Source organism: Rhinichthys klamathensis, unplaced genomic scaffold, assembly GCF_029890125.1.
Source record: "Rhinichthys klamathensis goyatoka isolate OS25496 unplaced genomic scaffold, OSU_Roscu_1.1 h1tg000406l_1, whole genome shotgun sequence".
Lineage (NCBI taxonomy): Eukaryota > Metazoa > Chordata > Actinopteri > Cypriniformes > Leuciscidae > Rhinichthys > Rhinichthys klamathensis.
In genome coordinates this window covers 773415-845503 of record NW_026606907.1, presented here as the reverse complement: position 1 = coordinate 845503, position 72089 = coordinate 773415, and the positions used below count along the sequence as shown (strand labels likewise).

The following is a 72089-nucleotide window of genomic DNA, read 5'->3' as shown; positions in this document are numbered from 1 at the left end:
CCCCATCCCCTTTCCTCTCTCTCTTACTCGCTCACGCGTGTAAGTTATCCATTGTCCAAACTTTACGCATTTCTCGTTCATTGATGTCTTATTGTATTGTTCATTGATGTCTATGTGTTTGTAAATACATATATCCCGTGTAACCGTAGTAAATACATAAGTATTTACAATTTCAAGTCCCTTAAGTGCCAAAGACCTAACTTATGCTACAAGCTTTACGAATTAAAGATACTTTAAAGAGTATGTGTTGATAGGGCGGGAAACCCAATTCTTCTGGCCAGAGAATTGTGTTTCCTGAAATCCTATAAAGTAAGATGATATTGTGGATCCCACAAATATTATCCTGACAATTGAGCTAATTCATTTTACCTGTTTGTGAAACATGGTCCGTGTAATTAACTGCAATCAACTTGTGGTTAATTTCAGGGATTCACATGCACGCATGCAGGTAGAATGACAGATCCTCCCTTATCGGGAGATTTATTAACATGTAAGACTGATCTAATCCAAACATGTATGAATAATTATTAATTACCAATTATTAATTATGATATGCAAATTCCCCACGGATTAGATCCGCCCTGAATCCTTACATTAATTGGTGGAGAAAATGCTAAGCACACTTTAAACTTGTTTCTGAGCAAAAAAATCAGTGTTCAATCTATGTCTATATTGTGATTTAATATTGTACGCGCGCCTCGGGTGAGTGAACGCAATGCGAACTCACCGGCTGACTGAAGAGGCACAAAAGCCAGTCCATGTCAGTGGAGCACATTACAAACTGCTAAATTCGCCTAAACGTTTTAGTCGTTGTAATTGCTAAAATGAATTGCAGTTCGTAATACTGATATTCACGGTTAAAGTATTGAATGTAAACTGTAGTTCGAAAAAAAAAAGAGATATTACCTCTGTAAAGACGTTTACATGTTAATATATTTTCTTTTGATCAGCCTGTTTTCAAAACGAGAATCTTTTGAGCAGAGCGTGAGAGGACCTGAATACAGCGATGTTCCTGTATTCAACCTAAAAGGCCTGATATTATAATCGTTAGATTAACGATAAACTCCTGGTTAAACATTGACGTAGCTACTCAATTGTAAAAACCTAAAGCATATTTAATCATAGGTGCTATTTGATATATGTTATGGGAGTCGAAAAACAGATGAATAATTCCTGTTTTCTCTCGCACAACGCAGCGACGAATCCTGCTAGATGTGCTTGTAAAACATAGCACCGAAAAAAAAAAATCTAACACTGAAAACATTTTTCATCATAAATGCTATTTGATAAATGTTATTTGGATCCGAAAAACAGATGCCTAATTCCTGTTGTCCACAATTTACGTGTAGTGCAGCGAAGAAATCCTGCCACACACTTTTGTGAAACATAGCACCGAAAAAAAAAATCCAACACTGAAAACATTTTTCATCATAAATGCTATTTGATAAATGTTATTTGGATCCGAAAAACAGACGTGTAATTCCTGTTGTTCCTATGCGTGTGTGTAGAGAAAAAAAATCCTGCCACGCCGTTGTGTGAAATATAGCATCGAAAAATCCAAAACCTAAAACATTGTAATCATAAAATGCTATTTGATAAATGTATTTGGATCCGAACGACAGACGTGTAATTCTTGTTGTCCCTATGCGTGTGTGTAGAGAAAAAAATCCTGCCACGCCGTTGTGTGAAATATAGCATCGAAAAATCCAAAACCTAAAAACATTTTAAATCATAAAATGCTATTTGATAAATGTATTTGGATCCGAACGACAGACGTGTAATTCCTGTTGTCCCTATGTGTGTGTGTAGGAAAAATCCTGCCACGCCGTTTTGTGAAATATAGAACCGGAAAGAAATCCGTCGAGATTTAAATTCCGCACTATTTCTGATTTATGCAACAATTGAGGCGTGTAATTCTTTGCACGTCCTCTGAGACAGTCACATTTGAAAGCAGGCGGGTTGCAATGCTACTGCAAAACGCTAGGGCGCGCCCTTGAGTTTTCCAGTATCAGACTGCCTCCACGTCCTGACTTTACCCTCCATGAGCGAGATGTCGCCATCGTGTGGACAATGATAACAAGGTCACCCTTTCCTAAATAATTTTCTCTCAGCACCATTTCAGATTGTTCCAGTGAATTCCTGAAATTGTGTTTCTAACTTTCAATGCATGTGCAAGTTCCAGGGTCACTAACATGATTCCACTACTGACTGTGTACATTTATTTTGAATTTAGTTCAAACCACGTTTGAATTTAAAATTCAAAAGTAGGTATTAGTAGTTTCTGATGACTACTTAGGAGGAGGGCGCCCCCCCCCACCCCCATCATAGTCGTGATCATCATCAAATATAATGCCAACCTTCAATTTCCTACACTTATTCAAATTTGGTTTGAAACAAACAAATTTCAAGATTAATTTGAATTAAGTCTCCGTTCCTATCGGGAATGGTTTTATGGCTTTATTTCTATATTTCCTTTTTCAAATTATTTTTAGTAATTTTGATTCTATGCGTTATGACAACTGTATCCTTACTTTCTAGAAGTTACTTAACATCTATGCATATGCTTGATTTGAATTGTAGTTAAACCAGTTTGAATGCAATTTAGATCAAGGTCTCTGTCAGCCAGATTGACCACTAGGAGGAAGCGGCCCAAACCCTTAGTGGCCCAAACGCGCCACTGCAGCTTGCTTCCTCCTGTGCTCTTCCTGCTGCACTTAATCTCTTCTCTGAATGGAGGCTAGGTTGTTCTGATAATTAACATCGTCATAATTTCCTTTTAGTTTGTACCATAATTTTAGTAAAGCCGTTGCCTTCCAATTTTTTTTTTTTCTACAAAGATAGACACTCAATTTGATTTAGATAGAGAGAGCTTTAATTCACGTTGAGGTTCACTTGTCCTTCATCCTGTTTTGTGTTTGCAGGTAGAAATTTCTCTCGTGCTGTGGTGATTTGACAGTCATCTCTGCTTGGAGTCCAGCATGCTGGTTCACCTGACCTGCGTCACCAGCGCTGACTGAGCACGGGTCTCGGACTCTCCCGTGTCTCTCCGTTGGTGCGGCCCGCAACCCAACACCACCAATTTGGCACTGCCGGTTGCGTGAGAGGGCGCACATCGGTACGGATACACGGAAGGGCCCGGGACACTGCTGTCAAGTGTTTGGGGGCGACAGAAAGACCAACCACGATGCTGACTCCAACCCGAATGACCTCATTTCACCCCAGGCAAACTAGAAAAAGGTATCGAACCCATCCACTTAGTATCGGCCACAGAATCTATGAATTCCCCCGGTCATTGAAGCGTTCGGCTCCCTTCTCCTCTCCGAGCCACAAACCGCAGGCTTAGGCCTCCTCTTCCCTTGTAACACTTCCTGTGTACTATTGACGCTATTTCATTACAGACCTTTCCATCTTTGATGGTTGCATGTTACTTCAAACTTTGCTATCTTGCCACTGCTCTTTTCTGTTGTGCTCTGTTCCTTTCAGTTCACCTAGAAGACAGAACCTATCTGAGACAACAAGGAACGCTGAATAATAGTTTGACAAACCAAGCCGTTAGCATCAACAGGTGACCCCTAAGCTACCGCCATGTTAAATTTTATTCAGGCCCATACTGACCTACCTAAATTGTCCCACCGAATGATTTAACTGTCTGCATCAGTTAACCAAAATTTTCATACACGGCATAGCCCGTATTATAGCTCGTTAAACGTAGAACGAAATTGCATTGGTCTCTCTGTGTGTTGTGTTCCTCTCGCCCACAGTGAAGCCAGTATGTTCCGGTCCTACAGTCCCACAACCCGCTGGGACAACCTCGACACATGGCCGACGGCCATGACGGCTAACTTCCTGCCCGAGGACGCTAGTGACTCAGAGCCTCGAGCCAAGAGCATTGCAGACGTGGACAAGCTGACGGCGCACAAACCGAGCCAAAGCTCCCACGACAAAGACCGGTCAGACACGTCAACCTCACTTGCCAGCTCATCACACAAGAACGTCTCCACGAAAGGAGCCGCATCGCCCTGGAGCACAAAGTTGCAACGCTAAGGATGCAAGCCGAGGATGACAACGACCCCTAGCTACAAGAAGGAAGTGGAAAGACTTCAAACTGCCCTGTCTGATCTTCATCTGCACAATAGACCGAAGAGAGCAGTCAGAGAAAAGAACCAGAGAGGAACTCGACGAGAAACTCCGACAAAAGTGAAGCCCCTTGCAAAGAGCAGAGACTGAACTTAAAGAGACTCAAAAGCCTTTCCAGGAGAGGCCTGCCACTAACCACGGCATGGCTCCCAAAAGACTTAAGAAGCTAAAAGAAGCTTACACCAAGCAAAAGACTATGTCCTAAAAGACTTTGAATAACCCCACAATCTACTCTGTCTCTGAACAATACTCAGAGCTGCCTCTAGAGGGCACCCCACAACACCATAGCCCTGTGTACAGAGAGTCAAGACCGTTCCAGGCCAACAGAAGGCAGCACTACCGCGATGGTGCTCATCCAAGACACCAGAGCGAGCGTTTTGACAGATTCCGGGACCTGCAACAACCACCTGACCAGCCAAAAGGTGGAGCCACAGGGGAAACCGAACAATGGCCCAGAAAGAGCCGAGCCCCAGCGACCAGACCATCAAGCCCAGACAGCCCAGAGCGGAACCCCTCTCGACATGCCACTGATAAGCACAAGTCTGAGCACACACCAGATAAAAACAGTGCCGCCACGTCTGAGACAGCCGAGACCCTGAAGTCGCTGAAAAGCTTCTTCACAAAAGACTTTCCAAAAATTCAAGAGGTACGAGCCTTACATCCTATGGCTGAGCGTGATACCTACAGCAGCACACAGCCACCACAGCTGACAGCTGCACAGCCTGAGCGAGACAGCACAGTTTCCCACAGCTGGGTCCGAAACCCCAAAAGACCTGATCAAAAGGGGGGGTGGGCCCGGAAACTCTGCCTACCCATCACTCTAGACAATGAGGTGAGCCTTGAAACCCTGGTAGACACTGGCTCAAACCTCACTCTAATGTCAGCTCAACTCTTTGAAAAAACTCAGTGCTATAGCTAAGAGCGAAGATCGAACTCTTATACCCCAACTATGTGAGCTGAATGTGCAGTCGTACAGCCAGAATGACCTCCGGCTCGAACAGAGAGCTCCCACTTACCTGACAATTGGTCTGTTGAGGCCTACCCACCCGGTGCACATCTCACAAATGGACATGTACCCCTTTCCGATGGGCAAAGACCTGCTAGAATGCTCTGAGCTTTGATTAGACTTCAAACACCTGACCGTCTGGGCCCAAGTTCAAGAACCCCGCCCCTCCAGTCACACAGGTCACCAAAGCCAGACTCCAAGGTCACAGAGTTCCCAGGAACTCCAGCAGCCATCCAGGAATACACAGCCTCAGCACCAAGTCAAGGTTCAAGTTCGCGACCCTGCACCTTCCAGCTCGCCAAATACTACGCAATGCCCACTCAACGATGCGTGACCTAATGCAGAAGGCCTCCTTACAAAGAATTCCTAAAACCCCACTGACTTTGAACTGCACAAACACAGTGCAAGACTCTTCTAAAAGGGTCCCTGATCAGCATAAGGACATAGAACTTTTAAGAATAGACGAAAATGTGTGCTCAAAGAGACACAAGACTCTGCAATAGGAAAAATTAGAACTTTACTGATTTAAAGAAAATCTCGAATAGACGTGTACACCTCACCTGCCAAAGGACTATGCACGACTCTTTTAAAAACAAACATTTGCGACATGCTGGTTGAAATGACACTGCTAAACATTAGTTTCCATGACAATGAAGGGTTACGAGAAACACTAGCTCCAAATAGAATATACGTCCCCTTTAACGCCAGAGTGTAGGAAAACTACCCCCAGTTTTAAACTACTGTTAATCTACAGGCGTGCTTGTGTTCGTTGCGATCCAACCTGAACACAACGTGCAATACGCATTTTTGATCGCTGGCTTGTCTAAATGCAGATAAAGCGATAGCTGGAATTGACATCTCTACTTTAAGTAAAATAGCCTTAGATTTCCAACTAAACTTAGCATGTTCGGCAGTAAAGCGTAAGTCTGTTTGACGAAGAAACCCCATCTCAGCAGCTTGTAAACTGTACCAATATCTATTCTGCTTTACTTAAAAGAAATCCAAATTGTAATATGACTAAACCTGTGTCTAACAAAGAAAGCTCAGGGAAAAGTTATATCTAGGTAGACCTGGGTGATGCTCCCCTTTCTACAAATGTAAAGGCCTTAAAAAAATTATTGTTAGATTGATGTAATTCACCTAAATTTTAGCTGCATCTACAAACAGAGAGCTACCTAGCGATCAAAACAAGTCGCTCGCCGAGAAGTCAGCATTTATGCACGAGAGGGAAATAACTATATATGCTTAGACAAGCTTTGACTTCCAGCAAATCTATTTCCTTACTCTGTAAACAAATAGATTAAGTTGCGTAAAATAAAGAGAACAGTTCCACGAGTAGAATTAGCAAATGCCAAAACACATCTGCATTTTACTTAATGTAACACCAAGTTCTGGAAGGTCTTAAAATATAAGTGCCTCCTGTTAACCCGTTTAAACATGCATAATTCATGTAAAATGTACAGACATTTTCCAGGGACTGTTGAATTGTCTGACATGCTCTGGTTCCCATGACAACAACCTGTCACAGGAAGTGCTAACTTGTGATGTCACTTTGTAAACAAACCAGCCTAGGAAGCTAAACTAACCTAACCTGGCGTCCATCCAGCTTATGCTAAGCTAAATAATAACTTCTACAGTTAGCAGTTAGCATCATTTACTTGAACCCTTAATCACCGCTTGTGTTCACACAATGCAACGTTTTCTAAAATACTTTCCTTAACACCGGTTAGGGTTTCTAATTGTTAACTTTACGTGTTTGCAATTCCTCTTAGCTAAAGTTTACCTTCCCTAGTTCAGGCATAGTCCTTACTAACTGTCGGAGGATAACTTCGCAGATAACCTGTTAATTAAACTTAAGTTTAACTACATGTAAACTGTGTAGCTAGAGAAGAATTCATATAGCAATAGGGATTTTCATCGGCAGGTGACTAACCCTTCGATGGGGCACACACGGTGTGGTCTGGAACACGCAATCGCCGTAACCCACTATGAAGTGTTGACCCAGGTAAATCCAAAGTTTAGTCACTAAGGCCACTGATTATTCTCGCCTTAAGATCATTCCCGTAGTTTTGATCACTTTTATTTCTTTTCGCTTTTAATTTTAATTTTTTTTGCTCTTAGTTAATTCTTTAATTTCTTTGACTTTGATAATAATAGCACTCAGCTATTCCCTTGGCTATTCGATCATCTATATGATTTACTTTTATTTCCTCTCTTATTCAAATGTGGTTCCAGTCCCCATAGGGCCCAGAAAGGAAACAGAGACACCTTTACTTGTGATTGTGTTTATTTTCAACAAGCGCACTCATTTTTGTGACCCTGAAACACAAGTATTTCAGCACTTTACTAGGGCACAACTATAGTCCAGAGAATTGATAATAAGCATTATTCGAATAGGACAGCTGTCCTTTTTCCCCCATCATTCACTTCGTCAAGCCGTAGTGACCCACCAGTTAAGTCCAGAGAAATAATTTCGTCTTAAGACAATTATTTCATCTCGGCTATCCCCTTCACAGGACATACTCTCGGAACCACATAAAGTCTTGGCCTCCTAACATCCACAGCTAAGATAAGGATACAAGACACACTTCACTAGCTAGCCACACGTGAAACACCTAGCTTTATGCTACATACCTAGTGAACCCGTTAAACCGTGGTTCTGAACTTTTAGGGTCATGCATTAGTCTCTCCCTACAAGTGTGACAATAGTCACAGAGCCCCTGCTTCACCTGACCTTAACCTTTCAGCTTACCAAAGACTATGACAAAACAATGGACACTATGAGAAACCACCTCTCATTACCCCTCCAACCACCCACGGACGCCGTCTGCACAAACCGACAACCGGTGCTCCAGACAACCTGCGTCAACAAGCACATGCTGCGTGCACTAAACAACATTAAGCGTTCTGCACCTGATGCCATCAACGCGCCACAGCTTGTGATGCCACAGTGCAAAAGGGGGGTAATGCCAATGTATGCCGCTGCACGCCGCAGCACCAGAGACACTTGCAAGACACCGAAGCAAGTGGCATACCGGCGAAATTTTTCCTCCCTTTCTCTCTTTCTCTCTCCCTTTCACTTTTACCAGGATGCTGCTGTGCCTCCAGCCAACCAGAGGGCAACCGCACTCGGACATCTCACCATGTCTGGCACCAGGACTCCTTTTCTGCCGGACCCGCACTCAGAAAGTGAATGTGCCACCTGATCCTTACAACGCCTACAGAACACACTACCCCAGCGTAACAACACAATACAGCTGGGTAGGTGCCGATGGACAAAGGACTCCCGCACTCACGCTGAGACCGTGGTTGAACACATGCTCAAGCAACTTGAGAAAATGACTGTCACGCTAGCGGAGCCAGGTGGCCACAACCACCGCCGCACTGCCGTCAGAACTCTGTTTAACACTTGTATGTCCAGCATGAATGCAGCAAACCTCGCCAACGTGGGACGGCATGTAGCCGAAATTCAGACTGAGATTCCACAGATAAAAGAGCACTCACAACAGAGTGCATCCCTGCAGACCATCGACAAGACACCAAAGGGAACTGTGGTAACTTTCAACACTCACAGCGTTGAGCCCCATGAACTCCAACACTCACTCCATGAATCAGCTGTTACTGTCTTCCAGAATGACTTTGCTCAAACTCAGCTGGTAACAGCCCTGATGACAAACCTGCTGCAGGGGGGTGAACTCCTCCATCGACAGCCTCGCCATGCGTAGAGTTCCACCGCACCTGATACCCTTAGGCCTCAAGCAAACCGTGCTGGCTTCCGCCATCACCATGCCAACTGACTCTCTACAAATACACCATGTCAGATTGTGAAAGGTAACACTCACATCAAGATCCGCACGCCATACGTGATTGCCTTGCACGACAGCGACACTAAGCTGTCCCTAGCTCCGAATCCACACATGTGCACATTGACCAAAGACATTCACTATCTCTGCCCTAACAAACCTGTCCTCAAAACAACACTGACGGAATCTGCGGGCTGTACACGCTGCCCTCCTAAAGCCAAGCCTCACACTCAAGTCACCGAGACCCAAGCAGAGATTGTAAGTGACAGGTGGCTCGCTAACACTCCTGTGCGCACAGCTGCACTCACTCACGACCAGAATGACACTGACACCTGTGTCACCTCGCTCCACCAGAGCACGCCATCCAAGTACCAAAAGGTGCCATTCCTCACCACGACGACCTGGCATCGTATCATCATCCAAGTGAAGAGTACAAATTAGAACTGGAAATCCCATCCTTCTCCCGGAACCACACTTTCACCCTAACTCCAGAACGGGAGTTGTGGTTTGCGAAAAGGGGGGGGTCCCAGCAAACTGACATTGCTTCTATCAACACAGCCCGCCGAGCTTTGTCTCAACTGCCCGCCTTAACGGCCTCACCTGCTGTCCAATCCTGGACTGCGGCCGTTCCTACGCTGGGTACCTCTATCAGACACACTCCGACACTTGACAGTCATCCTGCACAGGAGGCTCAACGAGATGCGAACATCTACAGCCAAGCCCACGGGACCCTCAGGAAGAGGGTACCACGCTGGAGGCTGCGTCGAACTTAATCAAGCTGAGCTCTCAGCCTCATCCTGAGAACACCTGCTACCCGATCATCATGATTCACCTGTCACGGAAACGTCAGGTCTTCAAAAGGACAAACCGCAGGCTAAAGCTCTCTCTTCCTCCCTTGTCCTCGTGTCATAATGTAACGTCTCGCCTCCGGGCGAGCTCTTCGCCTTTCTTTTATTTGTTTCTAGTTTAGTTTGTGTTTTTCAGTTGTAGATAAGTCTCTGTGTTTAATTCCAATCGACGATTGAAAAGAAAACCCCGTGACATTTCTCTTCAGCAAATCCATCTACAAGGGACCTTTAAACGAGCGCGCGCTCGCTTCGAAGGAGAAACACGCGCACGTGACCGCGTGACGCGCCGGACCGAGTGAAGCACGCGCTTCTTCGCCAGCCATGCAAAGATGTAACGTTAACTCCGCGTGATTTCCCCGTAGAGATCTTTATTTCCCTTTGGAAATGTTACACTAAAGACTTTAAACCTCCGTTCAACACGCGCGCCAAGCAGCCCACGTGACGCTTCCTCACACACAAAGGACTCAGCTCACGCGGCCAGACAGGGCCGTACAGGAATGCCTCGACATACAGAGAGACCATAACATAACTTGTGCAAGTATAATCTCTTTATAGAGCTTCTAAGAAGTTTTAAGATGATGTTTCATGTTGTAATCGGAGAGGTGAATGTCTTCCTGCCAATGAAATTCTCCCAATTTTCTCTGTTCTCTCTCTCCCCATCCCCTTTCCTCTCTCTCTTACTCGCTCACGCGTGTAAGTTATCCATTGTCCAAACTTTACGCATTTCTCGTTCATTGATGTCTTATTGTATTGTTCATTGATGTCTATGTGTTTGTAAATACATATATCCCGTGTAACCGTAGTAAATACATACTACTATGTATTTAGCACTATTTATTTACTTTGAACAAAGATAAAATAATTAAATGTATCTTTGGCCTAAATGTCTAATTGTTTTTTTTTTCTTTTATATTTTGTTACATTGTTAGGCTATGTTTTTAACATAGGGAAATTAGTTTGGCTGTGCCGCTCAGTCACTTGCAAAACAGTAAAACCAACATAAAAAGAATTGTTAAAATCGTGAATCATGATATTCCTGAACAAAATTGTGATAAGATATTTTTGCCATATCGCCCACCCCTAGCTATAGGACCAGCCAACACCGGACCTGCCGCACAGGGATTCACTGCTGCAGGACCTGTCGGTCAGAGAATCGCCACCACCGATTATGCTATGTTCGTCAAGCTTTCAACCCTCCTAGGCTAGCGGTGGGTGCGTCAAACAGAGTTGCGGCACGCACAGAGATGAAAGGGTGCGTATGGACTTATCTAACTCTGGGGAATAAGGTGAAGGAGCTAAAGTCCCAAAAAGTCAGCGTGTTCCTTTAAAGGGTTATTTCACCGTCGTTGCACACACGCAAGACCTGCGTTCATCTTCTGAACATTTTTTTGTTCAAATGTGATTTTTGATGATTTTATAATAAAAAAAAAACATGTATTTGAAAGTTGTATAAAATATTAAAGTGTAATAAAACATTTTGACATACTGAACCTTTGCAGTTTTTTTTTATTTCAATTTTTAAATTGCACCTTTCATGTTTTGTGATGTTATAGATGAATGAACAGTGGAATATTTTTGCTGAAAACTGACATTTCCCAAACTGAAATAATGTTACTTTTATCAGTTATCTATTCTAAACAAATAAATTAATCACATAGATGCATAAGGTAAATTTACAAATTTTCACTTTTAACTGTAAAGCTGCTTTGAAACAACCTGTATTGTAGAAAGCACTATATAAATGAAGGTGACTTGACAATCAAGCATAAAACGTATAATTAATACATAATTACACTTTCTAGGCCAGATGCATCATAAACCTCATCTAGTACCCAATGAAAAACCCATACTGGGCACATATCACATGTGGGCTTCATAAAGTGGGGGCAGTATGTTGCCCATGTATGTTGCCCAGCTGGGCCCCACATAAGCCCCATTCAGATTCTATATGAGATTTATGTGGGCTAATCAAGGTGGGGCCATTGTGCAACCCGTGGACAAACCCATCTAGGGCCCATATTTAAAGCCCATATTGGGCCCACATTGGCCCCACCCTGTAATGTTGGCTGGGAAACTGAGCCAAAGCTTCTGGCCTGGTTGCAAAGCAGTTGTAGAGTTTTTGACTGCATCAATAATGTATACGATGGGCTATATATTAAATGTTCTAGTCTAAAAATGTTAGGCGAGCTTTCTTCCAACTTACTTTCTCCATCACGACGTGTTTGCGCGATGTCGCGGTGGCCGAACTTCCGTGTATGTTCGCGGACTTCGCGCGTCTATAAGTTGCCTAGTAACGAACGCAATCTGGCCGAGATGCGGACGCGCTGGCGGCAGGAAACTTATCTTTGTGTGCATGCGCCTCGTATACAACGTTATATATAAAGCTTGCCGGACAACTTGGTTGGCATTGCCTTTTCAGCATGAGATATACACGGTGTGGCGTGTGAGCGTGTGAACTGGTTGAATTGCGTGTGTCTCACGGCCAATGCGTGAGCCTTGAGAACCCTGCTTTAAACATAGGCAGACGTCAGCTAGCATCTAACTAGATGACTAAACCAGCTTTTGAGCGGCTTGATTAGGTTTAATTTACTGTTATTACAACACAATCATTTTAGGGAGGCTCCATGGTAGCTAAATATGAGAACGTTGTGGTTGTGCAGTACATGTTCATTATCTTATACGAGTTGAGGACACAGCTCTCTCTATGGCCCTCCCCTAGATACAAGTTATTTGCTTCAAATAAAGGAACCCTTTGAGATCCAGTCCGAAACCAATACAGTTGTCTAAGAATATGTCTGAATTTAATAGGCTAATGAATAGATTAAAATAACACTTGGGACATTGTGCAGTTCCAGTCCAGTTACCAGACGCACTTTATAAAGGCTCAAGGATTCACTTACTCTTCCCACAGGCACTTTAGATGTTTTCAAAAAAGACACAAAATACAGTAATTTCTCTTGAACAATTTACTTTTGAACATTGTAGTACGTAAAGTATAAAACAGATTTATTGGCATGCAAAAATGAAAGGGATTACACAATAAAACATGTCACAAATAAAACAAAAGAAAGGAGTAATAAAAGTGTTGACGACGTTGTTCTAACCACACGGACTCAGAGAACACCACTATGGTAGGCAGACATCTTCAATCAGATACCTACCATAAGCCATGTGCCTCAGCACCAGGCGTGCGCTCGGCCAATTCCTTCTTTTGGAAAAGCCGTTGAGGCGTAGTGCAGGCCACTGCCACGACCTGCAGTCTTATACATTTTTCTAACACTTATATGCATCGGACTGTCTTTAAGTTTGAGGTCACCTGCCAAACTCTCATTAATATAAACGGAGGGGTGGAATGGCTTTGCGAGTTCCTGGAAAGTTTTAGAAACTCTGTTGAACACGCCAAGCATAGCCATGTCTAAACTCAGCGTCTCTTCAATAATACGCTGAAGGACTACAGGTGGTAGGAATGGACTGTCCTCTGTTGAAATGGGTGTGCCTGATGGACAGCTTAGCGATTGGAAGGGGTGGCTGACATGGGGAGATGTAGAGGGTGAGATGGGTGTGTCAGCTGGTGAGATGGGTGTGTCAGCTGGTCCTGCAGGGCTAGAGAAAGAAATGAGAGATCAGTATATTGGCTACCATCTTAATGCACCAAATAAAAGGAAATAGCAATAAATGAACACAGTATATAATACCTTTCACTGCTTGGAGATTGGAAGGGGTGGCTTATATGGGGAGAAGGAGAGGGTGAGATGGGTGTGTCAGCTAGTCTTGCAGGGCTAGAGAAAGAAATGAGATCAGTATAGGCTTCCATCTTCATGAGCACCAAATATAATTAAATAGCAAAATATGGACGCAGTATGTAACACCTTTCAATCGTAAAGGTCTCCAGCAGTTGCCCACACCACCACCTCCTGATAGAGAGCATGTCCACCTGAAAGTAAAGTTATGCTTTAAATGTCTTCATAGCCTGATACAAATCCATGTTACAGTACTGTTTACTCATTGATGGGAACTATGGCAGTGTACATTTTTACAGATGTAGCCATCTCCTCCAGTGAGTACAGTACCTGCAGACAAAGTTAAGTGTATGGCCTATTGGTGCATGTTAACTGTAGCCTCCAGATTGGACTAAATTATTAAAAGCCTTATATTTCACACTACAAATCTGATTGAGATTTGAACGAACTCACCTCAATGAAATCATATGGCTTTTGGAGGGTAGAATACATTGCATACTGAAATGAACATACAAATGTGTTAGTTGTTCTGCAAACTAGTAATCAGTTATCACTTCTGAAAATATTGCATCTCACCATCAGCATAAACACCCCACAGCTGTTGCTCTGATGCTGGGGAGATGCTCCCTGTGATGGTAAAAGGGGTGTGTGATTTATTATCAATGATTCTTTTATATGATGCTGCCTACTGATATCTACACTCATTTTGTAGCTTTAATCATACAAAAAGTGTGACACAATTTTGCAGCAACTAGGGTCCATCTGCGTCACTTTATCAAATCATAATAAATTTTTTTTTTTTAAAATAAAAAAAAAGGCCTGCCTATGTACACTACTCTACTAAATGCAGTGAATCGTGCTACAGCCACAAATTTTATCACATCAGCCAAGTAAAATGACTTCCATGGTCCATTGGACACAGCATGTGCCAGGTTACTGAAAAGGTTTGGAAGATGTGTTAGTTGCAATTCATGTCTTTCAAATGTAACATTGAACCCCGTTTAGGAATTGCTGAATCTCTACCATGACTTAATACCCACCTTGAGCCCTAAGAGCATAGTTTAAAAATGGAACTACACCTTCCCATGCTAAAAAGTGACCTGGGAGTAGCAGCAATTCCTAGTGGGGACTTGGAACATATGAACAGGAACAATAAATGCAGAACGAAACAAAAAGGAAGTATAGTCCAAAACAGAACTACCATACTTCCAAAAAACATAAAACATGATCATACTGTATCTAAGTTCTTGGGTTCTCAAAGCAGTATTTGGGAGGTCTAAAAAAACAAATTCTAAAGTAAAGATGCAGATGAGGTTTCTAGTGAACCAATGAATAACCACTTTAAGGGTGTAAACATGGAAATTGCTTTGAATAGAAAAATAGTTACTGCTGCAAGACCCAGAGTTAGAAATGAACATAAGGAACCAGTAGTCAGCTTTCTATGAAAAACCTGAAGATTTCTAGGTAGCGGCCATCTCCAAAGCCACTGGGGTGTCTTGAATCAAAATATTGCATAATCCTCAGTCTTGGTTTGAGAACCTGTTAGAATTTTATTTCATGGAATGGCAAGATAAGGGTTGGTTAAAGACCCAAATCTTACTTCAAACAAAATTACAGTTATAGTAAATAGTAGGGCTGTGTATTGGCAAGAATCTGGCGATATGATACGTATTACGATACAATATATTGCAATATATTTCGATACTGTGCATAAGGCGATATATATATATTGGGATTTTTTTAAAAGTAGGACTATCATTTTAGAAAAAGTAATATTTAAAAAAAAGAAATGTGCATAAAAGTCAAACAAGTTTACTTTAAGTAAACAATTCGGTACACAGAAAATCAAACTGCCAGTTTGGGATTGTGTTTCACAGGTTCTTAGTGAGCAAATTTCCATTGTTTGCATTTGCACCATATAACGGAAACCTTCGTTTTTAACCACACTGAGCGGGTGCATGTCTTTACAAATGAAATAAACAACAGAGTGGGTTATTTTGGTTGCACGAGTTGAAGTCGTTGGTAATTTGTGCGTTTGAACTTGAGCAGGGGTGAGTTGTGAGTAGGGATGGGAATTGATAAGATTTTATCAATATCATTGCCACTGACGATTCTACTTATCGATCCGATTCTTTAACGATTCTCTTATTGATTCCTGATAGCACTGTGTGGAAAAAAGTAGTCATATGCTTTTTCGGGAAAAAACCCCAAGTGGTTTTATTTTTTTTAAAGCTTACACTTGAGTAAGAAAACTGTACTTTATGTAATTTATGTACTAAATGAAACCTTATTGTAAAGGTTTATTGATTAGTTATACTCCGATTCAGACGTCTCGTGAGTTCAGTGTTGAAAGATCAGTTGTTTTAACCATTCATTAAAACAAATTGGTTCATGGGAGTCATTAGTTCGCGAATTGGACGTGTCATTATCGGACGTGTGCGCGTTTGTGTGATTATCCCGGCGGTTGGGACATCCCACAAGATTTGTGTCATCACAAAACATTTTATCACTGGATAGTTTTTTTTCCGTTTATTTAAAGTGTGGTTCCCTTTCGAAGGGAACTCAACAATACGTCATCGACGTTATGGGGAACGCCTCAGGCGTGACAGATGTCTGAAATCAAGTATCAACTCACAGCAATCATGTTGACCGGCGACAGCCCGTGCATCATCAGCTCGAATGATGAGCGCGCAACCTGGATGTATAAAAAGGGCGCCTTGAAACCGTGACAACATCTTTTCGTCTTCAGGGACTGTTTGTCTGTTTTGAGTAATCAACAATGAAGCGTGCAGAGAAAAGGAAAAATACTTTCCGCAAGTGTGCCGACCCGTGTCCCAGATATTTGACACCGGAGCATTCACACGATCTGTGCGTTTTTCTGCTTGAGAAAAAAAAGAGCACGCGCGGGGAGTTCTCGAGGGAGCTTCCTGCGCAAACTGTGAGCGTTTTTCTCTGAAAACGTTCCGTTCTCGTCTGTCCCACTTCTCGAGTGAAGTGGGCGCGGCATCTGAACCCCGCGGTTTCGGTCCCGCTCGGGCTGAGGCTCAGCGGCGCTTGAGCTTGTGGGGCTCTCAGATGGAGCTGGCAGATCAGCTGGAGAGGGGCGTTTACCTCGCGGATGATCTGCCAGCTGACGAGGATGAGTTACAGGTCGATGTAGAGGAGGTTCTTTCTCTTTCTGATGGATCTGTGACTAGTTCTCTTCGGGCCGGGCAGGAGTCGGCTACCGATGATATCAGTCTGGTTAGGACTGAACTATAAAAAAAAAAAAAACTCCGACCCTGCCATCCAAGCCGCTTAAGATTACATCAGGCGGCTATGGTGGCCACGGAGAGGCATCTGTAGCTCAACCAGGCTGACATCGGGAAGAGAGAAAAGAAGCCTTTCTCCTCGATTAGCCGGTTTCGCCTTCTGAGTTTTTCGGACCTTCCGTTGAGACGGTGGTCGAGAAGTTCAGGGAGGCGAGGGCGCGCTCTGCGGTGTTTAAGAGCTGCATGCCGCGGAGGTCCTCGGCCCAGCCCAGGCAGCCGGGAGGGCCTGGTCCGTCGTGGTCTGAGGATCACAGACAGACTCAAAAGGCCAGTGTCGCTTCCCGTGCACCCCCTCCTCCTAGCTGGGGGAGCAGTGCGCGCAGGAGGTATAACTCCCGCGGGAGGCAGGATCTCAGGGAGGTGATCCAGAGGAAACGTTCTTGGACTGAACGTTAGACATCACCTCCCTGGATCTTGTCTCCTGACCATTTTGAAACAGTAGAACTCAGGTTTCTGAGTTCCTGAGTCCTGGTGTGCTTCATTCTGCACGCTGCAGGTTTTTATGTTGAGTGAAAATGTTTTTTCTGCGCAAATAACATTTTTCTCTTCTTTTTCAGAACTCGTCTCCTGTGCAGAGCCGGGGACATGTTTGGCAAGCAAAGGTAATGTATTGTAAGGTGAGCTGAGCTCCCACATGTGGTCGCCAGGTAACAGGCCTCACCAGGCCTTCCAGGCTATGAGCTTCCATATGTCAGGTCACAGGCCTTATCCAGCCTTCCTGAATATGAGCTCCCACATACTGTGGTCGCCAGGTTACAGGCCTCACCGGCCTTCCTGGTTATGAGCTCCCACATACTGTGGTCGCCAGGTTACAGGCCTCACCGGCCTTCCTGGTTATGAGCTCCCACATACTGGGTTTCAGGTTATAGGCCTTACTAGGCCTTCCTGAATATGAGCTCCCACACGGTGGTCGCCAGGTTACAGGCCTCGCCAGGCCTTCCTGGTTATGAGCTCCCACATGCTGTGGTCGCCAGGTTACAGGCCTCATCCGGCCTTCCTGATATGAGCTCCCACATACTGTGGTCGCCAGGTTACAGGCCACACCCGGCCTTCCTGATAAGAGCTCCCACATACTGTGGTAGGCAGGTTACAGGCCTTACTAGGCCTTCCTGAATATGAGCTCCCACACACGGTGGTCGCCAGGTTACAGGCCTCGCCAGGCCTTCCTGGTTATGAGCTCCCACATGCTGTGGTCGCCAGGTTACAGGCCTCACCGGCCTTCCTGATATGAGCTCCCACATACTGTGCTCGCCAGGTTACAGGCCTCACCCAGCCTTCCTGGTTATGAGCTCCCACATGCTGTGGTCGCCAGGTTACAGGCCTCACCGGCCTTCCTGATATGAGCTCCCACATACTGTGCTCGCCAGGTTACAGGCCTCACCGGCCTTCCTGATATGAGCTCCCACATACTGTGGTCGCCAGGTTACAGGCCTCACCCGGCCTTCCTGGTTATGAGCTCCCACACACGGTGGTCGCCAGGTTACAGGCCTCGCCAGGCCTTCCTGGTTATGAGCTCCCATATGCTGTGGTCGCCAGGTTACAGGCCACACCCGGCCTTCCTGATAAGAGCTCCCACATACTGTGGTAGGCAGGTTACAGGCCTCACCGGCCTTCCTGGTTATGAGCTCCCAAACACTGGGTATCAGGTTATAGGCCTTACCAGCCTTCCTGATAAGAGCTCCCACATATTGTGGTAGCCAGGTTACAGGCCTCACCGGCCTTCCTGATATGAGCTCTCACTTTCTGTGCTCGCCAGGTTACAGGCCTCACCGGCCTTCCTGGTTATGAGCTCCCACACGCTGTGGTCCCCAGGTTACAGGCCTTGCCAGGCCTTCTTGGTTATGAGCTCCCACATACTGTGGTCATCAGGTTACAGGCCTTACTAGGCCTTCCTGAATATGAGCTCCCACATACTGTGGTCGCCAGGTTACAGGCCTCACCGGCCTTCCTGGTTATGAGCTCCCACATTCAGTGGTCACCAGGCTTCAGGCCTCCTCGGCCTTCCTGGTTATGAGTTGTCACATGTCAGGTTTCAGGCCTCACCAGGCCTTCCTGAATGTGAACTCCCACTCACTGTGGTCGCTTGGGTGTGGTTGTGAGCTGTCACCTGCCAGGTTGTAGGCCTCATTAGGCCTTCCTGAATGTGAGCTCCCACACATTTTGACCATCAGGTTACAGGCCTCATCTGGCCTTCCTGATTATGTTAAAACCATACTTATGGTAAGTCACACGACGATACGTCTTGTGTACTTTCTAAAATCCATTTTTATGGTAAGGGTCATGCGCTGTTTGCTTCGGTCCCTTCCTATGTGGTCCAGACCCAGGTCTTTCACCGCTGGTCCCACTCTAGATGCGTCCTGTAGTGAAAATTTGTTACGACAGATGCCCTTTCTGATCCAGGTCTTCCTGGATTCGGAATTACTAAGTACATGCACTTTTGTTTCATGTACTTTCTAAAATCCATTTTTATGGTAAGGGTCATGCGCTGTATGCTTCGGTCCCTTCCTATGTGGCCCAGACCCAGGTCTTTCACCACGGGTCCCACTCTAGATGCGTCCTGTCGTCAAAGTTTGCTACGACAGACGCCTTTTTCTGATCCAGGCCTTCCTGGATTCAGAATTACTAAGTACATGCACTTTTGTTTCATGTACTTTCTAAAATCCATATTTATGGCCTTTCTGAAAGTAGCCCCCACATGGTGTGGTTGTCAGGTTACAGGCCTTGTCAGGCCTTCCTGATATGAGCTCCCTCCTACTGTGGTTGTCAGGTTACAGGCCTCGCCGGCTTTCCTGGTTTTGAGCTCCCACATTCAGTGGTCACCAGGCTTCAGGCCTCCTCGGCCTTCCTGGTTATGAGTTGTCACATGTCAGGTTTCAGGCCTCACCAGGCCTTCCTGAATGTGAACTCCCACTCACTGTGGTCGCTAGGGTGTGGTTGTGAGCTTTCACATGTCAGGTTGCAGGCCTCATCAGGCCTTCCTGAATGTGATCTCCCACACATTTTGACTATCAGGTTACAGGCCTCATCTGGCCTTCCTGGTCATGTCAAAACCATACTTATGGTAAGTCACATGATGGAACATCTTGTGTACTTTCTAAAATCCATTTTTATGGTAAGGGTCATGCGCTGTACGCTTCAGTCCCTTTCTATGTGGCCCAGACCCAAGTCTTTAACCTCGGGTCCCACTCTAGATGCGTCCTGTCGTCAAAATATGCTACGACAGACGCCTTTCTGGCTAACTTCTTCATTCTGATCCAGGCCTTTTCTGGATTCAGAATAACTAAGTACATGCACTTTTGTTTCATGTACTTTTTTATGTAGACCCCACGTGGTGTGGTTGTCAGGTTGCAGGCCTTATCAGGCTTTCCTGGTTATGAGCTCCCATATTCTGGGTATCAGGTTATAGGCCTCACCGGCCTTCCTGATATGAGCTCCCACACACTGTGGTCGCCAGGTTACAGGCCTCACCCGGCCTTCCTGGTTATGAGCTCCCACATGCTGTGGTCGTCAGGTGTCAGGCCTCTCCGGCCTTCCTGATATGAGCTCCCACACACGGTGGTCGCCAGGTTACAGGCCTCGCCAGGCCTTCCTGGTTATGAGCTCCCACATACTGTGGTCGCCAGGTTACAGGCCTCACCCGGCCTTCCTGGTTATGAGCTCCCACATACTGTGGTCGCCAGGTTACAGGCCTCACCGGCCTTTCCTGATGTGAGCTCTCAGGTACTGGAGCTCCCCACATAGAGGGTAAAAAGAATCAGGTCTTTGGCCTCAGCAGACCTTCCTGGTTTTTGATCCCTCTCTTACAGTACTTCCTCAGTGTTCAGGAGGAGCACTGGGTAGACCCATGGATTGAGTGGACGACTTCTGTCTTTTCTTGAGGTTGAGTTACACTCTCCGGGTAATCCCATCTCTGTGATCCGGAACTGAATGATTTCTGCCAGCTTTGCAGGCCTTCAGTTTTGGATGCCTTTCCAAGGCAGTTTCCAGAGGCTCTGTCTTGGACAGACAGGCAATGGCCAGACTGTGCGTCTTAGTATAGATCACCAGGCCAGCCTGGTGGCATGTCAGGAGGCATGCTCTCCTGAATAGTGACTGGCTGGGAATCCCTTGAGTCCCCTAGCCACACTCCCTAGAAGGGACCCCTTCTATTAGGAAGTTGTGGTCCTAAGCCTTTGAGCTGGCCCGGATATACCTCCCATGAACTTGTTCTGGCAGTTTCTCGGTTCATTAGCTTGGGCTATGACCGGTAGGGAGTGCTGTCACTGACAGCCCAACGTGACCTAGGGTGAGTGGTTTTTTGTATTACTGGTTCTGACAGTTGTCACTGCCATTGGGCATGCACTCCCCTCAGTATGGCGGCGTGGGTATTTCGTTCCCCATAACGTCGATGACGTATTGTTGAGTTCCCTTCGAAAGGGAACGTCTCAGGTTACAACTGTAACCTATGTTCCCTGAGAACAGGGAACGAGACAATACGTCTCCCTGCCATACCTCGGGGCCTGCCTGCAACAGTCCCTTCAGACGATAGGATGTTGTCACGGTTTCAAGGCGCCCTTTTTATACATCCAGGTTGCGCGCTCATCATTCGAGCTGATGATGCACGGGCTGTCGCCGGTCAACATGATTGCTGTGAGTTGATACTTGATTTCAGACATCTGTCACGCCTGAGGCGTTCCCCATAACGTCGATGACGTATTGTCTCGTTCCCTGTTCTCAGGGAACATAGGTTACAGTTGTAACCTGAGACGTTTATGTCAGCTGAATGTGTGGAACGCTTTTCAGAGAAAATAAGGCAACGTATTTCAGCACAATTCACACCCAGCGGGTAATTCAGAAAAAAAAAAATCTCTGAATGCCCCACATGAAACTTAAGTCTTCCGACCTAACCATCGTGTCGATTTATTTTGATTAATATGTGCGAGGAAGAGAGAGCAAGACAGCACTTAGTTTTGAGACGGTATACTTTCGCCTGGCTCCGCAGAGAGAGTGCCCACGCGACCGGGCCTCCGTATGAGTACCGCATGAAATGTACCAACAAAGCATGAATGAGGATTCAATAATAACAGCAAAGTATTTCAGATAGAAAAAAAGCCAAGTCAGAGTGGGTTTACTCACACACAATGTCCAGTGCCCAGGCTGCCAGGCAGGGAGAAGCACCACGTCTTTGGATGCAAAGTCACACTGAGGAAAATGAAAAGAGTTCAAAGAGGAACTTGAACATGAGGTTAAAGCTGAGGTACAAGTTCTGTTACATTACTACTCACAATCATTTTAGCAATTGGAGAAGCCTCATATGGAGGAAGCCAGGTGACTACCACATAGGAATCCACAGCCACGGTTGCAATGCCCTTTATTTGAAAACAGATGCATAACACTTTGTGTAGGCAACAAAAGTATACAGTCAGGAAACATGAATACACAGATTATGTTAAATGTAATAAATGTAACTTACATGTGCATTTGCAGCCTTGACGATAATGTTGAAACAACAATTTGCAATCTAAAAAAAACTATAACTAATTAGTAAGACAATTAATAAGCTCACACCATAGGAAATACAGTTAAACACTTGTTTCAGATTTACCGTTGCTTCAACATCTCGTTCTAGGCCCAGAGTCCAAAAGTCAGACCTTGTGAGGATCGAGTTGTTGGCTTGAACAATTTCCTCCTTATGGTCACCCTTAATATCCAGTACATAGTCCAGCTATGGGGAAATATACAGAACATTATGAATGCATGCATATTTAAAATGTCTAATTCACAAAAACTAATCTCAAACTTACTAATTCACAGAGTCTTGTGTTTGGTTCTCGTTTCCAATCAGCAACTGTAAAGTTGGGATTAGTACGGTCAACAGCTGAGGAGAGCGACTGTAACCTTGAACCTAAATCAAAATAAAGAGATGAGACAAAAATGAGAGGAAATGTGTTATTGGATAAATATACACAATCACTAATACAATGCATACAATATAGAAGATTTCCTTACGTTTAGAGGGTGGTGAAAGATCTGGGTCTGAGCTAAACCCCATTTCTGCTGGCTGAGAGGAGGCGGCAACAACTGGATCTGGGCTAAGCTCTACTGGTTGAGAGTAGGCAGCAACAACTGGGTCGGGGCTAAGCCCTGTTGGCTGAGAGGCACAGAATTCTGCCTGACCATGCTCATTGAGACAGCTGAATTTCAGGAGTCACAAGCTTCTTTAATTCCTCCTTGATCTTCTTGTTCTTCCGCTGATTGTAATTGTGAATAACATTACGCATCATGAAAACATGAGCAGATGGCGAGAGCATGTTCATGTAACAGTTTTTTTTTTTTCATGGTTGAGAAGAGTTGTTCTGCAACCTGGCTGTTAATTCTCCCTGCCAGTTCAGGTACCATCTTTATCCTCCGGAGGATATCTTTCGGGTCTTTAGTGTTTCCCTCATGGAATGTGTCATAGAGACAATAGTGGTCTGCTGACCCAGTCAATGGATGTCCTCCCGGGTCCGGCACAGTTTTCCTAGTGTTAAGCCATGGTAAATTGACCATACCACCATTGGATGCGTACTGCAAGTTTTCATGGCTGGGGTCCAACAACCTACCCTCATGAGGCCTGAAAGGTATCGTCTCAGGCTCTCTAAGGTTAGCATGCACTGCCAGACCTCTTGCAAAGTCATATATGCATATGTTGGGCATGTGTTTCCAAGATAACAATAAATCAGTAAAGTCCCTAGGACTTTCTGCCCTAATGTTAAATTTCAGCGAGACAACCTGTCCACAGGGGCACATAACAACAGCCCAGCCACCTGAGGAGAACAAGTGTTCAAGGAAGTCAAACTAAATTACCAGCAGTAAACCCAATGAGAAAACTAAATTACCAGCAGTAAACCCAATGAGAAAAGATCCACATTGTTGGGACATTTTTTTTACTTACCAGATGCTCCCCAAACCTTTTGAAAGATTTTATCAAATTTGCTTCGGGTTTTCATTTCTTCTCTCAGCCTTAGAACTAATTCCATTTTGGAACCTTGGGAATCAATTCCGCACTCCCTGCAGAGCTTTCGGATGGCATGGACATGTAATAGATTACCAAAATAAAGGTGTACACTGTAAACACATTTATACTAGCTATATTGATTCTATAGAATAAACGAAACAAAAAAAAACACAAAGACCCGTTTACCTTCAAATTGGATACTTCATCCAATAGCCTGTCCTCTGTAACGTCAATCTCTGTCTGTTCTTTTGGGTGCCTTGTTGTGTGGACCTTTTCATGCCCTGTATTGAGCACCTTGTTGGATTTGCGGGTGTGAGGTCCAATCCACGGGGCCCAGTGGTGGTACGTAGGTTTAACGGCAAAAGGATTTTGTTTATCACCTGATAGAAAAATAGTTAACTTTAACTTTGTAATTCTTAAAGTGGAGTAAGAAAGACAGGAGAAAAAAGGTAACAAAGGAATTATATCTCTCTGGGAAACATTATAAACAAACAATATATTTAAAAAGTCACTTACTTGGAACAAAACCACGTCCAATCCTCTCTAAACATAGAGAGTCCCAGAACTCATCAATGTCCACCTCCCCATCAAATCCATCTGGTGGATCCTCTAGTTCACTGACTAAAATAAAATGAAAATATCAATATACTGTAGTTAGACCACCTGGAGGGGTTCACCATACAAATAAAACCTGTATTGTACCTGCCAAGCTGAAGACACAGCTCTTGTGGAGATCCATGACCACCACAGGAGGGTGATGTCCACAGCGGACACAGGAGAAGTTATAATCATGGTCTGTCAGTGCTTCAAAATGTAGGTATCCATGTATTAGGCTATTTTTGTTTGGGTACTGCTGTCCCGACGTCAGCTCCCATGTCTCGATGGCTCGACCCAGAGCTGCGTGAGTCTGGAATAAAACAATAATAAATTAGAAAATGTAATTCCATGCAAGTGTGCAACTGGGAAAGTTCCAATTATGTATTTAATGGCCTAATGTCATGACTGTCAGCTAAGAAGCCTCATCCTGCACCTGAGTTCTAATTGCTTAATTAATGGCCTACTGTGCATAAAGATATGGAATATCAGAGTTACGCATTTAACATGCAGTATGGTCACATCATATTCATAAATCACATAAATTTCACATATTGAATTTAACATTTGACCTGGAGGCAGTTCCGAAGATACAGGCAAAAATGGAGGGTTAGAATGACTTTGTCATTAAAGTTATGTAAGCCATCCTCCCATTCCTGGTATCGCACCATCATTCCACATCTACTGCATTTTTTCCCATAAGTTGTCACACCTGAAATGCATAAGTAGATCATTAGAGCATTTAGTGGTATATACAACTTGGAAAAGGAAGAATAACTGTCAACTTTAGTTTAAATGTGACACAGACCCTCGATGATTCCCTTGACAGTAATGATTTTTGCTGATTTGCTGATGATCAGGGGTTCACCAAGGGGAAGATCACCAGGACATTCAGGACAAACACACTCTTTGGGCATCAGATGTTTAGGCACGCCTGACTCACTTGTCAACCCATACACATTTGCAGGCAAGTCTGCAGGAAGCCTTTTCTTGTTGTGAATGTACCTAACAATTCTCCCCAAATCCTGATCTCGAGGGGGATACTGAATATCGCTTGAGGTGACAGTTTCCACCTCGTCTTCAGAGCCCTGACTATCTTGAGTATCCTCGCTCTCATCTCCCGTGAAGAGCTCCTTTCTTGTCTGGAAAAAGTGCCATTTCGCAATGGCCTTGTGGACACAGGCCTGTTTGGCTTTAACACAATGGCAATGCCACGTGTTATTTGCTGTGTCAAACATGACCATCACTCTGCCAAACTTGTTATAGTAAGACAGATTTGCCTCATAAATGGAAACATATTTTCTTGAGGAAGAGCTTCCCACCTCAACATCAACACTGAAGGTGATCCCTTCAGTGTTTGCCGCCGGTTTTTTTCAGAAGACATGCCCTCTTCCGCTCCTCGCTGAACCACCTGTTACTGACAATGTCCCTCAGAACATCCTCCCTTAGTTCTATCTGAGGGCTGAGGGGTGGTGGGCAGTATTGCAGGGACTGCAGATGGGCACAATCAAAGGATATAAACCCACTCCTATGCATCACCTCAGTGTTGCGCACACAGGCATCCAGCTCACAACGAATTTGATGGCTTGTCCCCCACGTCCGCTTCTGTACATGGATGGGTGCACTATTGCTGCTGAAGGACTTTACAACAGCAAATATTCCCCTTTCAATCTCTATTGGCTGACATGCCAGATGACGGTCGGCTGTAATGTCCTCCTTGACAGTTGAGTGGCGTCGTCTCATATGCTGCTTTAAATTTTTTTTATTTAGCACTAATTCACACTTTGTGCACTTAACCTTTCTGACCCTCGAACGTAGGCCAACTGTTTTTTTTGGTTGATGAAGGTCTACCATGGCCTCCACAGGGTGAAGCCGGGCTTCTACCATGGCCTCCATAGAATTCAGTGGGCCTTCTGCTGGCTGAGAGTGGGGTTGGCCTTCTGCTGGCTGAAGGTGGGGTTGGCTTTCTACTGGCTGAGGATGGGGTTGGCCTTCTGCTGGCTGAGGGTGGGGTTGGCCTTCTGCTGGCTGAGGGTGGGGTTGGCTTTCTGCTGGCTGAGGATGGGGTTGGCCTTCTGCTGGCTGAGGGTGGGGTTGGCTTTCTGCTGGCTGAGGATGGGGTTGGCTTTCTGCTGGCTGAGGGTGGGGTTGGCATTCTGCTGGCTGAGGGTGGGGTTGGCTTTCTGCTGGCTGAGGATGGGGTTGGCTTTCTGCTGGCTGAGGATGGGGTTGGCCTTTTGCTGGCTGAGGGTGGGGTTGGCCTTCTGCTGGCTGACGGTGGCATGTGCTGAGGTGTCTAAGCAGTTGTTTTTTTCTTTGAAAAATTTGAATACAAGCACAGCAGTGGTAGTGGGACTCCTTTCTGCAGCCCCATTTGCAGGTATACATCACAAACTCTGAAAGGAAGGTAAAAAACAAAGCAGGCTTTAATAACTGGTCCAAACACAAGTGCCTTCTTGATCACGGTTAGTGTCCTCACCTTCTTCATATCAAAACAAAGGTTATTAATTTAAACCAATGAATCAGCCAATGAATCAGTAAACATACCTCCATGCTGTACCACTGTTTTCATATGGGACTGTAAATGTGTTTCCACTTTTGAGTAGTCACCCTTATAAAGTGGGCAAAAGGGGCAGTGGAGAAATTGGCATCCTTGCTCAAAAAACCTTGTGGGCTGGGGCTTCTGACTGCTCTGCAGAATTGACAGATGTAGCTATAGATAAGAGATATAGATGGAGAACATTAACCAAGCTCAACTTACTTTTCTCCCCCTCCTAGCACTAGCTACTACCTGATTGAATCCAAGGAATCTTCAGGTGAGAAACTTAAAACTCTGTTAAAAAACTATGTGAAAACGAAGTTAGTAAACAATGTGCATTTATTAAATATGTACCTGTAGAATAATGTTACTTACCATCACCAAAATGCTCCCAAAACAAAGCGTGCCCACCAATGTTATCGGTCACCAAAAAGAAGCAGCGTGGCCGCTACATCATGCCTCTTAGCTAACACGTTAACAATATTAAATTCAAACCTGATAATACATTTCATATATTGAAATAAATTTGATAAAATACAGTAATTTCACTTAAATGGCAATGAAAATTATTAATTGTCATTTAAGTGAAATTACTGAACTTGTATACAAGCTTGATAAAAATTATAATTCTAGAAGAAAATTTAAATAGCACTTAGCTTTTGCATCTGAATATATTCTGTTACTAAAACTAATACCCACATAAAATATATTCTAGAATCCAGTAACAACACACACCCTTTGAAGTTGAGATGAAAAACTATGAATTTTAAATGAATTTATTATCAGGGTTGAATTGGATTAGCATTTATCCTGGATTACAAATGTGAAAAATACCTGCGTGGAAATCTTTAGGTCCAAGCAACTCTATATTCAGAAAAATATATATTTTACACAAATTTGCGCATCTGAATAAGCATTGGTTTTGCATCACTTTTACAGTTAAACAAACTGAAAGCAGTTATTTAGTTATTTTAACAACATAACGCACTATTCGAATTTTGGGATCGATTTATTAAGGTCTCTACTCAAAATATAAAACTTTGTCTCAACAACATTACTATTACCACTAAGTTTATTCTTCCCATTGTATAACATCAATGGTGTTTTGCCAGGTGAGATTGAGTGTGTTTAAAGGCTGTTTGTGTACAGTTTGACCAACGTTTCTATGCTATATCTGTAAAAGACTATTTTAGACAAAGATAACGTTACCTACCACCAAAACGAGGCAACGCACCCACCAAAGTTATCTGTGTCACCATAACGAAGCAGCGTACGTGGCCGCTACTTCATGCCTCTTGGTATCCATAGACATGCTTAGTATCTAGCTAACACGTTAACATCCAACTTAACAATGTAACGTTACTGTGCTAATGTTAACTTAGTCTTCGCTGCAAACTCTAGCTTCTAGCTACAAACAGTCGTATACGTTGCGTGAGCTGCGGAGCTGTGTGTGTGTGTATGCGGCTATTCTCTGGCAGTTTCCAGTAAAAGCTATTGGAGTTATTTCAACCACCGGTTTCAGTGCCTTATTCGAACCCTCAAGATATTACAATTAACTATGGCTAAGACGAGATAGCATGACATTAGCGGCTCCCGAACCATTGCCGTGATTATTAATATCGGATTCGGATACCATATAAGATTAAGACGAAAAACAGCTATATCAGTGACATAAATGAGAATACTTCCCAGTCAATGTTGTAGAAATAAACAATAGCCTACTTACTGACATAATCTCTCATCGAATGACCGCTTGACTACTACTTCTCCCGGGAAAATTACCACGAGGTAAAATTGCCAATACAGAAAGGGAAATGACATCATACCCAGTGTGCCTTGCGAAACTCTTCGTGATTGGACGATGAAACGCTGTCAGGAACGCCCGATGGGCTTTCTTGTGTCATTAGGGGAAAGCCCAAGCCGCAGCTGGACCCTCCTCTAATGCTCTGAAAGCTCAATAAACGAATACTTGCACAATTGCTCTTTGTGTGGCTGCTTCGAAGGCATGTGGATGTGTGTTCCGTCTGGAGTGTCACGTGGTCTGCGGATGTGTCCGGAGCGCATACTTCAAAGGTTTAGTCCGTTGACTTAAAGTTACCAAAGAAATAATTCAGACTAAGTTCATTTCCCTCGTCTGTGCAGGACAGGGTTGGGAACCACTTACCTGACACACACACACACACACACACACACACACACACACAGATAAACGCCTGCCTATCACACCGCCTTTACTGCACAGACTAATTATCTCCATATCTGCAGCGGTCTCTTTTCCACCTATTCTAATATTCTGCTCGAAGCTGTATTTTTATCTGCTTTTTACGGTTTCATGCGCACACCTCAGAAACCAAAATATTCGATCCTGCCCATGGTATTTCCTTTTCTGATTTACGCTTCTCACCCAAATTCTTTACTCTCTTTCTTAAGCACTACAAGAATGACTCTCAAGGATCGGGTGTCATATTAACACTTTCAAAAATCTATAATAATGTCCCTTCATTTCTATGATTAAATTCCTCAAAATCCGCCCCAGAACTTCAAATCACGCCCCTCTATTTATCTTACCTAACGGAGCACCTCTCTAAAACCTGGTTTAGGACTCATTTAGTTTCTGTTCTCAAAAGCTGCAGTCTATCCTCTTTATACCAGTCATTCCTTCAGAATTGGGGCAGTTACTACAGCAGCTGAACGAGGAGTTTCCACTTCAGCTATCAAGATCCTGGGCAGATGGTCTTCCTCTGCTTTCAAATCCTATATAAGAACTGATTCTAAAATCATCCTTGAAGCTCAGCAAGCTCTCCAGTAACGATTCAGGTAAATCCTCATGCAAATACTGGTGGTGGTGGCATGTTTTATACATCTATCTGCGCTGTAGCTCTAGCTTGCATCACCCGATAAGCGGATAATGTGGACTGTCTTTATGTGGCTATCGCAGCCTCGTTCTGTGTGGTCTGTCTTGGCCTTGTCTCTCGTCTCTGTGTGGTCCATCACGGCCTTGTGGTCTATTGTGGACTTGTCCTGAGTGGCCTATCATGGCCGTGGTTCTGGGTGGTCGATTATGGCCATGTAGCCTATTCTGGCCTTGTCCTTATGGCCCATTGTGGTCCATTGTGGCCTTGGTTTTGTGTGGCCTAGTGGCCTTGTCTAGTGAAGCCTTGTCTTTAGTGCGGCATTAGCGGCCGTTGTGGTTCATAAGTGGTCTCGTCTCTGTGGTCTACCATGGCCATGTGGCCTTGTCCTGCAAGGCCCATCAGGGTCTAGTGGCCTCTAGAGGCTTTGGTTCTATGTGGCTGTCACGGCCGGCTCGCAAGCCGCGACAAAGAAGGAGATGACACGTTAAAGTGGAATGCAAAAAGGAATAACATTTATTAAAGTAAAAGTAATAAAGTAAGAGACTAGACCAAAACGGGAACAAGACAACAACAAAATGGCACGAGGGGAGAGCGCGCGCCGTCACGACCGAAGTGAGCTGCTTTAGTTTGCCGGCATCAGCTCTAGCACAGGTGTAAACCATCAGTCATCAATGACGTCACTCACTCCAACTCCAACCTACAAAACAAGTGACAAAGACAAACGAATCCACACAATATGACCCACACTGGGGTCGTAACACCCCCCCCCCCCCCCCCCCCCATAAAAAAAGGGTGGACATTTATGAAAACCCGTCACCCGATAACTCTCCAAACTTGAAAGACCCACCACTCTGTAATACTCTCCAATATCCTCAGCAACCACGGGCCCTGTGGAAGCAATTTAAGACAGACAAGCAGAGCAAAACATAGTTAGTCAATCAGTTAAAAAGAATAAGGAGCTCTAGGCAATGCGTCAGCTACCACATTGTCAGTCCCCTTGATATGTCGGATGTCAAGTGCATACGAATGCAAGAAAAGGCACCAACGAGTCAACCGTTGGTTTGGACACCGCAAAGAATGTAAATAGACAAGCGGATTGTGGTCTGTATACACAACCAATGGGTCTGACACGGATCCCACATACACTTCAAAGTGTTGCAAAGCCCAAATCAAAGCTAATGCCTCCTTTTCAACCACCGAATAATTCAACTGATAAGAATTAAACTTTTTTGAGAAGTAGCTAACTGGACAATAAATTCCTTCCTCACCAGCCTGTAACAACACTGCTCCAGCACCCACATTGCTAGCATCCACACATACCTGAAAAGAACGATCAAAACGAGGCGCTGCCAACACAGGAGTGGATGTAAGCAGTGATTTAGCTGCCTCAAAAGCCTCCTGACAGGTAGATGTCCAAACAAAAGCTACTTTTGCTTTCAACAGATCAGTGAGAGGGGCTACCACGGTAGAAAAATTCCTGCAAAATCCCCGATAGTAACCTACTAACCCTAAAAACCGCATCAACTCCTTCTTAGTAGTAGGAGAAGGAAAGTGATCAATGGCCTCAACCTTGGCCCGAACTGGTCGCACACATCCCTGTCCAACTACCTTACCTAGGTAAGTCACAGTGCCCTTGGCAAACTCGCATTTAGCCAGATTGACGGTCAGGCCAGCCTCTTCAAGATGAGAGAACAGGGCTGCAATATGCTTCAAGTGCTGCTCCCATGAATCACTGAAAACTACTACATTGTCTAGATAGACGGCCACTCCCTCTAACCCAGAAACAACCCTATTCATAAGCCGCTGAAAGGTTGCAGGCGCATTTCTAAGGCCAAAACTCATAACGTTATAAGAGAATAACCCCTCCGATGTAATAAAAGTGGAAATCTCTTGAGCTCTCTTGGTCAATGGAACTTGCCAATAGCCTTTAAGCAGATCGAACTTGCTTACAAATTTCGCCGACCCAACCCGGTCAACACAATCCTCAATACGAGGCAGTGGAAAGGAGTCTGGTTTGGTTACTCTATTTATTTTACGATAGTCGGTGCAAATCCGATAAGTACCATCAGGTTTATTCACAAGCAAGCAGGGAGATGCCCAACTAGAAAATGAAGGTTGTGCAATATCATGATCCAGCATATACTGCACTTCAGCGTTAAAATGCAGGAGTTTATTTGGGGACACCCAATAAAAATTCTGGCGAATGGGCTTCGAATCCCCAACATCAATATCGTGCTCCAACCAATGTGTACGCAAAGGTACATCACCAAATAAGAAAACATGATTATTAACAATATCAATCAAATCACCACATTTATCCTTAGACAAATGAGCCAGCATTTTATAAAAATGTTTAAGAGTCTCTGAATTTTTTAGACGTCCCAATAGTACTGTATCATCTGGAAAAGAAACTCCCTCATCTATTTCCTCCCCCACAAGCGAAACTCTCTCAACTACTAATGCAGGTTTCACCTCATCGTCTGACATCTTGTGAGAACGGCAATAATAGGGCTTCAACAAATTTACATGACACAACTGGGTGGACTTTCTTCTCTCTGGCGTGGCAATCAGATAGTTTAAGTCAGTAACTTGTTTTTCTACCACATACAGACCTGTAAACTGAGCTTGAAATGGGGAGCCCTCAACAGGTAACAGAGCCAAAACCTGATCACCAGGCATGAATTTCCGTTCCTCAGTTCGTCGATCGAAAATTGTCTTCATACGCTTTTGTGAAGAATGCAATTGTTCCTTTGCCACCTTACCTGCTTCATATAACCTACGCTTAAAATCATTCACATAACTTATCAAGTTTTTTGGTGGTGCACTTTCAACCCACTGGTCTCTGAGTACTGCCAGTGGACCCCGAACTGTGTGCCCGAACACCAAATCATTGGGACTAAACCCAGTACTCTCCTGACATACCTCACGTGCTGATAACATCAACCACGGCAATCCTTGTTCCCAATCACCTTCCATCTCTGTACAATAAGAACGCAATAAAGACTTCAGCGTCTGATGGAAACGCTCCAAAGCCCCCTGGCTTTGAGCATGATAAGCACTAGCCTTATTGTGCTTAATGTGCAGCAATTTCAAGACCTGAGAAAATAAATGAGAAGTGAAATTAGAACCTTGATCACTTTGCACAATCTTCGGTATGCCAAAAATGGAAATGAACTGAGTCAATGCCTTCACCACTGATTTGGCAGTGATCGTACGGAGAGGATATGCTGCAGGGTACCGAGTAGAGGCACACATCACCGTGAGCAAATAAATGCAACCTGACTTTGATCTAGGCAGCGGGCCTACACAATCAATAATTAGGTGCTCAAACGGCGGACTGACAGCAGGAATAGGAAACAATGGAGCAGGTTTGATCTTCTGATTTGGTTTGCCTGTTAGTTGACAAGTATGACACGTCTTTATATACTGTGACACAGCCTTCTTCAATTTTGGCCCAAAAAAATGACGAAGGATTCTGTGATAGGTCTTCTTTACCCCTAAATGACCTGCAAGTTTATCATGGGAAATCTGCAATACCAGTGAGCGATACTTCTCTGGAACTACCACCTGCATAATAGGATCTCCAGCAAAATCACTACCATGAGGAATCCATTTTCTCACCAATATGCCATCCTGCAAAAAATACCCATGAGCAACATTTCTAATTTCATCAGAAGACATTACATTCTCAAATAATTGATGGAGAGAAGAATCAAGTTGCTGCTCCTGGAGCAACTCAGAAGGAGAAACAGAAAAGTCATCAGGCAAAGAGAATGGTTTAACTACAACAGAATCAGGAGTTAGCCTTGGCTGTGCAGAGGTCATGGAACGAGTTACTGCACATGCAGTAAACACTTCCGGATAATTCTTGTGACTCTCGTCAGGACCTGGAAGAGGAACAGATAAAACCACAGGAGGTGAAAAGGTATCAGGCCACACCCTACCCCCTGCCAAATTATTCCCCATGATTATATCCACCCCATCCACAGGCAGTGACGGACGCACTCCAATCACCACTTCACCACTCACAAGCTCAGATGACAACGATACTCTGTGTAAAGGAACAGACACCACATCCAACCCAATTCCTCTAACAAGAACACTAGTACCAGTGTCACTCAAAAATGAAAATGGCAACACATCCTCCAATATAAAAGATTCCGAAGCTCCCGTATCTCTTAATATTGTTACTGGAATTTGTATCTCTGTACCAATCATTGACACATGTCCGTGGGTGATAAAAGGCGCATAATCACCATCTCCTAAAAGGTTACCCAGTTTAGGAAATCCTTCACACAATGATTTAACAGGACTTAACACGGGTGCCACAAGAGCAGCTGGTTTAATGCGAGGAAACTTTCCTCCTTTACTCTTGGCTTTAAGCACAGGGCACTCACTTTTCCAGTGGCCTTTACCATGGCAGTAATTACAGACAAGAGACGAATTTCTAGACATACGATCTCCTTTATCTTCGAAAAACTCGTCCCTTCTCCGAAACTCAAAATTCTTGTGTGTTAACACATAATCATCGGCTAATTCAGCAGCTTTAGCAGCTGTGTCCGCTTTCTGCTCATTTATATATGTTGCAATACGAGCGGGTATAGAACTCTTAAACTGTTCCAGCACGATTAAGTCGGTCAACTCCTCAAATGTGGTTACCTCAGATGCCATACACCAGCGACTAAATGCTGTACTTAGCTCTCTAGCAAACTCAACATGAGCAACATTAACACCTCTGGACAACGTTCTAAACTTTTGTCTGTACGCTTATGGAACTAACTCGTACGATTTCAAAACTGCTGCTTTTACGAGATCATAATCGTTACAGTCCGAGGCTGGAAGCGAAGAATAGACTTCCTGAGCCCTAAAGGTAAGCACGCACTGTAAAAGTAGTGTACGTTCCTTACTGGGCCAACCTCTCGCTTCCGCAATTCGTTCAAACAAGGTAAAAAATGTATCCGGATCTCGTTCACTAAACTTAGGCATCAAACGCAAGTTTCCCGCAGTGTCAAACATTTTAGAAGCACCCTGAAAAGCATCTTCTGCACCATCATCTATTCTGCCTTCTCTTATCATATCCAAGCGATATCTCTGCAGCTCTATATCTGTCTGTTTAGTTCTATTTCTCTCACGCTCCATTTCAAGCTGTAACAGCAATAACCTCTCTTGTTGTTCAAAAATTAAAAAGCCAACAGGTGGTTTACTTTGACTAGCAGTAGCTGTATCAGACATTTCAATCAATATAGCCTGTTCTATTAGTTTTGTTTTAATTGTTTCTCTAATTGTACTCTCTTTTAATCTCTTATCTTCAAGTTCGATTTCATAATGATCCGCAATGTTAAACAACTGATCTTTTGTAAACGACTCAAGTAATGCTTCAGAGGGAGAAATAATAAAATCTTCTATGAGATTAGACATACTTCCTCTAAAATATACGTTACAATTAATAGTGTGATTCACAAACCTCACGTGGTAGGAATAAAAGGTTCCCTTTCCCTATCTATAGGAAAAAAATACTAGCTAACTCACCCCTAATCTTCGTGTGGTTACTGGTGAAGGGTATTTAAGCACCAACTACCGCTGGTACAAGAAAAGCAACCAGCACGCTGGCGACTAACTCATACCACGGATATTCTCCCGAGACGACTGCTCTACTCACGGTCACCACACAAAAATAAAAAAAATTACATTACCTACTTGTTCCAAAAGGGACCAAGCAGCTACACCTAACAAGGGAACATCAACAATATTCTCCCCACGATAAGATTTGCAAAGTCACTTACCTCTTAGAAACAGCATAGAACAGCTAACTAAGGATACAGCAATGTCCTGAAAACAAATAATTTCAACGCGCATTTCCTTCCAAACGACGAATAAGACATCTCAAACAATAGCGTTAACCAAACAACATTATTTTTTACGTTCAGTTAATGAACGTGCCAAGTTCATTACAAAATAACCGAACGCAACAAAAACGCTTCCCAAATCACGTCGACAAATAACAGGAATTTTCAAAGGTTAGCAAACGAGCGGACGAGCCCCCATTTGTCACGGCCGGCTCGCAAGCCGCGACAAAGAAGGAGATGACACGTTAAAGTGGAATGCAAAAAGGAATAACATTTATTAAAGTAAAAGTAATAAAGTAAGAGACTAGACCAAAACGGGAACAAGACAACAACAAAATGGCACGAGGGGAGAGCGCGCGCCGTCACGACCGAAGGGAGCTGCTTTAGTTCCCTTTCAAGGGAACTTCGAGCTGCGTCAAACGCTGCGGGAACGCCCCTGCGTTGTGCGTCATGAAGCACATATGGAATCAGCCCAATGGAGAGATGAAACGTCATAGGCGGGTGACGTCATCGACCAGGAAACTATAAAGCACCCCAAAAACACAAGCGCAATAGCTTCTGTGCTTTCAGTCGCGCTACATGTGAATCTGTCCCTGTGTGATATTGTCCGTCTTTACATACCCTGCACCACACAAACAATTTATCCTTATATTGAGAGATATGGCGGACGAACAACAGTTTAGGAAGTGTGTTCCTCCCTGCTCGCGTTATTTAACGAGCGGGGATACACATGATCTTTGTGTTGTTTGTTTGGGAGTTCAGCATGCCCAGTCTGCTCTCGAGGGGGCAGACTGTGAGCATTGCGAGCGTCTGCCGTTAAGGACGCTCCGCTCCCGCCGAGCGCTGTTTGAGGAGAGCGGTTCGGTGCGCGCTCCCCGCGGTTCGGGTCCCGCTTCTGCCGAGGCAGAGCGGCGGCGCTTATCGTGGGGATCGCAGATGGATCTCACAGCGGGGTTTGAGACGGGCTCTGCCTTATCTCTCCCTTCACCTGTGAGATCCAGTGCCTCAGTCCCGGGTTCGGAAGCACGCGCTGCGGTTTCTTCCGCTCGGGCTGAGGCACCAATGCTGCAGCTATCCAGTTCTGAGGAGCTGGATGTTGTCAGTGTTGAGGGAGATGTGGAGGATTCGCCACCCCACACTCCCGAAAGTGATGAGCTTATGGAGGTTTTAACAAGAGCTGTTGAAAAACTCAATATTGAATGGCCAGTGACTAGACAGGAGTCTGTTTCTAAATCAAAGTTGGATGAGAGATTTTTGCCGTCACGTGTGCAGCCTCCACGCCGGTGCCTGCCGTTTTTCCATGATCTCCACACCGAGGTGTCGAAATCATGGAGAAAACCGGTGTCATATAGAGTGTTTAGTCCCCAGACTTCAACATATGCAAATATTATGGGAGCCAAGGCTCATGGTTATGGTGCTTTGCCTCGTGTGGAAGAGACGCTTGCGAGCCATCTCTCCCCCGAAGCAGCATCATCTTTTAAGGCACCGGCATTACCCACCAAGCCTTTAAGAAACACCTCGGCTTTGGTGGGTAAAGCATATTCGGCAGCAGGTCAGGCTGCGTCATGCCTGCATACTATGTCAATCTTGCAGGCATACCAGGCTGATCTGCTAAGGGACGTGAGTGAGAGTGAGGAGGTCAGTACTGACGTAGTTCGCGAACTGCGTCAGGCTGCTGATTTATCCCTGCGTGCCACCAGAGAATCGGCCAAGCTAGTGGGTCGTTCTATGGCAGCTCTGGTGGCCGCAGAAAGACATTTGTGGTTAAATCAAACCAATATTAAAGAGAAAGAAAAAGCTTTTCTTTTAGATGCTCCTCTCTCTCCCCTGGGTTTGTTTGGTGATGCTGTAAATTCAGTTATCGATAAATTCCAGGAAGAAAAGAAACAAACTGCAGCTTTTAAAAAGTTTCTTCCCCTGAAAGTTCACGTCCCTGGGGCTGCTGGGCGGGAGCAGCCCCGGCCGTCTATGAGCTCATCACATAGAGCGCAGCAGAGGCAGAGTGTCGCGTCTCGTGCTCCCCCTGCTGGACAGTGGGCTCAGCCGCGACACTCTCAGCCGAGGCCTTCTAGCAATAGAACTGATCTGAGGACAGTTATATTGGCTAAGAAGGCTTCGGCTAAGAAGAAGTCCTGACGCCAAGGCGTTCAGGATACTGAGGGTGGTCCCCACCGAGGCAGAAAGGTGTTCACCTCTTTTTACGGTGCCCATTCCTCCTCGGTGCCCAAAAGGGCTCGTTCTGCCAACCCCGCCTTTATGCCGGGGCACAGACGATCCCAGCGAGCGCTTTCCCGAGGGCCGCTCGCTCCCTCTGTGGAGGGTCTCAGAGCGGTCAAACCAGTTGTTCCCTGCCGGTGCGCCGTTACAGGGCGCTGCGTTTGCTGCTCAAGTTACACCAGAGGCCAGTCTCGAGAGACTGGTACCCTTAGTAGAATTTCTGGCAGAGTGGAAAAGCCTTCCAAAAATATCTCATTGGGTCCTGCAGACAGTAGAAAAGGGTTATGCTATCCAGTTCAGGTGTCGTCCACCAAAATTCAGAGGGGTTCTGCACACAGTGGTGGGCCCCGAGCAGGCTCTGGTATTGGAACAAGAGGTGAAAACGCTCCTTCAAAAGGAGGCTATAGAACGGGTTCCTCCTCCCAGTTTGGAGTCAGGTTATTACAGCCGATATTTCATCGTTCCAAAGAAGGATGGGGGGTTGCGTCCAATTTTAGACCTGCGCATATTGAATCGCTCGGTAGGGAAGCTAAAATTCAAGATGCTCACTATCAAGCAGATCGTGTCTCAAATCAGATCCGAGGACTGGTTTGTCACGATAGATCTGAAGGACGCGTACTTCCACGTTTCCATCCTTCCACAACACAGGAAGTTCCTGAGGTTCGCCTTCGGGGGCGAGGCGTACCAGTACAGGGTTCTTCCGTTTGGCCTAGCTTTATCTCCCCGCACTTTCACGAAATGCATGGATGCAGCACTAGTGCCTCTGAGGCTTCAGGGAATTCGTATTCTCAATTACATCGACGATTGGTTGATTTTAGCTCAGACGGAGCAGATGGCGGTTCGGCATCGAGATGTCGTCCTCGCTCATATCAGAAAGTTGGGGTTGAGGCTGAACGCAAAGAAAAGTGTATTATCTCCTTCCCAGAAGACCACTTTTCTGGGTGTCGTTTGGGATTCGGTCTCGATGCGGGCGCGACTCTCTCCGACCCGCATCGCTTCGATTCTCTCAGCTGTGAAACAAGTGAAGCTAGGCCAGCTACTCACTGTGAAGCAGTTTCAGAGACTGTTGGGTCTGATGGCAGCAGCGTCCAATGTTATACCTTGCGGCCTGTTGTACATGAGACCGCTACAGTGGTGGCTCAGGACCAAGGGATTCTCCCCGAGGGGAAATCCGCTCCGCACGTTCAAAGTCACGCGGCGCTGCCTTCGTGCTCTGGTCATGTGGAGAGAAACTTGGTTCCTATCCAAAGGTCCTGTGCTGGGGGCTCTTTGTCGTCGCATAACGCTAACGACGGATGCTTCCCTCACAGGGTGGGGGGCGGTCATGAGTGGTCGCCCAGCCCAAGGTCTGTGGCAGGATCATCATCTATCGTGGCACATAAATTGTCTAGAGATGTTGGCTGTGTTTCAGGCTCTGAAATACTTCCTAACAGACCTGAGAGGCCATCATGTGTTAGTTCAATCAGACAACACGTCGGTGGTCTCTTATATAAATCATCAGGGGGGCCTGCGGTCTCGCCTGCTTTACAAGTTGGCCCGTCAGATCCTCCTGTGGTCCCAAGGGAAGCTACTATCTCTGAGAGCAATGTATCTTCCTGGGTATTTGAATGTGGTAGCAGACTCCCTGTCGAGGCAGGGGCCGAGGCCAGGGGAATGGAGACTCCACCCCGAGGTGGTGGAGCTCCTTTGGTTGAGTTTCGGTCGCGCCGAGGTGGACCTATTCGCTTCCAAGGAGACCACGCATTGTCATCGGTGGTTCTCCATCACTCTTCCAGCCCCCCTGGGGTTGGATGCTATGGTGCAGCCGTGGCCGAGGTCACGTCTGTACGCCTTTCCCCCGATTGCTCTGTTACCAGGAGTTCTGGAGAGGGTCCGCCGGGACGGGGTCAGTCTACTACTAGTAGCCCCGTTCTGGCCGGCCCGAGTATGGTTTGCGGACCTGATTTCTCTCCTGGACGGTTCTCCTTTGGAGCTCCCGGTCAGGAGGGATCTACTCTCCCAGGCGGGCGGCACGATAGTTCACCCCCGCCCAGAATTGTGGAAACTGTGGGCTTGGCCTCTGAGGGGGCCCAGCTCATAGACTCCGGTCTCTCAACCGAGGTTGTTGAGACCATTCTTAACTCCAGAGCTCCATCCACGAGGAAGCTTTATGCCTTGAAGTGGAAACTTTTCACTTCTTGGTGTGGAGAACACCTGCAGGACCCAGTTAACTGCCCAGTGGGTGCAGTGCTGGAATTCCTGCAGGAGCGCTTCTCCACAGGGTTATCCCCCTCCACACTAAAGGTGTATGTGGCGGCACTAGCTGCTTACCACGTCCCTTTCAGTGGAGTTTCTCTTGGGAGACACCCGCTTATAACTCGTTTCCTCCGTGGCACTTTGAGGCTGAGGCCAGCAGTTCGTACGAGGGTGCCGACTTGGGATCTGGCCATTGTATTAGAAGGTCTTTCCCTAACTCCTTTTGAACCTATCGAAGAAGTTCCCGAGAAGTTTCTCACTTTTAAGACTATCTTTTTACTTGCTATCTCTTCACTAAAAAGAATCGGAGATTTGCAGGCTCTGTCGGTTTCACCCTCGTGCCTGGAATTTGCACCTGGCATGGTTAAAGCTTTTCTGCATCCTAGACCAGGTTACGTTCCTAAGGTCCCTACTAATATCGTTAGACCTACTGTTCTGCAGGCTTTCTGTCCTCCTCCATTTATGTCATCGGACCAGGAGAAACTTAATTCACTCTGCCCTGTTAGGGCATTAGACGCTTATGTCCACAGAGCTGCCCTGTGGAGGAAATCAGAACAACTTTTTGTATGTTTCGGGCCACCCAGGAAAGGGTGTCCTGCGTCTAAACAGAGAATGAGCAAGTGGGTGGTCGAGGCTATCTCACTTGCTTATGAGTCGGCTGGCCAGCCTTCACCTTTGGTTGTCCGAGCTCACTCTACCAGGAGTATGGCTGCTTCCAAAGCTCTTTTGTCGGGGGTTTCCCTGAGTGATGTTTGTGATGCGGCTGGATGGTCTTCACCCCATACTTTTATTAAGTTCTATGACCTAGACTTAAGCTCTACCCCTGGGGCACAGGTGCTCTCGTCCTCTGTGCGCTAGTCTCACATGACGGTCATTTGGTCCTATGGCGACGTGGGTATTCGCGTTCCCGCAGCGTTTGACGCAGCTCGAAGTTCCCTTGAAAGGGAACGTCTCGGTTACGTATGTAACCCTAGTTCCCTGATAGGGAACGAGACGCTGCGTCGCTCCGCCATACTCCCGGCACTCCCGTTAGCGCTTCCTTCAAGCCTATCAGAAGCTAATGCGCTTGTGATTTTGGGGTGCTTTATAGTTTCCTGGTCGATGACGTCACCCGCCTATGACGTTTCATCTCTCCATTGGGCTGATTCCATACGTGCTTCATGACGCACAACGCAGGGGCGTTCCCGCAGCGTTTGACGCAGCGTCTCGTTCCCTATCAGGGAACTAGGGTTACATACGTAACCGAGACGTTTTCCGGCATCAGCTCTAGCACAGGTGTAAACCATCAGTCATCAATGACGTCACTCACTCCAACTCCAACCTACAAAACAAGTGACAAAGACAAACGAATCCACACAATATGACCCACACTGGGGTCGTAACAGTGGCCTCGTGGCCTTGTTTCTGTGTGGCCTAGACTATGTGTGGCCTTTAGCGGCCTTGTGGCCCATTGTGGCCTTGTCCTATGTGTGGCCCATCGTGGTTTTGTGGTCCATCGTGGCCTTGGTTCTGTGTAGTCTATCATGGCTGTGTGGCCTTTTGTGGCCTTGTCCTATGTGTGGCCCATCGTGGTCTTGTGGTCCATCGTGGCCTTGGTTCTGTGTGGCTTAGTAGCCTTGTCTCATAGGCCTTGTTTCTGTGTGGCATTAATGGCTGTTGTGGTTCATAAGTAGCCTCGCCTCTGTGGTCTATCATATATGGTATATCTCCGCATATATATATATAATTTTTTTTTTTTAAATTATAGCGGCTTCTTCTACTGATTAACCCTCTGGGGACCAGAGTGTTTTTGGGGCCCTTGGGATGTTTTGACATGCACTGACATTTGTGCTTTTTTCAGTTATTTATAAACATGTTAATGGCAAAGGTGTAAATTCACTCTATATAGCACAGACGGGACTACCATGATATCTGAGCAACATGTATGTACATGTTTGTATTTTTAATAGAATAATGTTTATGCGTGGTTATTGAAAAAAATAAAAATGAAAGTTGCTGAAATAAGACCACAAAACACATATTGATTATTTCTTCAGAAGACTTTTGAAAATTGTATCACATAGCCTAGAATATTTGCTCCAAAACTATGTGAGAATCATCCTGACTGCTCATTCAGATAAGTCAATAAAGTCTTTTACATTTTTAATGACGTGTTTTGTTTGAGAAAGCTTTATGGAGGAGGCTTGATCTCTCATTAATATGTGTGGCATTCCACACCTGAGAAAGACAAAGACCCTCCCATAATGGCCCTATTAGGTGCTATCAGGCCATATCATTACAGGAGCCTTGCACAAAGAATGAGGAGATTTAAAAAAGAATAGCTTTTAGATTGTTTGGATTTATATAAGGAAAGTACTGGGTGCATACGTCTGGACACTTCTATCACACACCCTTCACCATATAGACATGGTTTTATTTCAGTTCAAAGTTCAAAGTTAGAGTTGGAAACATCTTGAAAAGAAAATAGTCTTTTTCCATAAATGTCTTAGTTTGATCATACATATTTAAAAGTTGAGGATTCATTATTTTGATATATGTTCCGTCCTTGTTACAACCCTTTGTGTAAATTGACAGACAGTTTAACTCCTCCTCTAGTCACCACACTGGACGAAGGTGGATCGTTTACTTCTTTAATGATGACCAAAAGTAGGGTAAAACTGAAACCAAAAATATACATAAATGAGTACTAAATCTTCACATTGGGACTGTTCACATATTTTAAACAATACTAGCACAAATAACTTGTTATTTTACACAATGAAATTACTACTTAAAGGGGTTTTTTAGACATTACTTAACTCAGACTATTCTGATTATACCACAGAACGGGTTAAGAGAACCCCCGAAAATCTATACAACAATTATAACAACATACATCTCATCTTACATGATAATATTCCTATGCATAGATAAATGATGTTAAAGAACATTACATACCGACGATGATCGTTTATAGCTTGAACGTGAGCAGAAAGACTTTCAGAAGGAGATCGCTATAAAAGACGCAGCTGTCAGAAGATATTACTGAGCGCTCTCTGATGACATCATTAAAGGAAGCCGCAGAACGAACGTGACTGTAATTTCTTTAGTATACCACCAGGGGGAGACAACAAGCAACAATACAGAACACTCCCCGTCTGGTGTCCCTGGATACCATTACTTAATACATAATACATGTCTGAAAAGGCAGTAGTAATCTAGTCTTCGGATGGTAAAAGGAGGACCAACTCTGTAACTGGCCTCAGGAACACTTTGACTCCGTCTGGATGTGCTACTTTCACTTCCACTTTGCGGACTCTACCGTCCTTGCTGGGAAACACTTCTGCGATACGCCCCATAGGCCATGTGTTTCTTTTGGCTTGATTGACCTTGATGAGCACTAGACTCCCCTTAGTGAGATTTGGCTTGTCAGACTGCCACTTCCTTCTTGTCTGCAGAGTGGACAGGTATTGTTTCCTCCATCTGTCCCAGAAGGTGTTGGCGAGACTTTGTACCTGTCTCCACTGACGTCTGTACAAGTCTTTGCCATCAAAGTCGCCTGGAGGAGCAAGAGAGGGACCCGTTTTTTGTGTTAACAGAGTTGCAGGGGTAAGAATAAACGGGTCATCTGGATCCGTAGACACAGGTACGAGCGGTCTGGAATTTACAATGGCTGTTACTTCGGCCATCAAGGTGACTAGGACCTCATGGGTGATTTTTGAAGACCCGAGCTGTAAGAACATTGAGTCCAAGATCTTGCGTGTCAGCCCTATCATCCTTTCCCAGGATCCGCCCATATGGGAGGCGTGAGGGGGATTAAACTCCCACACGCAACCTTGATCCGCAAGAAACCTCTCTACTTTACCATTGATGTTGGAAGGGATCAGTAGCTCATGACATGCTCCAACGAAATTAGTTCCCCTGTCTGAGCGTAGTTGCTTGACCGGTCCGCGAATGGCAATGAACCTCCTCAAGGCATTGATGAAGGAAGAAGTGTCCATAGATTCGATGATTTCGATGTGGATGGCGCGAATGCTTTGACAGCAGAACAAGACCGCCCATCTTTTACTGTCCGCATGACCCCCCCGTGTGCGTCGTGAAGAGACCGACCATGGTCCAAAGACATCAAGTCCAACGTACGAAAACGGAGGATCCGTGTTGAGGCGACAGTCAGGTAAGTCGGCCATTTTCTGAGTTTCGCAGGTGCGGCGGAGTCTACGACAAGTGACACATCTGAAAATATGACTGTTCACACACCTTCTTCCACCCACAATCCACAAACCGGCAGAACGAATAGCGCCCTCTGTAAATAGACGTCCCTGATGTTGAGTCCGTTCATGATAATGGCGCACAAGAAGAGTGGCAATGTGGTGACGACCAGGAACTATTATAGGTTGCTTCTCCTCGCATCTTATATTAGCCTCGGTGATGCGTCCGCCCACTCTAATGAGACCGTTTGTGTCAATGAAAGGGCTCAGGGCTCTGATGGGGCTGTCCTTTGGAAGAGGTCTTTGATCCCTGATACACTGCAGCTCTTTTGTGTAAGTCTCCTCTTGAACGGTACGTATGATTGTGTTTTGGGCTTTGGTGAACATTTCTACCGTGTGATCTTGGGTGCAGTGATGCCAACCGTTGCAGCCATCATGAGAATCCTCTGTATTCTTCCTGTAGAGACGGACTATATGGGTGAGACATGAAATGGCACGGGTGAGTGACTTCCAGCTTGAGAAGCGGCAAAACCTTTGGGACCCAAGTAGTCTGTCCTTGACAGTTGTGCTCAGGGTAGACACAAGGGGGCGGACATCTACGTCCTGTTCTGGATTCACTAAGTCAAGGGTGGCCTGCTGGTTATGCGTTTGCTCAGGCTGTGACAGGAGAGCTGGACCTGAGAGCCACATGGTATCTTTGAGGCGTGCTGCTGAAATGAATCTCGTTGCGTGATCAGCAGGATTGTTATCAGTTGATACAAAGTGCCACTGTGTGGGGTTGGAGAACCTTCTTATCCGCTGCACTCTGTTGTTCACGAAGACATAAAATCGACGCTTTTCATTGTGGATGTATCCCAACACTACCTTACTATCTGTGAAATAGCTGATGTCATCTATCTGAATGTCCAGTTCAGCAGTAATGAACTCTGCAATGTCCACTGCTAACACGGCAGCACACAGTTCTAGTCGCGGGATAGTCAACTCTGGCCGAGGGGCTAGTTTTGTTTTGCCTAGAACAAAGCCTATGTGGCAGCCTCCATCTTGATCAAAGAGCCTTAAGTAGGCCACAGCTGCCACTGACTGAACTGATGCATCCGAGAAAATGCAAAGTTCTCTGCGTTGGGCTGTGGGAGGAGAGACCTGCGTATAGGACCTAGGTATCTGTAGGTTCCTGAGCTCTTGGAGTGATTCTCTCCATGCTGTCCATAGCTGCTCTTTCTCGGCAGGTAGCGGTGCATCCCAGTCGTGGCAGTCAACTGTTAATTCCCGAAGTATGGCTTTCCCCTGCAACAAGATCGGGGCGACGAATCCTAAGGGGTCATACAGGCTGTTAATGGTTGACAAGACTCCACGTCGAGTAAAGGGTTTGTGTTCGTCAGACACCTGAAATGTGAATGTGTCGCTCTTCAGGTCCCAACTGACACCTAAACTTCGCTGCATGGGGAGATCATCGGCTCCCGGATCTAGATCCTTTAGGTCGCTGGCATGATCATCTGAAGGGAAGGCTGCCATAACTTCTGCATTGTTTGACGCGATTTTATGCAGCCTGAGGTTGGAGCATGCCAGCATCTGCTGTGCCCTTTTGAGCAGATCGATGGCAGCTGAAGCTGAAGGTAGAGATTTTAGGGCATCATCTACGTAGAAGTTCCTCTCCACGAATCTTCTAGCATCTCCTCCAAAGGTCTCCTCTCCCTCTTGCGCAGTCCTTCTTAGTCCAAAGATTGCTACAGCCGGTGAAGGACTGTTACCAAAAACATGCACACGCATTCTGTATTCCTTGATGTCTCTGTTAAAGTCATTGTCTTGATACCACAGGAAACGTAAGAAGTTACGGTGGTCTGGTCTGACAAAGAAGCAGTGGAACATCTGCTGGATGTCCGCTGTGACGGCAACAGAGTCCTGGCGGAAACGAAGGAGCACCCCTAGGAGGTTATTATTTAGATCAGGGCCAGTCAGGAGGACATTGTTAAGAGAGACGCCATCGTGCTTAGCACTTGAGTCGAAGACTGCTCTGATCTGTCCAGGTTTCTTAGGGTGATATACCCCAAAAATAGGTAGATACCAGCACTCCTCCTCAGGTTTGAGCGGTGGTGCTTCTTCTGCATGTTCGTTCTGAAATATCTTTTGCATAAATGCGAAGAAGTGCTCTTTCAGCTCTGGTTTCCTGTTGAAGGAGCGCTGGAGTGATCTGAAACGGTTAAGAGCTTGAGCCTTGTTGTTGGGCAGGCGACGTCTCTGTGTCTTAAAGGGTAAGGGAGCTGTCCAACTGTTATCTTTATCTTTGTAGAACCCTAGTTCCATGATGTTCAGAAACGCCACGTCTTCAAATGAAGGTGCAATTTTGTCGTCGTCTTTGGTTCTCTGAAACACAGCGCATCCTATGTGGTCTTTGCTATTCTTGCAGATAAGAGACCCAGTGCTGTCATGTGTTTCTTTCACAAAGTAGTGGTTGGGACATGGCTTGAAGAGGGATGCTCGTCCATTTTCCAGTGTGTTAGTGTAGAAGGTGTTTACTGTGTCTGGTTTGTGGACCTTACCAAGGCAGACACTGCCCACTATAACCCATCCCAAGTCGAGCTTTTGTGCGTATGGAGAGTCGTGAGGGCCGTTAATTTGATTACGCACTTTATGGACTCTGATGAGGTCTCTGCCAAGCAGCAACATTATGGGTGCCTGGGAATGTAGAGTTGGAATTTGTTTTGCGATACCTTTTAGGTGCGCGTGTTGAACAGCTACCTCTGGCGTAGGAATTTCAGATCGGTTATTGGGAATTTGATTGCACTCTATCAGAGTAGGAAGGGTGAGAGTGACTTCTTCATCCAAAGATTGTACCTGGAAGCCGTGCGCTCTTCTCCCCGACTTCTCTGCGATTCCCGCACATGTCCTAAGGGAATATGGAGAACGGTCACCTTTAACATTGAAGAGTTCGAAGAATTCTGACCTTACCAGGGACCGATTACTCTGTTCGTCCAATATGGCGTACAACTCGACTGCTTTATCCCGTTGGCCGGTAGGGAAAACTTTGACCAAACAAATCTTAGAACAGGATCTTCCAGTTGTGTCTCCGCCACAAACTTCTGTACACTTTGATGTCACTGCAACGTTTGGACCGACACTCTCATCCTCCCCGCCATGCTCGTGTGTAGGTTTCAGGGTCTTGATGGACCATGGAGCGGGCCCCGGGTGTAGAACCGAATGGTGTCTGTCGTCGTCACACTCGGTGCATCTAACATTCTTAGCACAATTCTTTGCGAGATGAGATGTTGACGCGCAACAATGGAAACAGATGCCACTTTGTTTCAGAAAGGCTTTTCTCTCCTCGAGGGGTCTCTCTCTGAACGCACGGCATTTGTAAAGGGGGTGGGGCTTCTTATGAATAGGACATGTCTTTGTTGGGTCTTCTATCTTGGTGTGTGTAGGATCAGCTGGTGAGATGTCAGTCTTATGGACTGATACTGGTGTACGGTAGCTCATGTTTTTATGAGTGTATTTGTCTGTCTTGATCTGATCTCCAGTACAAGGAACAAACATGAAACTTGGGTCGTTGCGTGTCCTTGCCAGCTGGGAGACAAAGTTGACAAAGAAAGAGAATGGAGGGAAGGCAACTCTGTAGCTGTCTTTGTAGTTGGAGCCTTGTGTCATCCATCTTTCTTGCAAAGCAAACGGTAGCTTCTGTACGATGTTGCTAATGCCACGTGCTGTGTCTAGATATGCTAGGCCTGGGAGCTCACCTTCCGATTTTACAGCTTGAAGCTCTGTCAACAAGTCTGCCAGCTCCCTGAGTTTCTGATTGTCTTTGTTTGAAATCCTAGGAAAGTTATCTAATCTCCTCCATAGTGCATCCTCGATGACTTCAGGCGCACCGTAGCACTCTTCTAGTCTCCCCCACACGATTACCAGCCCTTTTTCTGGGTCATTGACGTGTACAGCTCTCAAGCGTTTTGCATGTTCTGCTGATTCTGGCCCTAGCCATTTTACTAACAAGTCTATTTCTTCTTTTGCGGTCAGATTAAGGCCTTTGACAGTGTTCAGGAAAGACGCCCGCCATGCCCTGTAATTTCCAGGCCTATCATCAAACTTCAACAGTCCTGTTGAAACAATTTCTCGTCTGGCAAGGAAGCTTACAAAGTCGGTCACATTTTTATTCTCGTTAGACGAACCTCTGAGCACCTCGTCTCGTTGTTCGCTATGGACAAACCTACTAGGTGGGTAGTGCCGGCCGTCATAAGCCCCTATGTGAGCCTCTTGATATGCTTGTTGGTGATTACTCATAGGTGTGGCTAATGGCAGGTGATAGCTGTCGTAAATCCTGTGACCCAGGTGCTCAGTGTGTTTTCCTTCTCCTATTAGTGTGTGTGCGGGGTTCTTGCTTATCGTGGAAGAACATTTTGGAGCACGGTGTGCTTCAATCTGTGGGTCTTCATTCCTTTCGGGTTTAATCTGTGTGGATTGATAAGTGAGTGCTGTAGGCGCTTGCAGAGGAGGTGTTTGCTGATGTTGGGTGGTAGTGGGGGAACCCTGTAGTTGCACCCCTGGCTTTAGACTGCTGTCCAGTACACTATGTTTTTGTACGTACTCTTCAGTCATTTGCATGGCGTTGTGAGATCGCTGCTCTGATCCACCCCTTAGCTTAGGGCCATGCTCATCATTTTCGTACTCCAAAGCAGCCTCTAAAGCCTCTGCTTTAGCTAAGGCCGCAGCTGCTGTCTTTTCTACATTCAGTTTATCCAATGATGCTTCCAATTGTGCTTTTTGAATTTTAATTTGCATCTCTTTTTCAGCGTATGCTACCTTTGCTCTGGCTGCTTCCGCTTCTGCGCGTGCCATGGCTGCAGCTGCATTTGATCTGCTAGAGCGGCTGGATGTGCGGGAAGCTTGAGATCTGGTCTTCCATGAGTCGACTGATTGTGCGTCCTCTTGGAACATTGCGTGTGCTGGTTACCTTTATTTCAGCGGTATAGCGTGCAGGGTCCTGTCTGCTGTAGATCAGCTCGTTTATGAAACGTCGTTTTACTGTTCCGTCCTTGTTACAACCCTTTGTGTAAATTGACAGACAGTTTAACTCCTCCTCTAGTCACCACACTGGACGAAGGTGGATCGTTTACTTCTTTAATGATGACCAAAAGTAGGGTAAAACTGAAACCAAAAATATACATAAATGAGTACTAAATCTTCACATTGGGACTGTTCACATATTTTAAACAATACTAGCACAAATAACTTGTTATTTTACACAATGAAATTACTACTTAAAGGGGTTTTTTAGACATTACTTAACTCAGACTATTCTGATTATACCACAGAACGGGTTAAGAGAACCCCCGAAAATCTATACAACAATTATAACAACATACATCTCATCTTACATGATAATATTCCTATGCATAGATAAATGATGTTAAAGAACATTACATACCGACGATGATCGTTTATAGCTTGAACGTGAGCAGAAAGACTTTCAGAAGGAGATCGCTATAAAAGACGCAGCTGTCAGAAGATATTACTGAGCGCTCTCTGATGACATCATTAAAGGAAGCCGCAGAACGAACGTGACTGTAATTTCTTTAGTATACCACCAGGGGGAGACAACAAGCAACAATACAGAACAATATAGCTTGCATTGGAACAAACATCTTAGTTGATTAGTTTATTGACAAAACATAAGCTTATTTGATGTCTTTATTTTGAAGCTTATTTGATGCTTATTTGATTTGAAAAACTTTATCCAAAACTAGTCAAAGAAATGTTCTTTTATTTCGTCTGTAACAGTGCGTATCTGTGCGTTCGTTCATTCATTCATTCATTCACACACACACACACACACACACACACACACACACACACACACACACACACACACACACACACACACACACACACACACACAGAGAGAGAAACATAATTCACATTTAAACAGTAGGATATGCTATTTGTCCGTTTACAGACACTAACGTTATTCTATATCGCGATTAGAACAAAGCACAAAACACTTACACTTCTCAGCTGAATCTGTTGCTCCTCCTCGAAGTGAAACCAGCACTTGTTCTGTGGTAAATGTCCCAGGATTATTCCTCATAGCCGCGCAAGACGAATCTTAATCTGACTAAAAAAATATTGTGTGTTTACAGCATTTGCCTGAGGGCGTTTATCTATTTTGCAAATGGCCTCAACACATTATCTTATGAATAGCGCGCTCTGCAAGTGGGTGTGAACAAATTAACGATAATGAGCTGAGACAGGAGAAACTGTACTTCTCTTTAGTTTTTGACAGATTACATTGCAGGAGAATATTTGTTTTAAATGTGAATTGTTTTATTTAAAAGTAGAAATTTAAAGCGTTCTTTAGACGTATGTTTCATGTTTGTGTGATAAGTATTAGCGGAGTTTCCGTTCATTTTCCAGACATGTTTCAGAAAGATTTTAGCGGAGACAGAGTGAGCTGAAAGCGCACCCTGTTTATTTTATTTGTTTTTAAAAAAGCACAAGGTTTTGATGTTAATGTGAGTGTACACAAAAAAAGAAGACCCTCTATAGTTTATAATCATGTATTGATTTTATTTATATGACCATAAATGACGGAGTATTTTAAGTCTATGTTGCTGCTATGTGAAAAAAAAAACAGCAAAACGCGCGGGCGCGTTCTTGGTCCCCAGAGGGTTAAAGCTCTCGGGCCATGCGGCCTTCCACTTAGGTTCCCATGCTTATTTTATGTTTAACTTATTTTTCTTTCTATGTTTTAGGAACTGCAGGATACACAACTGGTGGGTATAATTTTTTCTTACAGTTCTTTGGGGGTGGGCTCCGTCCCGGTGGAATTGTTCCTCCACCTATATTTGGGGGTAGGCTGTGCCCCTGCCTTCATCTTCAGGTAGGAAATGCAGTTTCCGCTACCCTCGGATTGCACTCTACGGACGGGGCCTACGCCAAAGAACTTTATAAATATTTGCTTTGCTTGGCTGTTAATAAATATATGCTTTTGTTATACCATTACAGTCTTTCCGGTAGAAATGTCCTCTGCGGTGCGTTTAGTCCCACATTTCAGTATTTCTCTGGCTACACCCACTACAGAGAGAGGTACACGGCCTGGCCCAAACAGTGCTTTTGCCCACGGTGAGGTTGTATGCGGTGCTTCTAGATATCTGTCTATTTACCTGCTCTGGTATGACAGTAAAGTCAACCCCTGTATCAATCTTGAACCTCACTGTAGTATGCCTTACACGTAAGTCTACTGTCCATGCATGTTCCCCTGCATCAACGGTTCCTAGGAATATGTCGTCATCTTCTGTGACAGCACTCACACTTTTGGTCGACTTGCACACTTTGCCAGAATGCCCTCTTTTACCACAATTGTGGCAGTCTGCATTCTTTGCTGGGCACTGGAATTTAGCATGCGACTTACCACATTTAGGGCGTGACTTATGCTCTGCTCCTGATTGTGCTTTGTGCTTGTCTCTGTGCTGTTTAGCTGGCTGTCTTTTGTTTTTCCAGGCTTGCTGTTTTGCCTTCCTAGTGTGTACTGCATACTGCCGTTTAATGGCCTCTGCTTGTCTGACCATATTAATGGCTTTTGCCAGATCCAGCCTGCTCTTCATCTGCATTTTCTGTGAAAGCACACTGTCTCTAATGCCTACTACAATCCTGTCTCTCAACAGTTCATCTCGCAGTGCCCCATACTCGCAATCTTCAGCCAGTGTATATAAAGCAGTTATAAACGAGTCTGCAGATTCGGACGGCCCCTGAGCTCGCTGGTTAAATTTAGCTAATTGGTAAATCACTTTTTTCTTTGTTACGAAAAAGTTTGTGAAGCCGTCTCTGACGGAGCTGTATAACAGTTTCTGTCCAGCGGTTAATGTTAGCCCTTTTAACATCTGCCTCGTCCCCCATGCAATATATAAGCGTGTTCACCTTGTTAGCGTCTGTTGATTTATCCAGGTTACTAGCCACTCTGAAGTGCTCGAACCGTCTTATCCACTTTTCCCAGTCTTGTGGCTTCGTAAAGTCGAAGGATTCATTCTGAAGGCATCGTTCTGTTCTAGCCCACGTTGCTCGGCAGCCTGCTTTCCTCGTTGCGAGTGCGACATGCATGCTACGTTTGCTTGGCTTGAGCCTCTCCACTTAAGCTTTTTTGGTAACACTTTACTTGAAGGGGTGTGCATAAGACTGACATGACACCTTCATAACCATGACATGACATATGTCATGAATATGAAGTAGGGTTTATGCATGTGTATGACAACTGTCATTAAGTGTCATTCGCTCAATTATGACATTTTTAATGCAAATACGACATTGTTTAAGATGTCTTTGTTATGACATCTTGACATAAACCATAACATCATAGCCTGTCAGTGTCTTTGTTATGACAACTTGACATTAAATTAAGTTAAACTGTCATGTTAAACTGTCATGTGGTTGGTTTTGACATTGGCTGTCATAAGGACATTATAACTGTGTCATGAATATTTTTCGTGACCTCAACTACAGTGGTACAAATTTAATTTGTCATTAAAAAGTTATAATGGCTTCATGACAGCCAATGTCAAAACCAACCACCTGACAGTTTAATGTAATGTTAACCAATAAAGCTAAGTGGTTTCTTAAGTTTGATAATTAATCTGCTATGTCATGTTTATGACAAGTTGTGTTGTCTTAGTAATGTCAAGTTGTCATGACAAAGACACTGACAGGTTATGATGTTTTGGTTTATGTCAAGGTGTCATAAGAAAGACATATCCATCGATGCACGTTATATCCATCGATCTGCTAAGCGTTCAATGGTTTTATGACTGCAACTCCTCTCTGTCAATACCTGTGCTCTGGTTGCCGAGACCGAAACGTTACCATGGTAACGATGCGACTCTTCATCGCGCTAGGACTCTCATACCACTAACCAGAGATGCAGTCTACTCGTCAACACTCTAAAAAATGATGTGTTGGATTTACTTAAAATATAAATGCACCATTTTTGCATCATACTTTTTAAGTAATCCCAACTTGGAATAATTTTACTTAAAATTAACAAGAAACCCTTTGTTATATGTACTTAAATATTTGAGTTCACTTAACATTCTTTACTTAAAAATATTATATTTTTAAGTATAATATTTTATACTTAAAAATATAGGTTCAAAGGTTCTCTTACGAGAGGTTCTCTCGTATTGCGTAAGCTAGCTTACGCTACGGGAAATATTCATCTTTTCTGAGAATTTGAAGCCAAAAAATTATCCTATAATTTTGTATCCATTGTCAACGCAGTTCAGCTGCAGCAGACCATGAGCGGGCTAGCTAGCAGCTCATTGGTTCGCTCGCAGAGAACTGCTTAAGCCTATGAGGAGACGCGAATGAACTCTCGGCCAATAAGAGTCTGACCTGCTCTCATTGCGTCAGAGCCCGCCGAAACGGGCGTGGTCAGAGAGTATAACTTGGCGTCCTAGTTTAAAATGTGCGTGTGTGAGCGGAACCCTCGCTCGGTTACAGATAAAAATAGCTTCGTAATGAGAGCAGCTGCCATTTTATGTCAATTGTGAATTAACAGATACCTATATAATATCTATTTTGCTGTGTTATTTTTGTATGTGTTTCAAGCACTTTATCGATATTTTTGGTAAATGTAGTAATGTTTATTGAGCTAAAACTACTTTGTGCTTTATGTTCCAGTGAATGACAGAGTATGCTGTTGTGACTTGAATAAGCCCTATAAAGCTACTATTTTCTGTAGATCTGTAAAATGTATTATTGTTGAAATGATAACACTAAAGTTTTCAGTGAGGAAACCTGACTCTATCACTCTCGTGATTATTTCTCCCCTTTTTCAGGGGTGTAACATTTTGACCCTAACCCTAACTCTGATTTTCATCTCTTCAGCGAGGCTACACGCATCTGCTGATCCTGAGAGAAGCCGCCGTCGTCGAAAAGGCAACTCTAGCGAGCATCTGGGAGACTGAGGAAGCCGGCCGTCTTCGCCACCTTCAGCCCTCCTGCGAGCTAGCGCCATCCGACAGATTTGTATCCTTTTTACAAAAAGCTTCCTGTATTTGTATCTAAAAGAGCCGAGCGTCTTTTAAAAGATGTCTCGTATATCTTCCTGTGGTTCTTGCCGCGCTCCCCTCGAGAATGGAGACCGCCACGTCATCTGCGCTCTCTGCCTCGGATTGGAGCACGCCGAGCTCGCCCTCGCCGATGGCGGCTGCGATCTCTGCGAAGACATGCCATTGTCGACCCTGCGGGCTCGACTTCAGGCCACTAAAAGTTGCTTCCGCGCCGCCTCTGTCCTCACCACGGAAGAAGAAACGCCGCTCTCAGAGGCCGCCGGAACCCCAGCCAGAAGCGTTCATTCCGCCGGAGCCTGTCGCCTCCCGCTCTCCTTCTCCGCCGCTTCCGGACATACAGTTGCCGCCGAGTGGCCGCTCTGTCGCCTCCGACGACGCCGCGGACATCAAGGAAACATGTTCGCTTCTCGCCTCGGACAGTGAGGAGTGGTCCGGTTCTCACGCCTCCTCGGCTCGAGAATCCTCCAGGACCCGCGCTGGAATCGAGGAGGAATTAGTGCGCCTCCTCTCACAGGCCGTCGAACGCCTCGGGCTCGATTGGTCTCCTCCCCCCGAGCAGACCCTCAACCGTATGGACGGCAGCTACTTCCGCCAGCGCTCGACTCCCGCCACTAAACGGGCCGCGCCCTTCCTGCCTGAACTGCACGCGGAACTCACGAAGTCCTGGAACGCCCCGCTCTCTGCTAGAACTCGCTCTGACTCTTCCACCCCGCTTCGCGTTGTGGACGGAGCCGCAGAGAAGGGTTATTTCTCCATTCCCCCTGTAGAGGACCTGGTCGCCGCACATCTTTGCCCTCCCTCCACGAGATGGCGCTCATCACCTGTGCTCCCCTCTAAAGCCTGCAGAGCGACTTCTAGCTTTCGCGCCCGCGCTTACTCAGTCGCCAGCCAAGCAGCCTCTGCACTTCACTCCATGTCCGTCCTTCAGATACTACAGGGTGACATACTTCGTGAATGGGACGAGAGCGGAAAAAAATCCCCCTTCAGTCGAGGATTTGAGGAGCGCCACGGACATTGCCCTTCGCGCTACAAAATCTGCTGCTCAAGCCCTGGGGAAATGCATGGCCGCCATTTGTGTGTCTGAGAGACATTTGTGGCTCACACTCGCCGACATGGGAGATTCTGAGCGCGCCGCCTTTCTCAACGCCCCGCTCTCTCCATCCGGCCTCTTCGGATCTGCTGTCACGGGTATCGTCGACCGATTTTCCGAAGTGCAGAAAGCCTCCCAGGCCATGAATCTCTTTCTGCCTCGTCGCGCTAGCTCCTCTGCAGGCCGCTCACGTGACCTGCCTCCTGCACGAGCCCCTCCCCAGCGCCCAGCTCAGCACAGTCAGACTTTTCAGCGACGCCAGGGCGGCCGCCCTCGTTCTCGCTCTGACAGCTGCCACAGACCGCCGCCTCCTCGGGGGCCTCGGCCTAGGATCGTGCTGAAACCCGATCACTCGAAGTCTGCCTAGCACAGCTGAGAAAAAGACGGCGCTCTCCCGCCGCGGCAGGACCGCCGTCAAAGTTTCGCCCTCTGTTAGTCCCCGCTCACGCGGCTACTACAGCAGTGTACTCCGCCATTACCAAGCCGGTCCCCCTTCCCGCTTGCATGAGCACAAACGCCGTTTTCACGGCAGACCCAGAGAAATCTCATAAAGAGCATAAAAGCCTCCTGTGTAAAAAATGTGCCCACAATACTGTGTTCACTCATACACAAAAGCACTTCAGTTCCCTTGTTTCACACAGAGTCCACTCTCATAAAGCGGTTCCAACCCGCTCGAGTTTCAGAGTGCATAAGCGCGCCCACGAGCCTGTGTGCGCGTCCCACCTCTGCTTACTCTGTTACACGGCCCATAAACTCCTCTCCGAGTGTAAGTCCCGCTGTTATAAAGACTATGAGCGCGCTCATGCAGCCCGCTATGTGCAGCGACGGGGACCATGTAGCCATTCACCCTCTAGCGTTACGCTTCAAGCGTGGGAAGCTATTCCGGGAATTTCCCAGTGGGTGCTAAACACAATAAAGCTAGGCTATCGCTTACAGTTTCACCGCCGCCCTCCACGTTTTCGAGCACGGCTAGGAACTATTGTGAACCCAGAAGCAGTGACGCTGCTCCGTTCAGAGATAGCAAAGCTATTGTGCAAAAGGGCTATAGAGAGAGTTCCTCTGTCTATGAGCGAGTCGGGGTTTTACGGCCGTTATTTTCTGGTTCCCAAGAAAGACGGCGGCCTCAGACCAATCTTAGACCTCAGATTTCTGAACAAAGTTCTCATGAAGAGACCGTTCAAAATGCTCACTATCAGAAAACTCCTCACGCATGTGCGCCAGGGGGACTGGTTCATTTCACTAGATCTGAAAGGTGCTTACTTTCAGATTCAGATAAATCCCCTTCACAGGCCATTCTTACGTTTCGCCTTCGAGGGTCAGGTTTATCAATACACCGTCCTTCCGTTCAGCCTATCCCTAGCACCCCGTACGTTCACGAAGTGCATGGATGCGGCGCTCGCCCCCCTGCGGAGTTGGGGTGCGGTCTGCGAGCGCTCACCGGCCTTCGGCCCTGGTCAGCTCAGGAGAGCCTCCTCCACATAAATTGTTTGGAGATGCTGGCGGTCGAGAACGCGCTCACACGCTTTCTTCCGCGCATTCACGGTCACCACGTGCTGATCCGTTCGGACAATATAGCCGTGGTCTCCTATCTAAACCGTCAGGGCGGAGTCAGATACAGGAATCTCTTCCGGCTGACAGAACGCATCTTAGTTTGGTCTCAGTGTCACCTGCTCTCGCTCAGAGCGACGCACGTGCCGGGCCATCTGAACGACGGTCCAGACAGTCTGTCCAGGAACCCCATTCCCCCCGGGGAAGGGTCCCTGCACACTCTTACAGTCCAAAAGCTGTGGCGAATATTCGGCAGAGCAGAGGTGGACCTCTTCGCCTCAGAGGAGAACACCCACTGCCCAATATTTTTCTCAAAGAGTGAGGACGCGCTAACCCAGACCTGGCCCAGCCGCCCGCTTTATGCATTCCCTCCGGTTTCTCTGCTACCACAGGTGCTTCAGAGAATCAGGGAAACACGCCACTCGGTGCTCCTCATAGCCCCGCGTTGGGAGGGTCAGACTTGGTTTCCGGAGCTCACTCAGCTGTCACAGACAGCCCCGTGGCCCATTCCAATCAGAGCAGATCTCCTCTCCCAAGCTCGCGGCACGATCTGGCATCCCCACCCAGAGCGCTGGGCGCTATGAACCCCCCACGCCCCCCTTCGGTGCCGATTTGGGACCTTTCCATAGTTCTCGAAGCTATGAAAGCCCCCCCATTCGAACCTCTTAACACCGTGGACCTCAAATACCTTTCGCTCAAAACAGTTTGTCTGCTCGCGCTCGCGTCAGTAAAACGTGTGGGAGACCTTCACGCGCTGTCCATTAGCGCTTCCTGTCTCGAGTTTGGGCCCAATGACTCCTTAGTCGTTCTCAAACCTAGACATGGTTATGTCCCAAAAGCGATTGGTACCCCGTTCAGGGCACAAGTTATTTCCCTATCGGCTCTGCCTGCATCCGATAGCGAATCTGACTCTAATCTCCTGTGTCCGGTCAAGGCCCTGAGATTATACATTACTCGCACTGCTCCGGTCAGACGATCCGAGCAGCTTTTTGTTTCGTTTGGTGGGCGCACCAAGGGGTTGGCCGCCTCGAAACAGACTCTATCCAGATGGATAGTTGATGCCATTGCAGCCGCATACGCATCAAAACACCTGCCATGCCCTCTGGGCATCAGGGCTCATTCCACTAGAGGCATGGCCTCATCGTGGGCGTGGTCCAGCGGAATTTCCATTCATGACATTTGTGTGGCAGCGGGATGGGCTTCCCCCTCCACCTTTGTCAGATTTTACAATCTGGAAGTTCCCGCCTTGCAGGCTAAACTACTAGCAGTCTAGTATGTTACAGCTCTTCTGGTTGAGCTGCTCTATAGGGAGTTATTCACACAGACCGGTTTTCGCTCTGTCCCTCTCTATCATGTGCTTATGTACTACACAATCTCCGGCCCGCTCTGCTGGCTTTTGTCACAGGTACATATAATTATTCCCACTCATAAGGGTTCCCCGGGGTCTCCCCTGGGACTCATAGTGGATGCTTAGCACGCACGGTGTTGACCAGGTGTTCCCGTAGCGTAAGCTAGCTTACGCAATACGAGAGAACCTCTCATAAGAGAACGAATCGGTTACCTAACGTAACCTCGGTTCTCTCTAGATGAGGGAACGAGTATTGCGTTCCGGGCCGTGCTTGTGCTCCTAGCGTTCTCGCTTCATTCTATGAAAACCAGAGTTTACAGCCTAGGACGCCAAGTTATACTCTCTGACCACGCCCGTTTCGGCGGGCTCTGACGTAATGAGAGTGTAAGAACTGATTTTCCTGCTAAGACAAAAGCTGAGATAAAACTCACCATAAACCAATAAAACGCACCCTGGACAGAAGATCGCAAAGACAGAGCACAGGACATTGTCTTGTCCAAACGTTTCTCCTACCTTATCTCTGCATCCCCCTCTCCCTCTCCCCCTGAGTCAAGTCACCAAAAGTTCACTAAGAATGCTTATATATCATATATGATGTATCTTGGGAATCTATTGTTTTTCCTTTTCGTGTTTGGTATCATTTTAAGTGTCTCGGTGCGATTGGTAAAATGGTCTTAATTTCATTGCAGTCATTGGTAATATGAGAAAGATTGAGGACTTAGGAGAATCCTGTGTTCCTCTTTGGGTGATGTTTCTTCAAGACATCTCCCCTCTCCCCCGAGACCAGGTGCTACCCCCTGGGGTACAGGAACTGACCCAAAACACACTGGAAAAATATTGGTACAACCCTTTTTCTGGTCTGGGTATTTAAGGCTAGGTAACAGAAGCAATCTTTGGGAACCTGTAACCAGGAAAAACCCCATACAGTGCTGTGTCAGTGTTTTCCCGGTGGAAAGCACTCACACACTACTGTGTGTCTCTGTCAGGAATGCATTGCTTACTTTTAGAATCATCTTTGAGTAATTGATGTCATGTATTTATTATTTCTGAATTGGCTGTTAATCGCTTATGTAATTGGCATGATACATTTTTACCTGACAAATAAATGTTACATCTTGATTTATTCTGAAGTATTCTAAAATCATTATTTTAGTAGATTATGAGGAGGCTGGTGCTACCGCAGCTCTGTGTCCAGGATAGGTCAAACTAAAGGCGCATATGAACGGAGCAGTAGGCACATCATCTGAAGACCTTTTGATTTCTGTCTATCACTGACTTGGCAAGTTGTATGGAAGTGGCTAAATAAACTACACTTTTTTGTATGAGTGAGCAGTAGGCAACCGACTTAAGAGGTATTAGCAAACCCTGCACCCTCTGACCAAGATCAGACTGGCGAGGCTGTGTCCGTGAGATCCACGTAAACCCGGAGCGTGTGACTCTATGCGGCATTGGGTCCCTTAATGAATGAATAATTGATAGTATGGGATATTCAGAATAATCAAAGATCTAAATTACATCATAATCAATATTTATGATTATTTTCTAATAAGAAACACAATCTAAAGTTGATTATCAGTCAAAATTGGAGTCAGATTAAGCGTAGAGCTAAAGTAATATTGAAACTAAATTCTAATAAATTAAGTGAACTTCACTGGAGCGCTGAAAAGACATACACGCATTATTCCTTCGACCATACCATTGGATTCCGGTGTTGGGCCGATGGGTGGACCTTACAAGAGCATGTCAGACTCTCATTGGCCGAGAGTTCATTCGCGTCTCCTCATAGGCTTAAGCAGTTCTCTGTGAGCGAACCAATGAGCTGCTAGCTAGCCCGCTCATGGTCTGCTGCAGCTGAACTGCGTTGACAATGGATACAAAATTATAGGATAATTTTTTGGCTTCAAATTCTCAGAAAAGATGAATCTTTCCCGTAGCGTAAGCTAGCTTCCCTCATCTAGAGAGAACCGAGGTTACGTTAGGTAACCGATTCGTTTTCTTGTTAATTTTATGTAAAATAATTCCAAGTTGGGATTACTTAAAAAGTATGATGCAAAAATGGTGCATATACATTTTAAGTAAATCCAACACAGTGCAGGCCATGTGAGATCAAAACAAATCTTAGTTCTGTTAACTTAACATTTAAGCTCATTTGTATATAAAAATAAGACAATTAAATGAGTTGAACCAACCATTTTAACTTATTTTAGATCTTCAGCTATTGGTCTGCTTACTGCACTGCTCCAGTACATTCAATGTCTTAAAATAAATTAAACATGCAAATCAAACACAATAAAGCATTTAACTTTATTATTTTCTAAATTTTTTGCCAAAGGCTTGAAAGAAAGGCTTGTTACATGAAATGTAACAAAATGTGGCAAATCGACAAATGGAAAATCACTTTTAACAGGTCACTTTTTCACCTTTGCAACACTTCTCAAAAGATTTACATTTTTCCAACATTTACTTTTGGAACATACAAAAAACCTCTTAAAAGGACAATTCTGGTGAAAAATTAACCTGGGGTAATTAACACATGGTTACTGAGTTGATTCTCTGGGATGCGTTTTCATGATAATCGAATGTACGTAGATTTTTATCTCTAAAAACTGTTTAGCTTATAACGCTAGTATATGGGGCATAGAATAAGCAAAAGTAAATCGCTAGTTAATACCACTAACAAGGCTCAAAATTGCCCCACACTAACACGGTAGCGTAATGAGGGTCCCTACATCCAAACCGAAGCAATGAGAACTTTGTAAGTGTACAGACAGTTTAATAAGAAGATACTTTATAAAGACAGTACATTACGCGTATACAGGCAGGAGCCATCTTGGAAAACAGTCTCGGCCAGTTGAGCCACGAACGCCGTGCTAAGTGAGATGAACTGTGACTTGGAATCTCATAATATGGTCCGTTCACACTAAAAACTCCTGGGTCAAAAATAACCCATAATTGTCACAGTGTCTGGTTTATGTTCCCTGGTGTCCACTAGAGGTCCTCTTTCCTCACGGTGTCATTCACGTTTGGAACTGCATTCCCCACAATCCTTGTCTGCGCTCATCACTGTTCATTGAACTCAGCTGTTCCCCATCATGATTGTCTTGTTCTGTGTATAAATACCCTGCCTGTTTAGTGTTTGTTACGGAGTCCTTATATATTGTCACACCACTTCTGGTAGCCTGTTTTTGCCTGTTCTTGTTTGTTTTCTTGTTTTTGGATTGCCTTTTGGATTTGACCTTTGCCTGGACTAGTTTGTGAGTACGGATTACCCTATTAAATACTGCTTTTGGATCTAACCCCTGTTTCCCGTGTGTGGATCGTGACAGAAGGACTCCGTCACAAAGAGATCCAGCATGATGGGGTTCCGTATCCTCCCTCCTACCACGGAGAAAGAGAGGAGGGGCCATGTCCAAAATTTGATGAGCTTTCGTCAGCAATGCCTGCCGGTGGGTTGCATTGCCCAGTCATTTTGGACGCTCTCGAGGGGAATGGGATACAGTGAGGCAGCATTAAAGGACATTTTTAATACCTGTCTTGATGACCCATTGCCGGGGTGGGAAATGAAGGGTCTGGAAGTCTTGGACTTTTGGAGTTTTACCAGATACCTTGAGCATCGGAGTCAGTGGGATGTATTGGAGCCTCGCCATGCCGACACCGTCACGAGTCCGGTGGTCCCAGTTCCGGTGGTCCCGAGTCCGGTGGTCCCAAATCCGGGGGTCCCGAGTCCGGTGGTCCGAAGGCGGAGGAGGAGGAAGAAAGAGACGTCTACCGTCACTTCTGCCGATTCAGAGACTGTTCACGCTCCATCTGCCCAGCCAGAGACTGTTCACGTCACGTCTGCCCAGCCAGAGACTGTTCACGTCACGTCTGCCCAGCCAGAGACTGTTCACGTCACGTCTGCCCAGCCAGAGACTGTTCACGTCACGTCTGCCCAGCCAGAGACTGTTCACGTCACGTCTGCCCAGCCAGAGACTGTTCACGTCACGTCTGCCCAGCCAGAGACTGTTCACGTCACGTCTGCCCAGCCAGAGACTGTTCACGTCACGTCTGCCCAGCCAGAGACCGTTCACGTCACGTCTGCCCAGCCAGAGACTGTTCACGTCACGTCTGCCCAGCCAGAGACTGTTCACGTCACGTCTGCCCAGCCAGAGACTGTTCACGTCACGTCTGCCCAGCCAGAGACTGTTCACGTCACGTCTGCCCAGCCAGAGACTGTTCACGTCCCGTCTGCCCAGTCAGAGACTGTTCACGTCCCGTCTGCCCAGTCAGAGACTGTTCACGTTCCGTCTGCCTTCATGGACCTGGACCACCTGGAGCGTCTGGCTCGGATCCTGGACATGCCCATGTCTGCTATTCCAGAGCCGTTGCCCGTTCCAGAGCCGGAGCCAGTGACCGTTCCAGAGCCAGAGCCAGTGCCCGTTCCAGAGCCAGAGCCGGAGCCCGTTCCAGAGCCCGTTCCTGAGCCGGAGCCAGTGTCTGTTCCTGAGCCGGAGCCAGTGTCTGTTCCTGAGCCGGAGCCAGTGTCTGTTCCTGAGCCGGAGCCAGTGTCTGTTCCTGAGCCGGAGCCAGTGTCTGTTCCTGAGCCGGAGCCAGTGTCTGTTCCTGAGCCGGAGCCAGTGTCTGTTCCTGAGCCGTGGCCGCCCGAGGGTTCTTCACCGCCCTGGCCGCCCGAGGGTTCTTCACCGCCCTGGCCGCCCGAGGGTTCTTCACCGCCCTGGCCGCACGAGGGTTCTTCACCGCCCTGGCCGCACGAGGGTTCTTCACCGCCCTGGCCGCCCGAGGGTTCTTCACCGCCCTGGCCGCCCGAGGGTTCTTCACCGCCCTGGCCGCCCGAGGGTTCTTCACCGCCCTGGCCGCCCGAGGGTTCTTCACCGCCCTGGCCGCCTGAGGGGTCGTCTGCTTCGCCCTGGCCACCCGATGGACTGTCCGCTTCGCCCGGGCAGCCGGATGAACTGACCGCTTCGTCCGGGCAGCCGGATGAACTGACCGCTTCGCCCGGGCAGCCGGATGAACTGACCGCTTCGCCCTGGTCACCGGCTAAATCGTTATTTCCCGTTTTTGTTCCCCTACATGGACCTGGCCCACCATCCCTCCCCCTGATCCTCCGCCATTCCACCTCCCTCCTGAACTCTTGTGTTGTGTGTTAGTTGTCTTGGAGCGTCTGGTAGCCGCTCCGTAGAGGGGGGGTCATGTCACAGTGTCTGGTTTATGTTCCCTGGTGTCCACTAGAGGTCCTCTTTCCTCACGGTGTCATTCACGTTTGGAACTGCATTCCCCACAATCCTTGTCTGCGCTCATCACTGTTCATTGAACTCAGCTGTTCCCCATCATGATTGTCTTGTTCTGTGTATAAATACCCTGCCTGTTTAGTGTTTGTTACGGAGTCCTTATATATTGTCACACCACTTCTGGTAGCCTGTTTTTGCCTGTTCTTGTTTGTTTTCTTGTTTTTGGATTGCCTTTTGGATTTGACCTTTGCCTGGACTAGTTTGTGAGTACGGATTACCCTATTAAATACTGCTTTTGGATCTAACCCCTGTTTCCCGTGTGTGGATCGTGACAATAATGGGTTATTTTTGACCCAACTCCTGGGTTAAAAAGGGACCAACTAATTTCTGGGTTATTTTAACCCAGAAAATTGGGTTATTCTTTTTGACCCAACTTCTGGGTTAAATACCTGACCCAAAATTTTGGGTTAAAAAAACCCAACACTGTAGTTAATATAACCCAACTTCTGGGTCAAAAGAACAACCCCAATATCTGGGTTTAAATAACCCAGAAATTAGTTGGTCCCTTTTTAACCCAGGAGTTGGGTCAGAAATAACCTAACTTGGGTTACTATGCCAGTATGCCTTATTTCAGAAAATAAAACTTTGTTTTAAATTATATTACACACTTCAAGCACTTTTACATTTTTATTGCATTAAATTAAACTATATATATATATATAAAAAAACACACACACACTTGGACATCTTTATTTTCCTATTTATTTTAGGTCAGACTGGAATAACAATATTAGAAAAAATAGAAAAATAAACAACTCTCAAAACATTTGACAACATTCAATAACTTGATTGAACCTAAGGCTAAAAGGACAAGTTCGGTATTTTACACTTAAAGCCCTGTTGTCAGAGTTTCTGATGAAATAAAACGGTTAAGATTGAAAGTTGGACACATGCTGCTGGCCCGAGAATTTCCGGTTTCTGTGGTAGCTCCCCCCCCACCTCCACAATGGCTGCATAGGTGCACTGGAACAATCCTTCCTAAAACACATTAAACTTTCGTTTACAAAGACGTGAAACTCACCGAGTGGTCCGGGGTGTTCACTGATATGCGCACACAAAAATCGCTGCAAAAGATGCTTTCCAACAGGTTTTATCGTAGTTAATCGTAGGACTGTTCCAGTGCACCTATTCAGAAAAGATCTGAAAACAGGGCTTTAAGTGTAAAATACCGAACTTGTCCTGACAATTCCGGCGAAAAAATTTACCTAGGGGTTAATAACACATGGTTACCGAGTCGACCGTTCTCTGGGATTTGTTTTCATGATAATCGAATGTAAAGAGTTTTATCTCTAAAAACTGATTAGCTTATAACGCTAGTATATGGGGCATCGAATACAAGTAAAAAGAAATCGTTAGTTAATACTAGTGATGTGTCCTCCCGTATCGAGGCTTCGAAGCGTGTGTCGAGTATTCCGGGATGATTTCTGTGAAGCGCGTATCGAGGCTTGTGTCGGTGACGTATGTGGTGACGTTTGAAGCCTCGCTAGCCGCCTGTGCCACGTGACTGCTTCAGGAAGTGGTTCGCGGTTTGGCGGTCTATTTGAAATATAAGGGCCAGCAAAATGCAATGGGTTCCCCCTCACATTTTGTGGACTTGGGACTTTGCGAGTTTGTTAGCGATCTATTCAAGCTTCTTTTTCTTCATTCAATTCATTCAATGCTTCAGACACCAAAGCCATAGTGTCATTATAATCACACTGCACATTTTACATTTATTGTCCACTTGATGGCACAATAGAGCAAATGAAGCACCATGAAGCTTCGGCACATGAGTGAACCAATTGGATGAAAAGCTTCAATGCTTTATGAAGCTTCATCTCGCCATCACTAGTTAATACCACTAACAAGGCTCAAAATTGTTACAGGTAATGTATGGCTGGAAGCACGAGGAGACGAGGATACCAGGAAAATAGGATTTAATGAACTAAATCTCAGGAGCATAAACACACACTTTACATAAACGCACCATATACAAACGAGAACCGACAAGGAGTGAGGGAGAACACAGGGTTTACATACACAGAGAACGGATCATGGGAACAAGACACAGCTGGGGCAAATTAACTAGAAACAGGTGAATGAACTGAACACAAACGAGGAGCGGGAAAACTGGGACACTGGACTGAACCAAACATACTAAACAGGGGGAAACACAGGACATGTAGCAAAAATAGCCCCACACTAACATGGTAGCATAATGAGGGTCCCTACATGCAAACCGAAGCATTGAGAACTGTGTAAGTGTACAGACAGTTTAAAAAGAAGATACTTTATAAAGACAGTACATTACGCGTACAGGCAGGAGCCATCTTTGGAAAACAGTCTTGACCAGTCGAGCCACGAACGCCGTGCTACGTGAGCTGGTCTATAGGTTTAAGTCACAGTTCAGCTGTCTTAGCACGGCGTTCGTGGCTCGACTGGTCAAGACTGTTTTCCAAAGATGGCTCCTGCCTGTACGCGTAATGTACTGTCTTTATAAAGTATCTTCTTTTTAAACTGTCTGTACACTTACACAGTTCTCAATGCTTCGGTTTGCATGTAGGGACCCTCATTATGCTACCATGTTAGTGTGAGGCTATTTTGAGCCTTGTTAGTGGTATTAACTAACGATTTCTTTTTACTTGTATTCAATGCCCCATATACTAGCGTTATAAGCTAATCAGTTTTTAGAGATAATACTCTTTACATTCGATTATCATGAAAACAAATCCCAAAGAATGGTCGACTCGGTAACCATGTGTTAATTACCTCTAGGTTCATTTTTCGCCGTAATTCTCCTTTAAAGTCTTCAAACATTGGTTGTGTCTCTGGAGAGCATCAGGAATTTAAGCCTGGGACAAACTTTGGGGACAAGATTTTTGATAGTGTCCTCATCTAAGAGAAGAAATGCCTCCTCATCTATGGAGATGTCTTCATCTGAAAGACAGAAAACAAGACTACATGAGTATTATTATTAATAAGTCGAGACAATTGTGAACCACTCACCAGACACTCTTTGATTATAAAGCTAAAAAAATAATCACTTTTAAGGGAATGTTGTGTTGTTGTTTTTTAACGTGGCCCAATTTCCTAGTTAACTAATGTGGTTATTTTGCAGCATTACCCATTTAGTGTGAATGACAGTCTATACTACTGTCCATCTTTTCTTTCATTAACAAGTGTAATGACATTAATGGTGAATATCTGGCCTATTCTTATGCATAACAGCTTAAAGACAAGGCACACGTATTTTTTTTAAACTATAAGGGTTATATAGATATGCATACTCCACTGTCAAAGAAGTTGTGACTTTCACAGAATCTTGCACCGACACATTTAAGCCCAATTAAAGTCATTTTTTTAGATATAGAGAGATGATATAAGGGCAGTAAGAGTAAAATGCTCACCTCTAAAATTCTCTATCAGCTCAGACAGCCGCCACTCAGTTAGCATATCAGCGACAAAGCTGTCCATTTAAAATGACCTGGAGAAAACATAGTAATATAGAGGTTAGCAACAATTCGAAGACTTGACCCGCTTCTTTAATCTGTTAGGCTGCAAACCCCACTTTTGAAAAATCCCCAGAAATGGCATACCCAAACTGAAACAGACACAGTTCATGAACCCTTTGTACTAAAAGCATAAAATATGCTTTTCTTTTGTCTGCATTATAATTACTAACGACTGGCTGTTTTAAATAACCTTCTGTGATCTGATTTGGCTTCAGATAAAAAAATCAGACCAACAATATATTATTTTATAGTATTCTGCACGATGATAAAGTCTATATCCATTAGCATTACATTATAAATATAATCTATTATTATGAAAATACCTGGCATGGCTCGAAGAACACAGGTCAATCAAATATCATTGCAATCATGTTTATTGTCTTCGCAACATCTTTATATGCATGTTACAGCGATCTCTGTTAGCTTTGTTAATGTCAGGGACGTCCTGGAATGTCACATGACTTCTTCGTGTGTAACATATATGGACTACATGTGCATAGGGCGCCCTCAGGCTGCTCTTATGGATTGAAAACACAGCATCAGAGTATCCAGTGCTCATAATTATTACATCGACACATTTGGGTTTAAATTCAATAAATATTATTCCTGTCTATAGAACTCTGATGTAAACCTATGAGAATCTATCAATATTTCTCCAAATCTGCAAATTGTTTAGCTAAAAGCCCTGAGGCACGTTGTTTTGTCAAGCGCTGTCATGACGACAGCACAGGATTTTTTTTTCAATGAGAGCGGCTGACGATCATAATTCATATTAAAGTTATCGACTATATCTTTCATAACTTCTGACACAAATTAAGACATAACTGTCAATATAAGTTTATCAGAATACAATAGTGGTCAAATACTGAAACTTGAGTCATATGATGTATAGTTTGTCACGGTAATAACATTAAATCTGATAGTAACTTTGAACTATTTAACCAAAAAACGCTTCAGTGCGCCGGCACACTTGCAAAGTTTAACAGGTTTTAACTCTCACTACTTCAGCCAGTAGAGCACTGTATAATATGATAAGCACGGCGCAGCTGGTAAAAATAACTCAACGATTGTGTTGTCGCTCTAGCCGCGGCTAAAGCGGCACGACGTCGCCACTAAGTTAGCTGCACTGTAGCTACGTTACCGTATTATTGCCGTTATTATAACAATGAGATAAGTACAGCACATGTTATGAAAAATAGAATTTAAAGACCGTGTAAAGTGAATTCAGTCATTTTCTTCTAAACACATTAAATAGGTCATAATGTATTTCTCAACAATGTGTAAAAAGCATTTCAACCATTTTGACACCTAATTTCATGAACCTATCGTTATTTTTAATCATTTCAAACTGTCTGGGTGGTTAATAACACTTTCTTCTTTAGTCTGACAAACTCAAAACACATATTTATTTTGACTTTACAAGTTAGATGTTTTCGCGATAGTGTAGCTAACGTACATGACAACCACAATTGCCACAGCTAACACTAGTCTCAACGTAGCAACTATAAGCCATGGTAACTTTTTCAGCAAATGGTGCTAAACTAGCAACGGGGACATGGACACAGAAAATATTACATTATACCAACACTGAAAATACTCGCTTACCTTGAATACACGACGAAGTTGCACCGAGGAAGCACAGGCCAAAACGGATCGAGCGCGAAGTGTCGGTTACTTCAAATGACTGTTGTGAGAAAATTCCAGAACAACTGCAGGGGGGAGGGGCCGAGGGGGGACCCAGAACATGGGTTACTCTTTGAAAAATAACCCAGAAACTCCAACAACCCAGGAATTGGGTCAAAATATTAGCCCTATAACCCAGAAAATGGGTACTCTCTGAAAAAATAACCCATAATTTTAACCCAACACAAATAACCCAGAAAATGGGTTGAAGAAATAACCCAGGAGTTTTTAGAGTGTTGTTTCCGGAAGAAACTATTTTAATAAACAGATATAATTCATGCATTTCCATGTAATTAGTTTCACAAACGTAATTCCTATCGACCAGCTCACTTAGCACAGCGTTCGTGACTCATCACCTCTATGCCTTCCAGCGTTACCCCAGTCTGTAAAGGATCATCTGCTGAGCCACCTATTGTGATAATCCTCAATGTGAGATGTTCCAGTTCCTCTTCGTTCCCATGAGTATAAAACAAAAAACAAAACAAAAACAGCATTTACTTGCAACATCACTTGTTATCGTTCAGACTGTTGCAAAAAAATACATTGCATTGAAACACAGAATAAGAAAGAAATGTACCTTTATATTTTAAAATAAAATAAATCTCTTACAGCCTCTTACATTTGCAACATTATAAATGTCTATACTGTCACGTTTTATCAATTTAATGCATACTGGATTAAAGTATTAATTTATTTTATTTCTTTAAAAAAAAAAGTTGTTATTGACCCAAAACTTTTAAATTGACTCTTAAAATATATTCTAATAGAAAACAGTTGTTTTAAATTGTAAAAAAAATAAATAATAATAATCACAATATTACAGTTTTTGCTGTATTTTGGATCAAATAAATAAAGGCTTGGTGGGCAGAAGAGACTTATTTTAAAAACATTAAACAATCTTACTGGTTGTGTGTGTGTGTGTGTTTATGTGTGTGTGTATATATATATATATATATATATATATATATATATATATATATATATATATATATATATATATATATACACACTACCGTTCAAAAGTTTGGGGTCAGTGAGAATTTTATTTTTGTTTTTTGGAGGAAAGAAATCAATACTTTTATTTATCAAGGACAGTAAAGACATGTATAATGTTACAAAAGATTCTATTTCAAACAAATGCTGTTCTTTTGAACTTCCTATTCATCAAAGAATCCAAAAAAAAACTATACAACTGACAGACCAACAACTGTTTCAACATTGATAATAATAATAAATGTTTCTTGAGCATCAAATCCTCATATTATACTGATTTGTGAAGGATCATTTGACACTGAAGACACTGACACTGGTGATGCTGAAAATTCAGCTTTGATCACAGGAATAAATTACACTTTACTATATATTCACACAGAAAACAGCTGATTTACACTGGAATAATATTTAATACTTTAACTGATTTTTGTTGTATTTTTAATCAAATAAGCGCAGCCATGGTTAGCAGAAGAGAATTCTTTTCAAAGTATTTAAAATCGTACCGACCCCAAACTTTTGAACGGTAGTGTACATTTTTTTCTGGTTTATCAAAAATCTGTCTAAAAAGAAAAAAACAATAATTAAATGTTACAAATTAGTCCATTATTAAATGCCTATAAATATAAAAATGAGTCTATTAAATAATATCTATTAATTTAAACAAAACAGAAGTTAATTAATGGAGACTTTTGTCCAGAGGTTTTGAACGAATCTCTTCAAAACATTTTAACAGTCAGTCACTACTGGAATAGCCAAACAGTAAATAAAGATCTACAATCTTTGTTTGAAGCTAAACTTTTGCTTAAAGGGTATTTACTTATTTTGATAATAATTTCGAAGGTTTAATAGACAGGGTTGTAGCTGTCATTTAGGAATAATATTGTGTTTGAATCAAAATCGCCATTATTTAATGATAAATCGTGCACACGGAGCTGTAGCCAATGTGTTTTCGAATTTAATATTTGTATCTTAACGAACGTTACCAGTATGCCAACCCGCGCCCAAGGCCTGACCTCCCCCCTTTCCCGCGATCCATTTATAGATATTAGAGAATAGAATATGGGAATTCGTAAATATGCAAAGTAATTTTTTTTTTTTATCCGAAAACTCATAGCCTGCATATAATAAATGACAACTACATTTAGGCCTATAAAAAACACTCAAGTATAAAATACGTGACAACTCGTTAATAAAGTAGGCCTACGAATTTATCCGTGGGGGAGAGCGCCGTCCGAATTGTCCTCTTATGGTGTGTTCAAACCGAACGCGAATAGAGCGTCAAATACGCGTCTATTGCGTCTAGTTAGACGCTTGAATCTGCTCGAGTTCAAATTTTTCAACTTGCGTGAAAGACGTTCGCGGCAAACGCGTCACCCAATTCGCGTCATTCGCGAAGCCCGCGCGAATGATGCGTCTATTCGTGTCTTTGCATTGACTTTGTAATCTACTCGCGCAAATTATTAAATTCGCGTTCGGTGCGAACACACCATTAATGCATACGTGCCAACGTCATGGTCATATATTTCGAAAAACACAATAAATACTCTGACTACTATAAACACTTGACACTTCATACATTCGATGGAAGCACACTCGCTTAATAATTCAAATATACTCGCGTGCAAAGTCACTCATTTCATACATTAACATGTAGACTACATACGTGTTCGTAACACGTTTCTAATTGTTGATGCAAAATTCGTAGCAATTCTGAAATTCAGTTTAAAAGTTAGTTTCTTGACCAAAAATGCAATAAACGATTGAGTGTACCTTAAGTTAATAAAAAGTTAAGCTTACCTCTTTTCAGCGTCTTCACATATGTGCTTCACAAAATGGCTCCAATTTTTGGCTGGAAAGGCATCACGGGAAATTGCATATCACGTGGCTCGTATAGTTACTTAAAATGTTATGCTCGATTTACTTAATTTTGAAGCAATTATTATAGTAGTTGACATGACTTATGTTTTTTCATTTTATTTATGCATACATTTAAGTTCACCTAGTAACTTATATATTTGTGTTACACACACTAAATATGTTAAGTAGAGGTTGAAAAGTTATGAATACTTAATTTTTTGTGTTTAATCTAATTACTTTTATAAGTAATGGTTGTTCAGCCAACGAATCGTTTTTTAGACTGAACTAAAATGTTCTCCATCGACACAATTGTGCTCTTTTGAACACTCGTTCCCTGACTGGCAAGGGTACGCTGCTGAATGAAATTACAACTGGGAGAAACCTGGATTTGCTTTTTCTGACTGAAACCTGGCATAGACCCCCTAGAATAGATATAATACAAATATTT

General features: G+C 44.7%; 1 long non-coding RNA gene and 1 pseudogene across 1 annotated transcript; both read right to left on the bottom strand.

Annotated features, from left to right (window-relative positions):
* Positions 1–14414: 14414 nt before the first annotated feature.
* Positions 14415–26570, bottom strand: LOC130070413 (uncharacterized; annotated as a pseudogene).
* A 105-nt stretch (positions 26571–26675) lies between these two features.
* Positions 26676–28735, bottom strand: LOC130070441 (uncharacterized). The gene is made up of 3 exons (XR_008803880.1): positions 28681–28735; positions 26963–27128; positions 26676–26811 (listed from the first exon to the last, which is right to left on the bottom strand). It is a non-coding gene; the product is annotated as an uncharacterized LOC130070441 (long non-coding RNA).
* Between the last annotated feature and the right edge of the window lie 43354 nt (positions 28736–72089).